This window comes from Cibotium barometz, chromosome 13 (assembly GCF_041138505.1).
Source record: "Cibotium barometz isolate CiBa-2024 chromosome 13, ASM4113850v1, whole genome shotgun sequence".
NCBI lineage: Eukaryota > Viridiplantae > Streptophyta > Polypodiopsida > Cyatheales > Cibotiaceae > Cibotium > Cibotium barometz.
Window position 1 is genome coordinate 55,111,754 of NC_141058.1, and position 72,089 is coordinate 55,183,842.

At 41.4% G+C, this 72,089-nt stretch overlaps 1 protein-coding gene across 1 annotated transcript; it reads left to right on the forward strand.

The window, feature by feature from the left end:
- Positions 1-32,262: 32,262 nt before the first annotated feature.
- Positions 32,263-52,466, forward strand: LOC147632865 (filament-like plant protein 4). Its single transcript, XM_086807747.1, has 6 exons — positions 32,263-33,124; positions 33,314-33,425; positions 34,008-34,155; positions 34,925-37,514; positions 37,653-37,740; positions 51,516-52,466. The coding sequence occupies exons 2-6, from the start codon at positions 33,336-33,338 to the stop codon at positions 52,152-52,154; spliced, it is 3,555 nt and encodes a 1,184-aa protein (XP_086663873.1). The 5' UTR covers positions 32,263-33,124; positions 33,314-33,335; the 3' UTR covers positions 52,155-52,466.
- Positions 52,467-72,089: the final 19,623 nt, after the last annotated feature.

The window sequence follows — 72,089 nt, forward strand, 5'->3', positions numbered from 1 at the left end:
AATTTTACTTTTTTACCCTCATGTCAAGAGATCACATTATTTTGGCAAACAAAATTCATTTAAATGATTTTCACATTCAAGAAGACAAAGACAAAGTGAGTGTCCAAGAGTGATCAATACCATCATTACAAAAACCACATGAATTGACAATAATACAAGAGAGACAAAGGGATAGTGTTCTATGATACCAGCCAAATTTCAATTAAGTAAAAACTATCTTACAAACTCAATTCATTTAGAGCAAATTTAACTGCTTCTTCATTTGGATTTACACAAACTACATGCAATTCTCTTAAACGAGCTCGCGCTTCTTGTGTGAAATCTCCACCACCAACATATAGGTCAAGCACTAAATCTTTGTCTCTTACGAAGGTATTTAGAATCAATGTCCATAGCTGTCTACCTCATTGGCAACCCTCCTATAATTATCACCATCATGTTAGTATGAATGTAGTACCATTAAATGATACACTCCTACAATGGGTACTTTTGAATTCCTTTAAGTCGTACCTCACAAAACGCTTCTATCTATTGATTTCTTCCAAAGGGTAGGATAGTTAGTATCATACATAAAATCTAGCTTGGGATGCTCAAATATATTCTTTCCTAGGAGGCTTGTAAAATGGGCGCACATGAGAATGTAGCTTGCTCAAGTGACAAGGTTATAGTGATTACAAATGCAATCAAGCATATATTATTAAATCATGTAAAGAACACGAAAATGTTATGGCTCACCATAGTTCCACGAATTCTCCCCACTTCAATATTATAGCATACACTAAGGAGGCACCCTACTTTGTATCCTTTTGCATCTGCCTTGGAGCACATCTTTGTGACTTGATACATTGACCCGATGATAATAAGTGTGCCATTGTCATCAAGTATAGGTAGATCTTCGGGGGCATGCACTTAGCCAACCGTATGAGGGCTAACTCCTTGATGTGAAGCCGCTAGGGGCTCACTCCACCACCACTTGTGTCACTCAAGTGGAGCTTCCATGTGCCCAGTAGAGAGCAAAGAGGGAAGGAGCTATAGAAAGCTCAACCTCTACCTCAATACCTTCGTGTGTGGAAGGAGGGTGAGAGACAGAGAGAGAGAGAGAGGAGAAGGGAATGGAGAGGAGATGGAGAGTATAACCTACAAGCACACACACAATCAAGAAAGCAAGCATAAGAAAACAAGCACACACACAATCAAGAAAGCAAGCATGCATAAGAAAACAAGCTCACAACCATCACCACACAAGAGAGGAGTAAACTCAAATGTGATAATGGGATTGTTCCTTTCATATTTCTCTAAGTCACTTATATACAAGAGCTCACTTTTTACAGTGGCCGGCCAAACTAATTATCTAGCTCTATGTACACTTAGGCTTTCTAGCTCATGGCCGGCATTACACATGTTGTAAGCTCGGTCATCCTATATCTTTTACATGAAGCGCTTAGCATGATTTTACATAAAAATGTGTTATATGAAGTGCAACCGCAGTTTGGATCAAAAAATAGTAGGAGTAATGTTAACCAAATTGTGGTTAACATACCCTCCTCCCTAATTTAGATTATGTCCTCAAAATCAGTGAATGAAGCTTAGTGGTGGTAATATAGGGAATAGATGTGGACAAAGTTGTACCATGATCTAGAGCAATGGAAGGCTTTCTAGCTGGCTAGAAGACTGTCTCCATATATCTTTGAATGTTTGGAGTCACTAGGCTAGAAGACTGTCTCCATATATCTTTGAATGTTTGGAGTCACTAGGCTAACATCCATTGGATTCTTTCATAGTACCCAAAGAGCTGCTTGAGGGTGGTTCCCTTGTTGATGTCAAAGGCAAGCCCTTGCTTGCCTTCATCATAGTTGTTGAGATGTCAAGCTCAACATGAGCTAACACTCACGAGGCACTTACATGACTGTTTTGTTGAGGCTAAACTCAGCCCCGAATAATTTTCACACACAAACATCTGACATTACAGGAAACAAGCTTCAAATACTTTCCACACATCACCATCATCATTTCAGGTCACCAAGACAAGCACAAATCAACTATCTTCATCATAGGATACATAATTCAACATTACATTATATTAGGAAAACAGACTCTTGAAAAATCAAGTAAACCTATAGAACAACAAGACAAGTGCAAAGACGCTCAGAATTCAATTTCTAACTGTGCATAATGCCTGATTCAAGACGGTTACATCTGTATATAAGTTCCAAATGCTGTCGCCTGAAATCTTAGGTAAAAGACTAAGGTTCAAAGTATTTTAAGGAAACTATGTAAAACTCCAGCTTTTACACCTTGCACATCCGGTGGATAAAATTTTCCTCAAAATTTTTTAGACCTGAACCCACTCCCAAAATGTTACTGTACTGAAAAGTATGTAGATTACTTTTTAGTTACAGGTGCATCTTTGTATTATTGTCTTCAGTTTCCTTCATGCCATCTTCCTTATCTGTTTGAAGTATCTGCTCCACAGGGTCAATTTGTTCCACTTGAACATTTGATAACTTCTCAGTAACAATCCTTGAACTTCTAATATTCTGTTCTGCAACATCAGGTACAAGTGTAATAAGTTTCACACTATCCACTTCCATATATTGCTTCTTCATTCCTTCAAAATTGCCTTTTGTAAAATCACATGCAAACTTAAAAGACCTCTGACTGTCATCAGAAAAACCTTCTTCTAAACCATGATAGCCCTTGAGGGAGTACAAAGGATCCTCCCACATTGACTTTTCAGGGGGTTTCACTTGAAGAGACTCTTGGGTGACTGCTAGTAGTTGTTTCATTTGCAACTTCAAGTTTTCCTCCAAAGCTGTAATTTGCTCCTTAAGCAAAGCTATCTCTGCTTTACGCTGCTCATTTGCAAATGCCTCCCAAGGTCTTGTAAGAACATTGTGAATTCTCTCTTTAATTCTAGCCCAAATAAAATTTCTTGTCTACATTAATTTCCTCTTCATTGTTGCCAAATCCGTGCTGCTCATGAAGACCCCATCTACATCAATCTCTTCTTCTTTTACAAAGTCCCTTAACTGCTCCTGTACTTTCTTTAACGCTATCAATTGCTGTAAACAGAATCTCATTGGTTGTTACCAACTCAGTATTCTTCTTTGTTAACTCCTCTAGTTCAGCAAAAAATGCAACCTTTATCTCTATAAGCCAATCTGTAATAACCATTTCTGACTAATTTTTTGCTTTAGCCTTCTTATTCTTCTTTTATCTTCAAACGCTCCTCTTGAGCTTTAACTTTTTCCTCCCGTTCCTTCACTTATTAAGTTTTGACATCCTGTTTGGTTAACTGTTGTTCCAAGCTTTGTACTTTATTTTCTAATTTCCTCTATCTCCTCTTATCAATCTGAGCATTGCTCTGCTGCTGCAACAAAAAATTATCCATTAACTTCCAAGCTTTCTTTGCCTCTGCATAGTAATTTCCTATGGTATATTTGAAGTTTGAAACCCCGAAACTTTAGGCCTCCCTGAAACTACAACATCTTCCTGCTTGGTTAACTTTGCCTTGTTTATTTTCAACTTCAATCCCTTCTTCTGAGCTGAACTGGGTGATGCACTCACTTCCTTTTCTAATGTGCCATGTGCAAAAGGTGATGGAAACAAAGGGTCTGCAAGCACCTTATGACTTTTTGCCACCTTGCTAGATTCTCATGCTGAATATCCAGCATCCATAAGATGTGTTTTATCACTATCCACCACTGTAAAGGGATCTATCTTCAAATTCTTGCTCTTGATGCTAGGCAGTTCATCTTCTAGCTGATCCATTGTCCTCTTTGCAGTTTTACTATATGGCTTTATCTTTACCAGAAACTTTTCCCCATGCATATACTCCAAGTTCTTCGCTCTCTGAAAAATCGTAGCCAAAATAGGCCCTAATCTTAAAGTTTTATCTACTTTTGTTTTGTCATTTTCCCTGATTTTTGACATAATTTTTTGATGCAGAATGTGCGCCCATGCTATAGTCTTACCCTTCTCTGCAGTATGCAGATATCCATGGTTCTTGTTCGACATGTATTCTGACTTGATCAACAACAAAACATTCTTTAGAAACCATTCTAGCTAAAGCCTTCTCTCTGGATCCTGGACCTTCTTGATAACATAATACTTCCTTGTTGTTTCAGGTGCCCCAAACTCCTTCTCTAACACCTTCAATGATGCTCTGTCAAAATGCATCTCACCTTCCATGGATAGATTAAAGACATAGGACACCAACTCCATATAGAGAAACACATTGGGAGAAATAAATCCATCACTCGCTTGCAAAAACTTAAACTGTTACTTTGCTTGGTCATTGCCTCTCCATGATTACCAAGGCAAAGAAGAAAAACCTAGCAATCCTACAATCTGCCACGCTCTATGTTTTGATATTGTAAGGTCCAGAGTTACCTTAGAATCTAGAAACACAGCAAATGTCTTCCCCTTGATGCTTAGCTCCTTAACATATACAACTTCATCCTCTGAAGGGGCATACAAACTATCATCTCTGAGTGGCGTGTCCATGCACGGGCTTCTCCTCACCATACTTTTTTGCTTGGAAAGATCCATGAAAGTTTCTGTGATTTCTTCATCTAGGCTTAGAAAGTGCTTTTACCTTTTTGCCCAAGTTATCTGTGCAGATGTCGTGTTGAGAATGCTCCACAATATAATTAACTGGAGTTGTGTACAATTTCACCTCATTTGAATCCTTAATGAAATCTACTCCCGCTTTATATAAGACATTCTTCATCATACTAGACCTATTAGGTGGACACCGATTTCCCTTTCAACTGGACTAGGCTTAAAAAATTTCTTAAGTCTAAAACCATTAACTAGTTTCTGAAACTGATTTCCTAACAAGTCAGATAGTAAGAAAGTGCCCTGACCCAACACCTAATTAATCAGTAATGAGCCCACATACCTCAATTTCAGCTTCCCTGGATGTGTACCTAACGTTGAGTCATATAGCATTACCAGATCTCCCTCCTTGAACAGCTTGCATGTCTTCTTTTCTGAATCACTTCTGAAATGTAGGATGACTGTATTCTGTTTTGCTCCAATTTCAAAAGCTTTTCCAATCTATAATCCAATGATTCTTTAGGTGAGAGCTGTATGTTATTTCTACTCTGAGACTAGGTACCAAAAACTCCATAGGCACCACAGCTTCCAAACCATACGCAAGCTTAAATGGAGTTAACCCTGTAGTCACTTTAAATGCTGTCCTAAATGCCCACAATGCAGAATCCAATTTTTGATCCCAATCTCTTCTGTTATCTAACACAATCTTCTTGAGAATATTCAAAAGAATTTTGTTTGAACTTTCAACTTGACCATTTGCAGAGCAGCTGGATAATACACTGTTGACTTCTTATGCACTATCAAACGTAATGTTGTGAGCTTTTTTATCACCTTGTTAAGAAAATGCCCTCACTAATCTGAAACAAGTTCAATAGGACATCCAAATCTGGTCTTAATGTTCTTGTACAAAAATTTTGCAACACTTGTTGCCTTGTTATCCTTCAATGCTACTGCTTCCACCCATTTTGTACAATAATCTATTGTTGCAACCAGAATGTATCTATTGTGTGTAAACCTTGCTGCTGGTTTTATTGGCCCCACAAAATCCATCCCCCATTTTTGAAATGGTTCTAACGATAAAACAGGTTGATGAGGCATTCTATCTACTTGGGTTGGCTTTCCCTCTCTCTGACACTGGATACATTGTTTAGCAAATTCATGAGCATCCTTCAGAATAGATGGCCACCACAATCCAGCTTGAAAAACTTTTCTTCTTGTTATCTCTCCAGAAAAATGACCTACAGCCAACCCTTCATGGGCTTCTTTCAATACAGCCTGATTGCTCAAAATTCGGCATACACCTTCTTATCACTTGATCTATTCCTCTCTTATAGAGAACTCATGCAATAACAAAAAATGGCCTGCTTCTAAGAGCCAATTTCTTTCTTTTATCTTTGCTCATTAATTCAAGAAACATTCCATCTGTCAGAAAAATCATCATCTGATCATACCAATTTTTCATTTCCAAAGTCTGAACCTGAAATATATCAGAATCAGGAAAGTCATCTGATATTCCATGTGATATTCCATCTGGTTTCTCTCCTATTTCCAATTTGCTAAGATAATCTGCAAACCATATGACCTCCTAGGAGTGTGAACCACACTGTAATCAAAGTCTTGCAAAAGAAGTACCCACCTTTCCATTCTTCCTGACAACTGTGGTTTGTTGACCATGTACAGAAGGGCTTGGTGATCCACATGAAAAACCACCTTATTTGCTAGAGATAATGTCTAAACTTCTTCAAAGCATAGATCATTCCCAATGCCTCCCTTTCTGCTACTAAATAATTTTGCTCTGCAGCAGTGGCCAACACTCTACTTGCATAGTATATTGGTCTAAACCAACCTTTGATTTTCTCCTGCATCAATACTGCTCCCACTACGATGTGAGATGCATCAACAAAAATATGAAATTCCAGATTCCAATCAGGAGGCTGCATCGTCTTAAATCAGGCATTATGCGTAGTTAGAAACTGAATTCTGAGTGTCTCTACACTTGTCTTGCTATTCTATAGGTTTACCTCATTTTTCAAGAGTCTGTTTTCCTAATATAATGTAATGCTGAATTATGTATCGTGTGATGAAGATAGTTGGTTTGTGCTTATCTTGGTGACTTGAAATGATGATGGTGATGTGTGGAAAGTATTTGAAGCTTGTTTCCTGTAATGTCAGATGTTCGTGTGTGATGATTATTCGGGGCTGAGTTTAGCCTCAACACTTTTGGCAATCCTGTTGTTTCGCATGCCTAGTAGCTTTCTCTATGGGAAGGAGACAAGGCTATAGCAATTCTGTGCAAGGCTGAAGAAATGGATGCATGGCTCCAGGAATTTAGCAATTGGGTTACCGAGGAAGATACAGCCTATGGAGGAGAGGTATTTCTAAGGGAGCAGTTTCCTCATTTGCCTATGGATGTGATTCAACGTATACGGGCAATCGTTTGGAAAATACGGAGGAAAAACTTTCTTCCCTTTGGAATAGTGAATGGTCCAATTGAGGCCCGAAGGTTTCTAGAGAATTGTTATTACCATCAGTTTTATCACAAGTGTCGATATTGCGGGCGCAAATGTAGATGAGTGAGGAGGAACAACATTTTAGAAAACCTATTCATGGGGTATAGCACGTGGTTCAGAATTAGGTTGGGTTAAAGATTATCATCTCTGGCAAATGATCCGAATGAAGAAATCAATCCACCTAATTCACCAGTAAAACGAAGGACTTGGATGAGGATGTCATTTCCCCTTAAGCTGCAGGAGATGAGAAAATAGCATCACCAAATGTTGAAATTACTAGGGGAGTGGCAAGGCTTCTTGGCACAAGAGCACTTAGTGCTCAATTTCTAAGGGCAAAGAGATCTTTGGATTTCAATCTATTACCCCACAGTTACCTCCCAAAAGAGGAAGACCACCACCAATGATGTAGGTAAATCCTCCACCGCTTGGCAAACCCCAAGGTTTGCCCAGCCAAATTCAGCGGCTCAAAGAAAGCTAATGCTGATAACCATGTTGGTCAGTTTGAAACCAGATGGCAGGCTAGTGGTTTTGGGATGTACCCAGATAAAGTGAAGAAGGAACACTTTGCTGCTATACTAGAAGGTCGTGCAGTGGGATGGTTTACTCAATATGGATTACATCATTTCCCAACCTATAATGCTCTCAAAGATGCCTTTCTTATGAGGTCCAAGAAGGAGAAAACCCCTGAAGATATTCTCAAGAAGCTAGATAAAACATAAACAAACCCTAAACATATGATAATTACTCACAAGAATTTGGTGCCACTTCACATCAAGATAGCTATCTGTGGTGCAGAGAAGAGAAAGTTTATGTGAGAAAACAGACACACATAACTCACGGATGTTTTGTCCAAATGAGATGAAATTTTAGGAGGAGAGAGCTATGGTGGAGAACAACATACCTGTAAATTTTCGTGTGAAGAAAGAACCAGAGTTACAGAAGATATGGCGAAATTGAATTTCGCCAAAAAAAGGGGAGAAAATGAAAAGGTAGTGAAATGCAAAAGGAGGGAAAGTAAAAAGTTAAACATAAAAAATGGAAAAATGAAATTTGATTTTCAAACTTCCATGTGCTGACCACAAGGTACATCTGACATGAAAGAATAGTTTATGACATGAAATCTGACATTTCTCTATTTTTTTAAAGATATGGGCTCTATTATTTTATTATCTTAAGAGATTTGGGCAAATATATGACAAAAAGATCCATGTTACATGGATCTAGAATGCTAGCTCTTTCATTGGTCAAGCCAATCTTTTTTTATTCACTCAAGGGGGAAAATGGAGAGTCCATATTTCTCCTAATGGTACCCTTGCCATCTCTGAGGATGGGTCTGAATTAGGGAGGGGGATATGTTAACCACATTGGTTAAACATCATTTTTCAAGCATGGTACGCTTCTTGTAATCCATTATTATGTAATCGCGCTAAGTGCTTATTTTATTATCTTAAGAGATTTAGGCAAAGATATGACAAAAATATCCATGTTACATGGATCTAGAATGCTAGCTCTTTCATTGGTCAGGCCAATCTTTTTTTATTCACTCCTTAAGGGGGAAAATGGAGAGTCCATATTTCTCCTAATGGTACCCTTGCCATCTCTGAGCATGGATCTGAATTAGGGAGGGGGTTATGTTAACCCCCTCCCTAATGGTACCCTTGCCATCTCTGAGCATGGATCTGAATTAGGGAGGGGGTTATGTTAACCACATTGGTTAAACATCATTTTTCAAGCATGGTACGCTTCTTGTAATCCATTATTATGTAATCGCGCTAAGTGCTTCTTGTTGAAAAATATATATGGGATGACTGAGCGTACGACTTGTGTAATGCCAGTCATCTCACAGGAATGAGCCTAGATATACATAGAGCTAGGAAGTCAGTTTTGGGCCCCCAATTGTAAATGGGTAGCCGGCCATTTATAAAAAGTGAGCTCATGTATATAAATGATTTATGAAATATGAAAAGGGGCAATCCCATTATCACAATTGAGTCTTGCCTTCTCTCCCTCCCTCCCTCTCTTGTGGCTATGGTGGTAGGCTTGTATTGGTTCATGCATGCTTGATTGTCGTGTGTGCATGTAGGTGATGATTCTTGTCTTGCCCTCTCTTCTTGTCTTGCCCCTCTTCTTGTCTTCTCTTTGAGATCACTCTTGCATACACATAGGCATTGAGTAGAGGTAGAGCTTTCCATAGCTCCCTTCCTCTTTGCTCTATACCTAGCTTGTGGAAGCTCCATTTGAGTGACACAAGTGGAGTGGAGTGAGCCCCTAGCAGCCTCACATTAGGGAGTTAACCCTCATTAGGGTTGGCTAAGTGCTAGTCTTTGAACCGACCCTTACACAGTCTTCTTCCTCTTCTTCCCTCACTCTCTTGTGCAAGGTAGCATGTTGATTTGATTAACAAAGTCATATGGCATGAGATTGGAGCACAAGATGTGGTCGTCCTTGCAGAAATATCATAAAAGTGCAAGATAATTTTCCTAGATACATTTCAAGAGGACCCCCAATCTTAAGAGACTGTATTTTGGGAAGCTATTCGAGGAAATGGTGGGATCTCTGAAGAAACAAGACATGGTAGCTTCAAACCCAATCTTAACAGACTGTATTTTGGGAAGTTGTTCGAGGAAATGGTGGGATCTTAAGAGATTTTATTTTGGGAAGTTGTTCAAGGAAATGGTGGGACCTCTGAAAAACAAGGCATGGTAGCTTCAAACCCTGTTGTCCGTCATCAAAGCTACCAAACGTGCTATGTTTAGATTCGTATCATTCTACAAAGCTTACTTACTATTTAATTGTGCTCTTTATTCATAAACTAAATGGAAATAATACTATGTATATGGAGTGTCATGCGGAGAGATATATTGTAGATGTGCCTGCAATCTTAAATGATTGGCGTAATACACAACAAAAGCATAAGAAAAGCAGGAGAGAGACAAAGACGGTATTTATATCAAAAAAATAAAGACTATTCAAATACCAATGATCACAGAAGAAGAACACAACCATATTTATTTTCGAATGAACTTATGCTTTGGGATACATTTGATAACTTCGTCAAATACTTGACGTACTTGATCTCTTGGGCTAGAGACATCATAGTCTATTCCATAACGATCAAGCAAGCCTAGCCTTTCATTAATATTCATTAGCGCAATACTTTTTTCTAAATCTAAATGAACAATAATTTTAAAAACATCGTTCCATCCAATAGCATGAACCACCCATGGCCCGAACCAGCTTGGACTATCAAAAAAGCGACGCTCAAATTATGTAGCCAAATTCACCCTTTCCTCGAAGGAAAGAGTACTCCTCATGTGCTCAAAAAAAATGTGTGTCACCTCTTCCATCTCTGTCAATTATACATACATACATATAGGTAAGTACATGCCATTTAGGACCTCATCCCAAATGGCATCTAAGAACTCCTTGCAAACAACCTGATTTTTCGTTGCGCCCGCATAAGTCCACAATAGTCTGTAGACGTTTAGCGCTTGGCTGTTCTAATGGAGACCTTGACCGAGCAAGGTTTTTTGCAGCATGAACGTTCATCAGCTCTCTTGCAGGGTAGACAAAACCACATTAGAATTGGAAGGTCCACATGCCTCCACTATGGCTTTTGATCAATTGTCACCATTAGACATCTCCATTTGTTGAAATCCAAATTAAAGATCTTTAAACTTTTGATGAATATTCTCTTGGTTCATATATTCTCTCTCTAGAGCTTACTCTACAATCAAACGCAATGTCCTATAATTGAAAAGTTTCTAGCGTAACCAGCCTTGCCACTAAGGTATTAAATACTATTTATGTGCACACACAAAAAAACTCACAACATTCACATTTGCCATTCCAATCATCAATTTTGAAGCATTCAATGAGACAGTAAGAGATATACAAAGTGTTTTAATGTGTGGTGTGTTCTTCTCTCTCTCTCTCTCTCTCTCTCTCTCTCTCTCTCTCTCTCTCTCTCTCTCTCTCTCTCTCTCTCTCTCTCTCAAACTGCAAATATACAAATAGATAGAGAACAAAGGGCAACAATAAGACCTACCTCAAGTTGAAGAGAGAATGATATTCAAACCACCAGCTTTGCTGGCTAGAAATCTTGTGCCTTACCTCTACGAAACAACAAAAAACTTATGATTTCTCTCTTTCTCTCCCTCTCTCTCGATTTCTCAAAGGGGCAAGGGTAACTATTTGTGTGTTACATGTGTCTAAGAGTGTGTGTGCGTGCGTGTGTGTTACATGTGTCTAAGAGTGTGTGTGTGTGTGTGTGTGTACACGTGCATGCATGTGCGTGCGTGCGTGTGTGTGTGTGTGTGTGTGTGTGTGTGTGAGAGAGAGAGAGAGAGAGAGAGAGAGAGAGAATGATCAATAACCTCAAAGATAATTACATCATTAACTTCATCAATTTCCTTCTTGGAATGCACTTCAATATTTCCTTAATAAATGAAGTGTGTTTCCTCAATGCTCTTATATCTGCTACCCACAATGTTAAAGCCATCTAGTAATCCCAATGCCTCTTTGATTAAGAGGATCTTCAGATTGTCATCTAGCCTGTAAGGGTCTAAGACTATATACATATACCGTGGGTCAACATCATCCCATCCATCAAACCCAAGAAGTTCCTATTTTGGGCTAGGCTGGCACCCAAAAAAACCCAACCGAGGCATCTCCTCAAAGAAGATCATATCTGACAATTTATTATTGTCATAGGTCAACTTCAAAATGTCTAATGCCATTTTTCTACGTAAAACAAAATCAAATTTCACATCAATAACAATCATCATCTTATAGTTAGCAACAGAGAGAGAGAGAGAGAGAGAGAGAGAGAGAGAGAGAGAGAGAGCATAAGAAAATTAGGAGAGAGACAAAGATGGTATTTATATAAAAAAATTAAAGGCTATTCAAATACCAATGGTCATAGAAGAAGAACACAACCATATTTATTTTTGAATGAACTTATGCTTTGGGATACATTTGATAACTTCGTCTAATACTTGACGTACTTGATCTCTTGGGCCAGAGACATTATAGTCTATTCCATAACGATCAAGCAAGCTTAGCCTTTCATTAATATTCATTAGCACAATACTTTCATCTAATTTTTTTAAACCTAAATGTACAATAATTTTAAAAACATCGTTCCATCCAATAGCATGAACCACCCATGGCCCGAGCTAGCTTGGACTATAAAAAAAGCAACGCTCAAATTATGTAGCCAAATTCACCCTTTCCTCAAAGGAAAGAGTACTCCTCATGTGCTCAAAAAAAATGTGTGTCACCTCTTCCATCTCTGTCAATTATACATACATACATATAGGTAAGTAGATGCATGATTATTGTGTGCATGTGTATATAAATAAAAATTGTAGCTACTATGTGCAAAGATATACAAAGATGTGTAACATATACAAAGATGTGATATATAAATAAACACATCTAATTATAAAGATCACCATGAAAATTAAAAAGCATATTGCACAAAAAACATGAAGAGTACTCCTACAGTGAAGAGTGTAGCAAAGAAAGGAATATTTTTAGATTTATCTATATATGTATGTATGTATGTACGTATGTATACACATATATACATACATACATTAATCTTATAGATACATGGAAATAAATACAACTTATTAACTTTTGTTGCACTAACACACTAACTCTCTCCCTCTCATGTTTGTACAAAATATGTGGCATTCTTTTTTATACTAAAACTGCATTTACAAAACTACCCACCCCTAAACACAAAAAACACATAATCTCTCTCTCTCTCTCTCTCTCTCTCTCTCTCTCTCTCTCTAATTATACATGCATCCATGTGTGCTCTACATGTGTGTGTGTGTGTGTGTGTGTGTGTGTGTGTGTGTGTGTGTGTTGCTCATCTTGAAAATAGTCTCATCTTGAACTTGCTCTCTACAAAAAATACATTATACTATACAACTTTTGTAATATGTACGTGCATTCGTGTGTGTTTGTGGGAGTGTTTGTGGGGTGGGTGTGTGTGTGTGGGTGGGTGTGTGTGTGTGTGTGTGAGTGTCACCATATGTGTATATGTATGTAGGCAAAAAACATAACATGGGCAACATACATCTTGAACTTGCTCTCTAATTTAAAATACATAACACTATACAAACTTTTGTAATATGTACATGCATCCATGTGTGCTCTACATGTGTGTGGGTGTGTGTGGGTGTGTGTGGGTGTGTGAATGTGTCACCCCATTTATAAAACATAACCTTTTATCACTTTACAACAAACTCAAATGTTCAAAGGCAACAAACATGCAAGGGCATCCATGTGTGTGTGTGTGGGAGTGTTTGTGCGGGCATTTACAAAACTGCCCACCCCCCAACACAAAAAGCACACCCCATTTACAAAACATGCCCACACCCCTTATACAACAAAATTCTTTTGTTCACTTAATGCATGCCATGTAATTCATGTTTGTGGGTGTGCATCCATGTGTGCTCTACATGTGTGTGGGTGTGCGCGCGCGCGCGTGTGTGTGTGTGTGTGAGTGTTACCCCATTTACAAAACATGCCCACACCCCTTATACAAACAAAATTCTTTTGTTCAATTAATGCATGCCATGTAAGTCATGTACAACCCGACTTGATAAACAAATGTATGCATACACACCCACACACATCTCTCTCTCTCTCTCTCTCTCTCTCTCTCTCTCACACACACACACACACACACACACACACACCCACTCATCCACATAACCTTTTATCACTTTACAACAAACTCATTCAAAGGCAACAAACATGCAAGGGCATCCATGTGTGAGTGTTTGTGGGTGTGTATGTGTGTGGGTGTGTGTGTATGCATACACACCCCTCTCTCTCTCTCTCTCACACACACACACACACACACACGTGCGTGCGTACTCATCCACATAACCTTTTATCACTTTACAATAAACTCATTCAAAGGTAACAAACATGCAAGGGCATCCATGTGTGTGTGTGTGTGTGTCACCATATGTGTATATGTATGTAGGCAAAAAAAACATAACATGTGGCATTCTTTTCATATTTCTATAATTTAAAACTACATTTACAAAAAATGCCCACCCCCAAACACAAAAAGCACACCCCATGTACAAAAACATGCCCACACCCCTTATATAAACAAAATTATTTTGTTCACTTAATGCATGCCATGTAAGTCATGTACAACCCGACTTGATGTACAACAAATTGATGTACAACCCGACTTGAAAAACAAATGTATGCATACGCACCCACTCTCTCTCTCTCTCTCTCTCTCTCTCTCTCACTCACACACACTCATCCACATAACCTTTTATCACTTTACAACAAACTCATTCAAAGGCAACAAACATGCAATGGCATCCATGTGTGTGTGTGTGTGTGGGTGTTTGTGGGTGCATTTTTACAAAACTGCCCACCCCCGAACACAAAAAGCACACCCCATTTACAAAACATGCCCACACCCCTTATACAAACAAAATTCTTTTGTTCACTTAATGCATGCCATGTAAGTCATGTTTGTGGGTGTGCATCCATGTGTGTGTGTGTGTGGGTGTGAGTGTGAGTATCACCCCATTTACAAAACCTGCCAACACCCCTTATACAAACAAAATTCTTTTGTTCAATTAATGCATGCCACGTAAGTCATGTACAACTCGACTTGATAAAAACAAATGTATGCATACACACCCACACACACTCGCTCTCTCTCTCTCTCTCTCTCTCTCTCTCTCTCACTCTCACTCTCACTCTCTCTCTCTCTCTCTCTCTCTCTCTCTCTCTCTCATCCACATAACCTTTTATCACTTTACAACAAACTCATTCAAAGGCAACAAACATGCAAGGGCATCCATGTGTGTGTGTGGGAGTGTTTGTGGGTGTGTGTGTGTAGGTGTGTGTGTATGCATACGCACCCACACTCTCTCTCTCGTACACACGCGCGCGCTCATCCACATAACCTTTTATCACTTTACAATAAACTCATTCAAAGGCAACAAACATGCAAGGGCATCCATGTGTGTGTGTGGAAGTGTTTTTTTCTTTGTGTGTGTGTGTGTATGTGACACCATATGTGTATATGTATGTAGGCAAAAAACATAACATGTGGCATTCTTTTTTATATTTCTATAATTTAAAACTGCATTTACAAAAACTGCCCACCCCCAAACATAAAAAGCACACCCCATTTACAAAAACATGCCCACACCCCTTATACAGACAAAATTATTTTGTTCACTTAATGCATGCCATGCTTAATGCATGCCATGTAAGTCATGTACAACCCGACTTGTTGTACAACCTAACTTGATGTACAACCCGACTTGATAAACAAATGTATGCATACACACCCACTCTCTCTCTCTCTCTCTCTCTCTCTCACACACACACACACACACACACACACACACACACATTCATCCACATAACCTTTTATCACACACACACGCACACACACACACACACGTTCATCCACATAACCTTTTATCACTTTACAATAAACTCATTCAAAGGCAACTAACATGCAAGGGCATCCATGTGTGTGTGTGGGAGTGTTTGTGTGTGTGTGTGTGTGTGTGTGTGTGTGTGTGTGACCATATGTGTATATGTATGAAGGCAAAAAACATAACATGTGGCATTCTTTTTTATATTTCTATAATTTAAAATTGCATTTACAAAAATGCCCACCCCCAAACACAAAAAGCACACCCCATTTACAAAAACAGGCCCACACCCCTTATACAAACAAAATTATTTTGTTCACTTAATGCATGCCATGTAAGTCATGTACAACCGGACTTGATGTACAACCTAACTAGATAAACAAGTGTATGCATACACACCCACTCTCTCTCTCTCTCTCTCTCTCTCACACACACACACACACACACTCTCATCCACGTAACCTTTTATCACTTTACAAAAAACTCATTCAAAGGCAACAAACATGCAAGGGCATCCATGTGTGTGTGTGTGGGAGTGTTTGTGGGTGTGCATCCATGTGTGCTCTACATGTGTGTGTGCTCTCTCTCTCTCTCTCTCTCACACACACACACTCATCCAAGAATTAGCCAAAACAGCCGTCCCCCCTCCTCCACAGGTTTCTCTCACGGGAAGCTTTACTTAAAGCTTATGTTAATAAGCCTTCTATATATTCTTTACAGGGCTTGGTGGGTTCTGCCACGTGGAGAGTTTTTTAAGCCTTGGGTGCTATTTTGTAGGCCTGCAATGCCTCTTCATTTTTTTCAAATTTTTGCAGAGACATTTGCAGAGTTGTTGCCCAAGTTTATTTAATGCAGAGATGTTGGGCCTCTGGCTCACTAGGGCGCCCCCATAGGTGGCTACCCCCCTCTCTATCAGCAGCGCCAAGCTTCAAATCATCACCATAGCCACAGGCCCACAAGTAGCTTCTATTTCACCATCACCAAAGCGGCCTTTGCCAAAGCGGCTACGTGCGGGAGCAAGACAGAGAAGAGCATTATAAGCAGGGTTCTCTGTAGCTGTGAATGAACGAGGAGGGATGGCCGTGTGGAATGTGGGACACTTGCATGATTGAGCGCACCTTGAAAGGGCAGTAAGCTTGCGGAGGGAACGATGGAGCTGAGGTAGATGGTAAGGTCAAAAAACTCGAAGGTGCTGTGTTGTCCAACGATGCAGGAGCTGGTGAAGAGACCGAAGACCCTGATGGCGAGGAAGACGGGGAGGAAGGGGTTGAGGATGAAGGACCTGGAGAGGGGCTAGATTTAGATGGGGGGTGGGCAAGGGAGGGTGGGCGCAGAAGACGATGTTGGGGAAGCATCATTCCTGTAGGCGACCTCATCACCAGCCCCTCCTGCCTCTTGCTCATTGCATTCAAGCTCTCAAGCTTTCTTTTTTTCTGGCTCTCGCAAGCAGCTTGGCGGTGGTAGGGCTACCCGGCAACAATACAATTGCGCGCCGTTTTGACACACCAAGATGCTCTAGCGAGGAGGAGAGTCACCCCTCTGCAGTGGACCGTCGGCAGCTGGCTGCTAGCGTCCACGCTCGGGGCGGCCGAGCTGCCATTTATTGGCCATAATGCAGCCTTCGGGGTGCCCGTGCAATCGCCGAATTTGAAGCAATGTAGCACCCCAATAGATCCAGGCAACGGGGCTCCGTCGGTGGACTGCTGCTTACCCGTCTCTCTACGACAATCAGTGACTACCAGGTCCCCAAGGGCCTGCCACTACGGGTGAGGGGCCCGGCTCAACAGGCGAGCAAAGAGTACATTGCAAAATACACCAATGCATACGAGCTGTTGCGCAACCTGCCGTCCACGGGCCATAGTGGGCATGGGTGTGGTGAAGGTCCGCTTCGTGTTCGTGGCCACATACGTACTAGACCGCGTGGGGAGGAAGAAGCTTCTTTGTGTGAGCGTCGGGGGATTCGTCACCCGCCTGCGCACTGTAGCCGTCAACTGGGCGACACAATGTTGTCCATGAGCTAACCATTAGTTGACGGAGGGCGACACCATGTTGTCCATGAGCTAACCATGTTGTCTTACAAGATGAAATTATCGTCAAGTGTAGGGCGTGCAGCTTCGTGAGACATCGGACATCCGTTGCTGTAATGGTCGCTCAGTTGTTGATGGATATTCATCACCTGCAGAGTGTGCGGCGCCGCTAATATCGTGCTCAAGTGCTGGCTGGACGGGCTGGTGGAGATAAGGGTTCTCGACATCAATAACTTCAATGTCGAGTCTACCACGCAGAATTAACCTGAATGTGCAAAGCTTGGTTTCGTAAATACCCAAAGGAGAGGATTGCATATGGAGTTAATAATCATGAAGATTAATGGATCGTTATTGAGGAGCTGGCGCCAACTTGCACATAGAGCCATGGACGAAACCTACACACAGGGCCACATGCTATTTGAGAGAGAGAGAGAGAGAGAGAGAGAAACCCATCAGCGAGCTGAAAAACGATTGAGGAGCAGGTTGGAGCACGACGACGATGATGAGGAGATGAAGAAGCAAACTTGCTCTGCGACTACATTCTTCTTCTTCTTTTTTTACCAACAAGCGCAAGAATTAATTAAGAGAGGCAAAAATTACAAAGTCTGGCTGGGAAACAGCACCACAAACATAATTACAAATATCTTATCGTATAGCTTCAATTCTGGAATGCAGAAGAGACACAAAACGGATGGCCTCCTCCGTCTTCATTTGGAGCGCAAGCTGCTGAACCTGGATCGGATTGCTTGGTTGAATTGAAGGTTCTCTAAGTACTGCATCTTGCGTGGTATACAGTCTCATCTGTACCAACTGAAAGTCGTAGATCTGCACATGAAAATCAGCAAACAAACTTCTCAGATTTGGAACCTGGTAAGCAGCCTCAAAAGCAGTCGCACATCTATCTTTCCAAATCAACCAGAGGAATTCAGCTCTGACTCTGGCCCAACACCGAGAGAGCACCCCAACCGTATCCCTAGAAGTAGTTGTTTAGCAGAGGACAGGCAGCCCAAAGCAAACCAAAATACGGCCACAGATCTCTGACAGTTTCTGAACAAATGCCCAATATCTTCAATGCTAAGTTTACATCTAGCACATACTCCATCTGAGAGCCCACATTTCCTACACTTGTCACCTGTCCAAATGGCTTTATGCATAATCAACCACAATAAAACAGATTTCTTAGGCTGAATCATTTTAGACCAAATTGAGCGAAATTTGAAGTTCCATTGGCGTCTGTCATAAAGGACTGACCATCTCTTGTTGAGAGCCACATGTACAGGGGTAGCCGGTACTGCTTGCACACGAGGGGGGTGACAGAAAGCTGTTCCTCCTCTCCAGCATAAGCCTTTGAGGGAAACGGGCTCGGAGACGGATATCTGCCATGCCTCATTTTCAGGAAAGATGCTGATACGATCCCGCACCAGCTTCACTTCCCAAGGAAGGAGCGAGAATTTTAACAGTAGTTCATCATTGGTCATCCACCTATGGGAGGGAAATTGCCACACATCTGCCCATACTCTGATGCCCTTCTTGTGAATACGTAGAGCAGTACGTATTGACATGCTGGGCACCGGAGGAACTGGTCTAAGAGGAAACCACAGAGAGTCCGAAGCTCTGATAGAGTAGCTGTGTCTGCTTTCCCACACACAACCCCTACCTTGTCACGGTATTTGTTCCAAGCTTTCCATAAAGAACGAAGAAGTTCAGACCCTTTAGGTTTGACAGTTTCATGTCCTAGCAAGATAGTAATCCAAGGCAGATCCTTCCAACTTGAGAAATTTTCTAAGGAGAATTGGTCAAAGTTTCTGAATAGCAGAAGGGAAGAGCATTCCTCAAGGTGAGAGACAGCTCTAATAATGGATTTAACAACAAGATGGTCAGCCCAAGCGAGAATATCTACTACCCCCAATCCCTCTTTGTCCCTGGGACGGTCGCTGCGTTGCATCCTTCATTGTTGATGGGGCCGGTGTGGCAGCCTGGCACGGGAGGACGACCTAGCAAATTCCTGCGCCTACTTAAAACAAAGGCTTTCATTTTTGGCAGTGATGACTGCATGCAACGGACACCGTGGAGGGCCACAAAAAAAACTTTTGTGACACGTGGCATAGAGGGATCCGGCCGTTATCTTATAAATAGATAGTACTCAGCCCACGCGTTGCTGCGGTATATAAAAGACATTAAGAAACGAAACGCAAGAATGGAATACAAAGGTTCAATAGAAGGGATTTTTTTCGCTTATTTTTTAGAAATCCAAGATTTCTTTTTTCTCTCCTCTCCTTGTGCCTTGGTTGTCCATGGTAAATAGACAGATAGAATACAAAAGGTCAATCGAATACACAGGGTCAATCTGAATACAAAGGGTCAATGGAAGGGATTTTTTCCTTTTATTTTCTAGAAATCCAAGATTTCTATTGTGCAAACTAGGTGCATCCATACTAATATAATTTGCACATTTTTGTGTAAACTAGGTGCATCCATACTAGTATAATTTGCTCTATTAAGTTAAAGCTAAGGAAGTTTAGTGTTTAAAAACGAAGCCTCTTCTATGGGAAACTGAACATATACTTTGTACATAACTAGGCGTAATAACCCTTAATTTGAGCATTAATCTAGACATAATGACTCTTTTAACTTAGCCTAAAGTTCTTCTAAAAATTTGATTTGGAGGAAGAATTATTAGGACAACAAGATAAAAATCTTACAATTATTGACGGTATAAGACCCCTAAAAATTTGCTACAAGCATGACTAAGGCTAATTTGCTAAGGTCTCTTGTATTTAATATTTACTAGTCACTTGAACTAAGGTAGACATTACTAAACTACTGAACTTTACAAAACATTTTTATCCTCAGAAACTCTCCTTTGCTTGTGCCTTGGTTGTCCATGGTAGATATAGATATATAGAAGGATAAAAATGTGTGAGAAAATCTTGCTCAAAATTTTACCAAATACTCGTGAGAAGGATACACGTAACGTTCACTCAAAGAAGAGTGGAGAGTACATGTATGAGGAGCACATGTGAAAGAAGGAAATTGGAGGTTTTTGTCTTGTGAATCGTGCATAAACAAACTAGTCTTTGACTACTCTAGGTAGTACCAGTGTTCGAAAAAAACCCGAGTATAGTGTAATTTGCACTTGCAGATTTTTAAAACTACCTTCAAATTTGAAACTTAAGGGTATAAAAACCTGCAGATTTTGAGGGGTTGTAGAACAAAAACCTTCAAATTTTGAAAATTTTCTTTATAAATATTTTCACAATTTTTAGATGAAGGTTTTTTACTTTTTGAGAAAATAGTTTTTTTCGAACACTGGGTAGTACTTACTAGGAGCAGCCAAGATCTTCTATTCTACGGCTGCGATAAGACGTACCCTAGAAAAGTTATAGGAAACGTCGTGTGTGACACGTGGACAGTTTGACCTGTGGTCGGCAGTTCACGGGACGGGATATAGCCGGTTCAGGACGGTGTCCATCAGTAAATTTAAACATTTGAGGGTGGTTAGAACTAAAACCCTTTAACATATAAGAATTTTAAAACCTTCAAATAAAGTTTTTGTAGGTGATTTTTTAAATTTTAGAGATTGAAAATACAGTAAGCCCTAGTAGCCCATGACTTTTTTTGCTTTACTTTTTGCGAACCACAATCAAGCTAGTCCTTGCATTGTGCTATTAAAAAAAACTAGAGGTTGAAAATACATTAAACCCTAGTTCTTTTTCCACACTAGCACTTTTGCTCTAGTTTTAGAAAACATGTGCAATGTGAATATTGTGCAATGTGTCTCCCTACCATTAGCAATCAAGCTAGTTCATGCATTGTACTAGTAGGAAAACTAGCCCCACAGAGAGCAAGAAAAACAAAATGTTTTTGGTGTGCCATCTAGGTGGCTATGTATTTGTCAAATTTACTCTTGAATTTTGGAATTGACACTTTGTATCGAAAAGATCTGTGTTATTTTGTAACACATACATGTACATGATTCTTAATCTTGTTGACAACTTGTAATGCATATATGTAATGGAATTGAAACTTTTTATGGGCAAGATCTGTGTCATTTTGTAATGCATATACGTAGATGATTCTTAATCTTGGTGACAACTTGTAATACATATATGTAGATGATTCTTACATAATCAAAAGTCTACTAAAATGGCCTCCTCTCAATATCCCTCCTACATACCTTCTCTTGTGCCTATGTTATGATTTTACCTCTCCCCTTTTACAATTTAACCTCTCTCTCTCTCTCTCTCTCTCTCTCTCTCTCACATGTGCGCGCACGCGCGCGCACACACACACACACACACATGCACACATGCACACACATGCACGTTATAAAGTGCTTTACTTGTTTTCTAAAAGTTTCTTTCAACCAAATAAAATAAAGACAAGACTTAAAAGTAATCGACCTTCTATAAAAATAACTAGAATGGTACTATTTCTTGGGATTCTAACTTTTTTATAAGAAAAATCAAATCCATTGAATAAATGCAAGTATTTTTATTGTTCCATTTATTCAATTCCATTAAATAAATTCAACCATTTTTATTGCTGCATTTATTCAATCTCATTGAATAAATACAATCATTTTTATTGCTGGGATGTCTCAAATTTAGTCGAGAAAATTTACACTAAATTCTAGCAATTCTAGTATTGATCATTGAAACCGTCTCTTAAAGGTCATATTAAAGCACTTCTAGTATTGATCATTGAAATTGTCTCTTAAAAGTCATATTTTGTGCTTCTTTTGTAAAAAAAACACAGTTAGAAAACATACACACGAGCTCGAAGGGTTCACTTAAAAATATGTAAGTATCACGTGAATTCATATAAGGAGTTTTTTAATTCATTTTTTGGGATAACTTTAAAGAAATGTACTTTCATAAGGGGTTTTTTTAATGGATTTTGAAAAAGGTTGTAAGTTTGTATAGGAAAAGAAGGGGTCATTTTAAATACTCCTATATAACAAATACCTCTTGAACACACGTAATATATGGGTTTTCTATAATTTGAACCCCTTGAGCACATGGGTGAGGAAGAGAAGAGATATGGGGAAAAGGTTGTAAGGTTGCCTTGCGCTAGAAAAACATAATCAAAACTAGGGAAAATTAGAAGAGCTTGTATGCTTACATAATGGTTTAAGTATCATAGTGGTGGGGTTAACTATGTAGAAACTAATATGGGGCTAGTGTAAGGAAGGCACATGGGTTAGATTGTAATTTTTTTCAAATTTGATGCTTCTTAGCTACCAATGGTAAAGGGTGGTTTCAATTGTGTGTAGTATCAAGCTTGCAGTAAGAACAACTAGATAATGTAAAGCAATGGCAAACTTGGTCCTTCACCTAGAAACAATGATGCCATGTACTTGTATGAGGTCATCAAGGTGCTACTTGGTGGGGTAAGGTAACTCTGCAAAATAACAAGAAGGCAAATGAAAGTAAAAATGGCTTCGAGTTGAGGACATAGATTTTCCTTTAGGCTCATGGCTTCCCTTAGAAACAAAAGAAGTAAACATGGCTTCTAGTTGGGGAACATATATTTTCCTTCAGGCTCATGGCTTGCCTTAGAAATAGAAGAAGCATTTTGGACCATCAAATACCATTTCCCAAATTTACACAAATTTGATGATAAGGGCTAATAAGATGCTACTTTGGTGGGTTGGGTAATCTAGCACAAGAGTAAATGTAGATGGATTCTTACTCCAAGTGATGGATGGTGTTAACACAGTAGAGATGTGTGTGCAATTACTTTGTTTAGAGAGCAAGTGGGATATTTGAATGTAGCAAAAATTTACACTTCTCAATGTGTTATTGGCAATAATTGTGTGAGTTAATAAGCATGAATGTTGTGATGAAAATTCATTGATAAACGAACTTCTTTCCTACATACATAAAGTATATTCATGGTAAATGTCGTTGTGTTTGTGCAAAATATTATCATGCTCTACAAAAATGATGATTCAAAGGAATAAACATGCTCTATTATGAGTGGAAAAAGTAGTAAGTTAAAGAAGAAGAAAAAAATTTCCATGGAAAAGCTTCACACATCTCTGAGGGTGTGCAAGAAAAGGCAAACTTTGACACATATTTTTCTTTGGTGATATTTGAGCAGTAGCAATAAGGGATGTCCATTCACAATACCACTAATCAGTCACACCAATGGTATTGCATGCTATATGAACAACCCCATAAAAGACATTTTCATGGAAGAGACTTTGTAAAAAATTTATTACAAGCTTACATGGCTATGCCATATTTGGGAGAGTTGAAATTCAATTGTATGGATGTCTGAACATTTTGCAAGTAGCGATAGCTTTAAAAGCATGTTCAAAAAGGTGATGCATACATTTGCTTCTACATAAAAGGATATGTATATGAATAAAAATTTGAGAACCAGTATATGTGAGGGATCACTAGCGTCCCATACCACCATGATACCACCCATACCACCATGATACCACCCATACATAATAACTTCTAGTGAATTTAGAAAATGAGATTATCTTTGAATGTTGAGGTCAACATGCTAAGTGATGTAAGCAAAGCAACAATCTTGAGCCCAAATTATCCCATAAGATAATATTTGTGAGGGATCACTAGCGTCCCATACCACCATGATACCACCCATACATACCTTAACAATTTGAAAACTCCCTACTACTAGTATGTTGTCTAGGAAATATGAATAAAATCCTGTATAAAAGGAATAAAATGGCATTATCCTAGACTTTCACATACTAAAATCTATCTCTATATACCCGAGACTACATCAAGGAATAACTCTTTCCGAGTACATCATTAAAAAAGAAATTGAATTATTGGCGCCTTTCTAATGATACTACCCCCAATAAACACAATAAAGCTAGGGTAGAAAAATAGCTCACCTAGATACATAAGCAACTAGGTAACCGAGTTGGAATATGTACAAGAGTACAAGGAACATAGTCCAAAATTACGTGCAAAAAAGTCCAAAATTACGTGCAAAAAAATGAAGGTAAATGCTACCTTCAAAGCACATGATATTATCCAAAAGATCAAAAGCTCCTTATTATAAACCATGGATAAAAGCATAAAAGCTCCTTGAATCCATGAAAACCATAGTTGATTATAAAAATCAATGCATGCCATCTAATGGACATTAATCATGCCAAAAGAAGCATTAAAATTGGTGGCCAACTCATCAATCTGGAGTATATGAACATGTTGTTGCTCAAGCAAAACTCTAAAGTAAGCAAGTGAAACACATGTGTGTAGCACTCAATAAAAAACCCCTAGACACAAGTGATCTAGGTAAAACCTGATGAGTCCATATAAAACTTGAAAAACATCCAATAAAATCCACCAAAACTAACCGATCAACTAACCCATGATAGAATTTGTCTTAGGCTTAGGAAATTAAGCATAAACCACACTTAAATAAATGCAAAATAAATTATCATGAAAAAGTGTCAAAGGTGAAACACACTTTGAACACAGATTATAGCCATCAAAAGTAATTAAAGAACATGTCCAAAAAGAATGGCTAAACAATGGTAAAAAAATCATGAAAACATCGTTTAGAATAGATCCAAATAGAAATAACTGCTAATACGAGGTACAATCGTATTAATAATATGCGAATAACTCGCATCTATCTAATGTCAGCACAAGAAAACGTACTTCAACATTAAATAACCCTAAAAAATATTAAATTCTCAAGAAAAAGAATTATCATAATTTTTTCTAAAAATTTCCTAATTTTATAGGGCCTCAAAATACGATAATTTTGAATTCCACCAAACCTTTCTTATGGACACAAATGATTTGAGTGTGGTGGGTTGCCAATGCAAGAAGGCATTGTAAGAATAACTTGGGACACAAATTGGTAGGGACCATTTAGGTGCATTATATGCATAAGTGTAAAAACAAGATGCCATATAGCTAGTGTGAAAGATGATGTGCTACAATTTCTTATTTATGGTAGCCCAAAAATATTGGCTATATGGAAACATGAATATTTTTCAAGATGTAGACATAATAGTATAAGAAGAATCAAACTAAAGTGAAATTTTCTTGGTACTTAGAATGGGATTTCTTAAACATCATGTGCAAACTAATCACACTTGTTTGCTTCTTTTGTAATTGCTTTTTTTAGATATTGTGGCTATTGCCTAACCTCTAATATGATGACTTAAGTAGAATGATACTTTACAAGTGTGTGAGAAAACTTATCTGGGATGTTAGTAAAATACAAGTAAAGGAAATGAAAGGACTAGCTAATCGGTATTAGCATGGGTACAATAAATTACTTTAAGTTGGGCTAGAGTGCACCAACTTAAGAAATTGGAGATTCAATTATGCATGGCAGTGTAGTGAATATGCATTGGTAGTATTGAGAATCTAAGCAAGCTGATCACACAACTCTTACCACCATCAGAGATGCATGGAATTATGGCTTCATGCATAATAATTACACAAAGAAGTACCTGGTAGAAGATCACTCAAGATTCTATTGCTACGCATAAAGAGACCCACACATAATTGGGTACTCACATAATTGTGGTGCTACATGGACTATGTTGGAAAGCATTGCTTGAGTTATGCAAACATAGGAGAGAGAACATTTTTACTTGATGGATGCATGTAATTGCTAAGCATGAAATTATGTAGCAAAGAAAGAGCTTGAGAAATGAGTGTTAACATGAAATTAAAATTAGTGAGCTTGATGCAATTAGACACTAATATGCATAGTTTTCTCAGAAATCTGTAGCACAAGAGAGAATACATGGATGGTCTCCACTAAGATCGCTAAGTGATATACAATGTTGGTGTTATGGACTCCTACTACGTAGCATCTTTTTTTCTCTAATGAAGGAATTGTTTGCATTCATTTAGGATACTAATTTATAAGCCTATTATTGAGGATACTAAGAAAACTCAGCTAGACAAGGATTCAACCTTTACTAATCACTAAGGCTGTTTTCACCAAGAGAGTTTACACCTACACTAAGGTTTCCCACAACATCTAGGGCTTGATTAGAAGGTTTCCAACACTCCCACTTGCACTGATGACATGAGTGGGGGTGTCATAGATGGTGCCATGTAGTCTGTGCTATACATGATGCAAGTGATGATTTGAAGCATTGTGAGTAGACTCTCATCGCACTTTGGTTTTGTTAAGTATGGACAACTTGAACTTTCCATTGTTATATATTTTTGCTATAATAGTGGGCATGCAAATTTCTTTCAAAGTCTCCGTCCAAAGTGGTACAATTGCCCAACCAAGTATTGTGTGTGTGTGTGTGTGTGTGTGTGTGTGTGTGTGTGTGTGTGTGTGTGTATGTTCTCTTGTCACATGCACACACATGGACGTGGCTAATCTCCTAGCTACAAGTTTATGTTAGGATTAGGGTAATGTATCTGAAAAGATTTTATAGGTAAAGAAGAAGCCCACCAAAGGGCCAGGTCATAAGCACCATACATATAAAGTCAACAGTCTTAAATGATATTTAATTGATATTTTTGCTTTTCCTTTGCTGGTCGACAGCAGTCGGATGGCTACAAGGATAATTCTAAGAGCCTATAAATAGCAAGTTTAGTTGAGTCATAAGGTATTTGATCCCTAGATTGGGGTAGGTCTAGAATTAGTCCATTTTGGAATACTTTGCAAAGGCCACAATAGTTGTACAATCATAGACATCTTTTAGTATCATATCAATATACTGAAAACATAGTTCATTTCTCTCTTCTCTTTATTGTCTAATCATTGCTATTGTATTAGTGTTCTTAATCAATAGACTTAGGGTTGGATCAAGTTAGTGAAGGCTTTTGCATGTCACATTGGTATCAGAGCTTCACTCTCAGCCAAGCTAAGCACTAGAAGTCCTAGGAAGGTGCACAAAATCCATTGCAAGTAGCAAAATCACAGAAAGGCGGCCCTGGGAGTTGTATGCTCAAAGGGGCATACTAGTGGCTCTTAGGAACAGTTTCAAGGGTGGAGAAAAGGCATGATCATCCTCAAAAAGATGACCATGGTTGTGTTAAGGGATAGGGATTGCAGGCAAGGGGAAAAATGCACAGTTCTGACCATTAGACTTGGAGTGGAACTTGAGGATGGTTAGGGTTTTAGTCAAAATTCAGGGTTTTCAGGTTGCTATGAAGGAAGGAAAAAAGGAAGGAAGGATGATAAATGCGTCCATGTGCCGATAAGGGATGATGGCAGTTATCCAAACAAAGGTCAAAAGTTAGAATCTAAGGAATGGCATGTGCACACACGTGGACATGGCTAATCCCTGTTTTGGCAGCAAGTTTAGGTTTAGGATTAGGGTATGTACCTAACAAGCTCTAATAGGCAAAGAAGAAGCTCACCAGTTGGCTAGGTCATAAGCACTATACAGAAAGTCGATATTCTTAAATGATATTTAATTAATATTTTACTTGTCCTTTATTACTGGCCAACAACAATCAGATGGTTGTAGGGATAATTCTAAGAGCCTATAAATAGCAAGTTTAGTTCAGTCATCATAAGGCATATGATCCACAAATGAGGGCAGGTCAGAAGTCAGTCCATTTTGGAAGGCCAAAGGCCACAATAATTATACAAACATAGACATATTTTTGTATTACATCAATATACTGAAAACATAATTCATCTCTTTATTCGCTTTGTTATCTAATCATTGCTTTATTGCGTTAGTGTTCCTAGTCAGTAGGCTAAGGGCTGGAGAGAGAGAGAGAGAGAGAGAGAGAGAGAGAGAGAGAGAGAGAGAGAGAGAGAGAGAGAGAGAGAGAGAGAGAGAGAGAGAGAGAGAGAGAGAGAGAGAGAGAGAGAGAGAGAGAGAGAGAGAGAGAGATGAGGGATGTCATTTGTGTGGTGCATGGCCTCTGTGACATCGCATGATAATGGCTTCTTTCATAAGCATGGGAATGGGGTCAAACCAAGTGGATGCCAATTGGATTGAGCCCATTCCATCAATGTTTGTAGAATAAATTTGTGTATGAGGTGTAACTTGGACACAAATGATTTCAGTGTGGTGGGTTGCCAATACAAGAAGGCATTGTAAGAATAACTTGGGACACAAATTGGTAGGGACCATTTAGGTGCATTATATGCACAAGTGTAAAAGCAAGATGCCATATAGCTAGTGTGAAAGATGATGTGCTACAATTTCTTATTTATGGTAGCCCAAAAATACCTGATTCTTTGCATTGGCTATATGGAAACATGAAATTTTTTCAAGATGTAGACATAATAGTATAACAAGACTCAAACTAAAGTGAATTTTTCTTGGTACTTAGAATGGGATTTCTTAAACATCATAAGCAAACTAATCACACTTGTTTTCTTCTTTTGTAATTGCTCTTTTTAGATATTGCCAACAGTGGTTATTGCCTAACCTCTAATATGATGACTTAAGTAGAATGATGCTTTACAAGTGTGTGAGAAAACTTATCTGGGATGTTAGTAAAATACAAGTAAAGGAAATGAAAGGAATAACTAATCAGTATTAGCATGGGTACAATAAATTACTTTAAGTTGGGCTAGAGTGAAATTGGAGATTCAATTATGAATGGTAGTGTAGTGAATATGCATTGGTAGTCTTGAGAATCTAAGCAAGCTGGTCACAACTCTTACCATTAGAGATGCATGGAGTTATGGCTTCATGCACAATAATTACACAAAGAAGAGCGTGGTGTAGAAGATCACTCAAGATTCTATTGCTTGAGCTATGCAAACATAGGAGACAACATTGTTACTAGTGATGGATGCAAGTAATTGCTAAGCATGAAATCATGTAGCAGAGCAAAAACTTAAGCAATGAGTGTTAACATAAAATTGGTTGACTTAGCTATTACTTTTCCATTTCAATCCCAATACATCATATATATCTCTCAAGAAGGCCCATTTGCATCTTGACCTTCCATGCATGGTACCTTGACCCATAAAATGAGTCATGCTTATTAAACAAAGGGATGGATAACATAATGTCTCACATTGAATACTCTTCACATAGTTGGTTGCTTTATAAACACACTCAAGTCAAGAGATATTGTAGCTATACTCCAACACACATCAACTTTTATCAGCTATATGGAAAGGAAATATCTTTAGAAATTGGAGATTTAACAACCATGCATGGGAATCTCTTAAGCATTAATATAAATTCGTCTATATGAGTTGGTATAAATGTTGATTTTATCTCCCACAAGGCATTCCAAAGGAAAGAAAATCTCCTAAGAATTTGGAGATTCAACTATGCATGGGAATCTAGTGATTAAGCACTGGTATAAATGTTACTATATATAGTACTTCCATTGGAGCTTGTATGCATGAGATTTTTTACATATAACGATCACCTTTAAATGCAATTGTTTCATGATGGAGTGCAACTTATTCTTTAAATCACCCAAGACTCTATTGTATGCACAAAGAGACCTGATTGGGGCTCACATAGAGTTGGTTACTCACGTAGTTGCTATGAGGACTACAATGCTTCAGTGTGCAAGAAAGCATGCTTGAGCTATGTAAACATAGGAGGCAACGTTCTTTCTATTAATAGATGGAAATCATTGCCAAGCATGGAAGTACATAGCATTTCAAAGCAAGAGCCTATGATCAATGTTAAACTACAAATAGTGAGCTTGATGCAATTAGACACACTGATAAGTGTAAACTACAAATAGTGAGCTTGATGCAATTAGACACACTGATAAGTGTAAAATATAAAAAATGTGTAACATGAGAGAGAATGCTTGACACATTAGCCTCCCATTTTTCATTCATAAAAACATTTTAGCTACTGTTGTTATTCACACAGAGCATCTTTTCCCCTCTAATTAAAACATTATTGCATTGATACTTATCTAGAACCCTTTAATTGAAACATTAAAACATTATTGCATTGATACTTATCTAGAACCCTTTAATTGAGGGACTAAGAGGACCATGTAGACAAGGTTTTAAACCTTTCCTAATCACTAACGTTGTTTGTACCAATATAGTTTACAAAGACATTAACATTTTTCCCACAACATCTATGGCTTGATCACATGGTGTGGTAGTTGGCTCCTTTGACAAGGAAATGATTAATAAATTACATTTGAAGATGTTCGCTAAAAAACTTCTTCTCATAAGTGGAGGTCCATGAGTCAACACATAATTAGTACTCCTTGCTAGCATGAGGCGTGTTAGCATTGTGTTGTGTGAGGTGTGATACACATGCATTCAAATCACTACCATGTTTTGTATTATAGCTATCTTTAGGTGTGTAGCTATCTTTAGGGAACTTTACACATCTATCCATAATTGAAGTTGAGGAGGATGACAAGCAAGAATGGGGAAGAAATGGACTAGCATTCTCCACTATCCTAATTACATGGTTGACCCAATTATGCCCCTCAGGATATGAGGGCATTTCTTCAATTAGTTAACCTTGGCCAAGGGATGAAGGCTCTTCATTGAATTTGAAACTATGCTCTACAAAAAATACGTTATGGAGCACATAATGCATGCTACAAATTCATAGCTCAAGAGAAACTGGGGAGCTTGAGGACCAAGTTCCTCAAGCTTGTGACACAAGCTAGAGTTGTGGGAGGATAAGGGAAAGGGGAGGAGCACTACAAAGAACATTATTGAGTAGGGATCACTGCAAGGAGAGGAAAAAGAAGTCTTAAGCACATAGGGTGTAGTGTAAGAAAATAGAGAGAGAGAGAGAGAGAGAGAGAGAGAGAGAGAGAGAGAGAGAGAGAGAGAGAGAGAGAGAGAGAGAGAGAGAGAGAGAGAGAGAGAGAGAGAGAGAGAGTTTTAATAACTCTTTGTTTATCTCCAAAGACCATCCTTAGAGTTAGTCATTCCCCTTGGTTTGGGCTTTGGCAGCAAGACCAACATTCTAGAAGGGGATGGGATGACCGCTTTGTAAGGGTTTTGTGTATAGAAGGGTGCATTTACAAATAGGGGGTACGTAGTATTTGACAATGCCATATTACTTGCTAGAGAGGGCACGTGGGGATGAAGGTCAGTGAGACCATTTTTAAGTACTTATTTAGGCCCCCCTTTTTTGGTTGTGCCTCAAGAAGTAAGACAATGCGAGTCATGACAAAGAGGTTAAGTCAAAGTTTGGGGTTAGGAATCAAGGAATCTCAAGGTGTTTTTTTTGTTGTTGCATTTTTGTCTTTGAAGTTTTCGGATTTGGTGTAGATGTGTCTTGATTAGCATTTATTGCATATTATTTGCCTTCTTTTGAAGTGATGAGCCATGGCTATTGATGTGATTAAATAGTCGAATGGGTTATTAATCCAGTATATTTATTGATGCGACTTACACAACAATTAAATGAGTTATTAATCTAGTCTTTGATTTTAAGTTAACACTAAAGCATTCTGCTTTAAAATCATTGGTTTTTTACTTTAAAGGATTTATAGATGAGGGATGGGAAAGCCATAAGCCAGGAGCACATGGGAAAGCCACAAGCAAGAATGAATTTTGATGGGTTGGGGGTCAACCTTCAAAATTAGGGGTTTAATAGACAAAAAAAAGGTGGTGGCTGTTTAGCCAAGATGCCCAAAAACTAGCATGATGGCCCCCCCCCCCCCCCCCCCCCCCCCCCGCGTCCGTCAAAAAGCAACGGCACATGTGTTGTTCAAACCTCTAGAGGTTAGAGCCGAGGTTAAATTCTAATTAATGAAAAGGTTATTGTTTACAATAAAAACACTAAAAAAAGTCAATTGGTCCGCCAAGACCTTTGGACCTTTTCTCACTAGTAGGGCATTATTGTTTTCGCACGCAAGACGTGCCGCGTAATCAACAGAAGGCAGCAGCAGCAACAAAATGGCTGCAGCGGCGGCAACTGGCAGTCCTTCCAAGTTCCAAGTTTTGATCGCGCCCCTTCTCTACCTAACCACCTGTCCCTCATTCCAGCACGGTGGCAGCACCAGTCCTTTGCTTTGCTTGCTTCTACTGCTTCCACCTCTTCCCATTGCTTTACGTATCAGCCTTCAGGCAGCTCAACTCTGACACCTTACGTTTCTCCATAATCATGTTCAGCATCAAGCTTAATTAATTTAAATGTGCTGAAATTTTTCACTTCCCATTAATTACTACATTATTACACTATTTCCCCCCTAAGGTTAACAACCTTCAATGCTTTCCTTCCACCTAGCTCTGCATCCATTCACGCCCTGTTCTTCCAGGCCGCAAGTGGGCTTTTTAGTGGGCAATGGGCATTGGGCATTATCCAAGCCAACCTCCCAGAAAAAGCCTGTCTTGTGCACTCAGTAAACGCTTCCAAGTTCCCTTTGCTGCAGCTCTGCTTTTCTGCTTTAGCTTGATTCCTGCTGTTCTTTTGTGCTGGAAAGCCCTAACTTGAGGCAGGCAAAATCATCATTGGGATCATAATTTTGGTGAAGAAAAAGCTAGTGGGGTGCCTCAGAGTCTTCTTTCCACAAATGGGTCTCTCATGACTCAGCCCTCCTCGCATCTCTCATCTTCGCACCCTGCCATAATGAATTGAGGCGCAATCATTCCTAGCGTAGCATTAATTCACATAGCTTAGCGAAAGGAGAGCACGATTAAGCAGCGCTGATCACAATACAGAAACGCTCTAAATCTCGAGGTAATCCTCGAGTTTCAGAAAGAAGTGCCCTTGGAATTTGACAAATAGGGTTTCCCGCTTTAATCAGCCCAGCTGAACTAACTTTCCAGCTATCACTCTCGCCTTTCTAAACAAAGCTTGCTTTCTTATTTTCTCGCTCACACAGAAGCTACTTCCATTTTTTTAAATAAATTGCTTGATTGCTTGCAGAGGAGCTCCATCCCTGCACACAATGGAGCGGAGAGGCTGGCCATGGAAGAAGAAGATCACTGAAAAGATTGCATCTGCTGCCCTGGAATTCAAGCAGAGCAACGAGCAGCTGGTAAAAGGCTTTGCTTATCCATATTTAGCTGCATTTAGGGCAGCCTTTTGAACAGTTAACCACCGCCCAAATTGAGATTAGGGCTCAGTTCGCTGTATTTTGAGCAGTTTACCATTGGGCATCTTACCTGCATTTTGGGCACCCCTAATCTCCCTGATCGAGATCAATGGGATGATTAACTGCGCTCTGCGCACTTCATAATCGCCAACATCGAGATTAGGGTAAATTTAACTGCATTCTGCTCAGTTCATAGTCGCCCACATCGAGATTAGGGTACAGGAATACTTCGCAGTCCACATCGAGATTACGGTATTACTCAACTGCTTTTTGCGCAATCCATAATTGCCCTTATCGAGATTAGGGTATACTTAACTGCATTCTGCTCTGTTCGTAATCGCCCACATTAAGATCGGGGTACACTTAACTTCCTTTAGGACAGTTTCTGGCTGCTCACTTGAAAAATTAAGTGCATTTTCATGAAAAATAGAGTGCATTTAGGCAGCTCATAAGTCACCCTCTTGAGATTAAGGTGAGTCTTGTGCTTCTTTTTCTTCTTCTTGATCTCTTTTTCAACCTCTGCAGGACTCACGCATGGATCTCAAAGACCAGCCCGATGGCATGACCCCTCTGCAACAAGCTGAGGCAAAGCTCAAGATTCTCACTGAACAGCTTGCTTCTAAAGACGAAATGGTTTTACAGCACGCCAAGGTCGCAGAAGAGGCTGTATCAGGTAATTAATTTTGATTGACAGGCATTATAGGGCTCGGCTGTGCCTGCAAGATGGGCTCGCTAGTAATTTTTAGCCTCTCAATCGTACAGCTGCCCCCTACCCCCTCTTAATTACACTCAATTTCTGCTTAATCACCCGAGCTCTAGCTTATCTAGTTGATTACGTCGAGGCTAACATGCAGGTTTCGGCTTTTAATAAGCTGTGAATTGCAACTCCCAAGGTTTTTATCACCCTGTGAAAATGAAAGGTTTGGGCCTGTATTTATGTTGTTTATATCACGAAGTCTAATCAAGAAGAAAATTGAGGTCGCATAATCTTGATTTATGATGAGATTGAATTGTGTTCCTTTCTGTACTGCTGATAATGTAGAACGTTTGGTGCTTTGCATCTGTTTTTTGACTCATGTGGATTAAGTTTCTAGTAGTAATGCAGTGTTGATTGAGCCCTGACTACATCTAGCTTTTGATCATGGAAAAAATCAGGGGCTATTTATAGCCCAATGGCTATTTTAAAGGGTTCCTTGCAAGTGCCGAACTATTTTATCAAAGATTTCATTTAGGAAACTAGCCAATTTTTTCTAATTTTGAGTGAGGTAGGGAGATAAATTCGCCAAAATTACACTATCACGTACCATAAAAGATGGAGAAATTGAAAGATTCGGTCAATTTTCTATAGTTCCAAGCTCACTAGTGGAATGCATTCGCCAAGTGATTGATACTTTAACCTTGGCAATGGTTCCTTATTTTTTACCCTGCTTTTGATCTGCCAGGCTGGGAGAAAGCAGAATCCGAGACTGCAAGCATGAAGCAACAGTTGGATGTAGAAACCCAGAAGAGGCTTGCGACAGAGGATCGGGTGTCTCACCTGGATGGTGCATTGAAGGAGTGCACGAGGCAGCTGAGGCATGTGCGGGAGCAGCAGGAGCAGAAGATCCATGAAATAATGGTAAAGAAGACGAAGGAATGGGAGGGAAAGCGCGAGGAAATGGAGGCAAGGATGACTAAGATGGCAAATGAACTGCTAGAGGCAGAGGCGGAGAAGGTTGCAATGGGAAAATCACTGCAAGAGAGGGCTAAAGCTATCAAGGAGGCTAAAGAGGGCAGAAGTAGAGCTGAAGAGGAGGTCAAACTACTGCAAGTGAGGTCAGAAATGACAGAAAAGGAGCAGACTAAGTGGAAGTATGAGTTGCATGTGCTGAGCAAAGAGCTGCAGATCAGGAATGAGGAGCTTGAATACAACAAGAAGGCATCAGAGGTTGCAAACAAGCAGCATCTCGAGAATGTGAAGAAGGTTGCTAAGCTAGAGACTGAATGCCAACGCTTGCGCCTGCTCGTGCGGAAGAAGTTGCCAGGGCCGGCTGCCGTAGCCCAGATGAGAATGGAGGTCGAGGCCCTTGGCATGGTGCCGAGCATGCCCATTGAGCACGGACGACGGATGTCACCTTCACGCAAACGTCAGACTAATGCTTGGAAGCCAGACAGGGGGGGAACTCCATGGATGATGGGTGGTGATGCAGATGGGCTGCAGCTCCTGGCTATGGCAGACGAAAACAAGGTGCTGAAAGAGGCCCTCAGCAAGAGTAACAGTGAGCTTCAAGCTGCCAGATTGCTTTGTGCCCGCACTGCCAGCAAGCTTTCATCAGTGGAAGAGCAATTGGAGAATGCATCATCCGTGTCAAGGTATCACGGGTTGCCCAGGTCTAAACGCTCTGCCATTGATGGGTTCATGGGCTCTGCCCATGTTGGATCAAGCCAAGAGCCTAGTGTTGCCTCTGTATCTGAGGATGGAGCTCCAGAGGATGAAAGCAATTGTGCAGAATCATGGGCTACTGCTCTGATCTCAGAGCTAGCTCAGTTCGGTAAGAAGGAGAAGGGAAGCTCAGTTTCGGACACAATGGTGGATTTGTCCAGCTGTGACTTGATGGATGATTTTGCTGAGATGGAGAAGCTAGCTTCAATGCCTCCTGATAGCCATGCCACTAATGGCTTAGCTCCAAGTGCTGGTCAGGAGCACCTGGGAGTAATCGAAGCTCAAATTGACTCGTATGCAGCTCTTCCAGCATTAAATGATAAAATGCAGTCAATGAGCAGGTTATGTGATGACCTCCAGAGAAAGCTTAGCAGAGCTGACGATGAGTTGAATACCATTAGACTTCAAAAATTGGCAGCAAAAGCTGCTCTGTTGAGCACAGAGAAGCATCTGGTAACGATATTGCAATCTGGAGATGCTACAAGTCTAAGTGACGTCCTAGATGAAGTCAGAGCTGCCTTGAATCAAGAAAGAGGTTCAGAAAATAGAAACACACTGGACCCCGCTGCATGCCTTGACAGATCATGTCTTGATATGGATTCCGCAGAAGTGAGGGACACAAGGGTCTGGTCACCTAGTGGTCTCTCTAGCTGTCAATCAGAAGAAAGTACCTCTAAACAGGATATTCCACTGGTTACAATAAACATTAACAGTGTAGGTTCTGAGCTAGCCACAGCAATGCACAAGGTGGTTTGCCTTGTTGAAGGGCTATCTCAAGTAGACTATGATGTGCGAAATGCAGATGCCGATACTGCTGGAGACAGCATTGATTCTTTGGGGCCTGCTGATGTTCTGAAGCAGCGGAGAAGCTCGGAGTTCGACTCTTGTGTCCAAAGCCTTGTCACACTATGTAATGGTCTTCTGCATGGCAAAGTGGACATAATCGATTTTCTTGCAGAAATGGCATCTGCCTTGGATTGGTTGGTGAGTCATATATTCTCATATAAGCTACTTGAAACTAATGTTATACGAAGGCGGCTTGACCGGGATAAAGGATCAGTCAATCCAAATGGCTCTCACACAGTAGATACTGTAACAGGGCTTTCTTCTTCGGTGTGCCAATGGGGTTGCTTTAACGGTATCACAACAGAAGCCCTTCCCATTGCTGCTGAAGAATCTACCAGAAACTCAGAGCCAGAGAGTCTCTCTAGAAGCTTGAATATGCATATGGAGAAGATTCAGAGCCTTGTAGAGCAGCTAAGCCAGCTGAAATCAGAGAAAGATGAAGCCAACGATAAGTTGAAACTACTAACAGAGGAGCTGGCAGCTTTGAAGTCTCAGTTGGAGGAGTCGACACTCAATGCATCTGAGCTACAATGCAGTCTTATATCAGCTCTGGAGAGCAAAGGGTCCCTTATGACTGATGTGGCAGACCTTGTTTCTTCGAAGAGCTTACTTGAGTCCCAGCTTTTGGATGCTAAAGACGATGTGAAGAAACTTGAAGAAAGGGCTCTCTCTTTGGAAGTGCAGCTCCAGGATGAGACACAGTGTCGCAAGGATATCGAAGCAATGTACCAAGATCTTCTGGAGAGACAATCTTGCTCCAAAAGGTAAGTAGAAGTGTTAAAATCGCTGTGTGTTAGCACATTGTGTGTTTAAACATCATGCTGTGCATGTGCTAGTCAACTGAGGCCTGAGTTCTGCTATGATGCCTTAACGGAGTGGTGTCCTTCCATCACTTTATATAGGGAAGGGAAACAGGCTGCGATGGCAGATGATGAACCAAACATACCTGAACTGTGTGAAAAAGATGAATTGGATGCAAAAATAAGAAAGGTACATTTCATGTGTCTACTCCATGTTGGTTTGTCAAAGGTCTTTATTTTCAATGAGGTTTGAGTGCAATAGAAAGAGAAAAGATTTGTGGTATTCTTGGCTAGTGCAAGCCCATGTTTGTTGGTTCTGTCCCAATATTTCCCTCCCTGCATTATGTGCTTTTCTACCGGCAAGGTGTCTCACTGGCTTCATATCATGATTCACAACTGTTCTTGCCTCTTTGGCTTCATCAGCAATGCAACTGCAGTAGATGACAGAAAAATGGTCTTATGACCGAGGTATTGGAAGATCAGAAGCCTGCAATGCTTGCTGATGCATAGGCCACCCTGTATTGGATGGCAGCCACGAAGATGGAGTAAGGCTTTACTATGAGGAACTTTTCTTATTGAACACCAAAAGCACCACAAAGGTCACTAGCACCAAGTGGATTCTCAAACTAAAGTTTAGGACTTGCATGTTGGTCACATACAGGGGCAGACTCGTTGCTAAGATTTTGCATATGGGTAGGGATGTAGCTTCCAACCCACCATTGCTCGGACAGCTAGATTGATGATGCCATTTGCACTATCCTAGCATTGGTAGTGAAGTTGAAGTGGTAAACACCAAAATCTGTCCTACTCTAAGGGCCCAACTCATATGGAGTTGAATGACTATAACAATGAGCTCATGTGCCTTTTATAGGCCCTTTGGACACAAGGAGAGCTGGCCGATTGCTGGTCGGCCAGCCGACCTTTCAATCTCTCCATAAAATGCAGCGCTTGCAGCCCGCCTCTGATCTGGTACAGCCGACTCTGTTATGTGCAGCCGACAGCCTTCCATGCCTTGCTCCAAGTCCACACTAGCCCCTTATGCACCTTATGCTCCATCTTCTGGTTCTACTGCTCTTTTTCTGGCTGCCCCTTCTGGACTAGCTCCAGAGAATGTCCATGGCATTTCATGCACATGACATCCCCCTCTGCTAAACTTGATGATGGGATTCCAACTTGTTCTTGGATGACTGTCATCATTCCATTCTGTTCCCTGAATCCCTCTGTCATCCATCCATCTCTGGCAACCCTTTTCTCTGAAAACCCGGCGTGGTCTCCAAAACCACTCTGACTCTGAATAAAATCTATGCATCTGTTCCCTCCAGTCCCCAATCCATTCCTGCCTTGACTCTGAACACTGTCTTGGTCTTCATTCTTGAGAAATGAGTCTAGCACTCTCACATCACCCCTTGGAGGATAATCCTCCCTTGGGACCGTTGCCCGAGAACCTATCTGGCTCACAGGACTGCCATCCCCTCTGGCTTTGTGGAACACCACCAACAAACCTCCCAGGAGCTCTTCCCGTTCCTGTGTTCCTTGTCTTGGGCTTCGTATCCGTATGCTTTCCTGTACCTTCGACCTGTACACCATCATATGGGACTGAATCAGTGTTTAGCTTTGCTGAGCTTGATGCTCTGATACCAACGTAACACGCAGAAGCTCTGGGGGTCTTCTTTCAGCCCTAAACACCACTGAGAACATGCTGATGCAAAAACGCAGACAGAAGGGAGAGTAGAGAGAGAGAGAGATATGCTGGAAATTGAGTATATTCATATGGTACAAAAAGATACCTAATCTACAGCCATAGGTTGCCTTGCATAAAAGGTGGTAAACTCCAAAATCTGTCCTACACTAAGGATCCAACTCATATGGAGTTGAATGACTATAACAATGAGCTGATGTGCCTTTTATAGGCCCTTTGGACACAAGGAGAGCTGGCCGATTGCTGGTCGGCCAGCCGACCAGGCAGTTTCTCCATAAAACGCAGCACTTGCAGCCCGCCTCTGATCTGGTACAGCCGACTCTGTTATGTGCAGCCGACAGCAACCTTGGTCCAGCCGACAGCCTTCCATGCCTTGCTCCAAGTCCACACTAGCCTCTTCTGCACCTTATGCTCCATCTTCTGGTTCTATTGCTCTTTTTCTGGCTGCCGCTTTTGGACTAGCTCTAGAAGCCCATGGCATTTCATGCACATGACACCCATCCTTTTTCTGCACAACTGGAGAACAATAAGGTGAAGAACTTGGCCTTATCAACCCTTTTTCAAGCAAATCATCCACTTGAGTCATAATTTCCTCCTGTTGGGCAGTACTCACATAGTTACCAATTTTTCACCGTCCGTAGGCCGCCCATAGGCGCTTATTTATCCACCCGTAGAGGCGATTGTCAGAATATGCAGCGGAAATGATAACCAAACTTGGGTAGACAAGAGCAAGTAGAATGCAGAAAATAGACAGCACAAGAAACACAGATAGGTGTGTAAACTCTTCTCTATACACAAGATCCCGCAAAAGACTGAATGAGGAAGTGGTGGGGGCATGGGCCTATTTATATGCCCCATGTGAGCAGTCGGCCAGCACTGGTGGCCATCCACGACTGCATGAGCAGTCGGCCAGCAAAAATGAGGCCCACGACTGCATACATCCAGTCGGCCAGCAGTACAGAGGTCCACGACTGCTGTTGGGTAGTCGGCTAGTTACATGTCTGCTGATGGGCCAGTCGGCCAGCCACTCAGTGCTCCTGCCAACCTCTGGCATCCCTCCACACCACTGGAAAATGGGAAAAAATAGGAAAAAAATACAGGGAGTGAAGAAAAATGATAAAACACCTCATAAGGGCGGGCACACCCACAACAAAGGCCCTGGTGTATAAATACGGGGAGTGAGGAAAAATGATAAAACACCTCATAAGGGCGGGCACACCCACAACAAAGGCCCTGGTGTATAAATATGGACATGACATGACTTCTAACACCCCCTCTCAGCTCCTGGCTGTGAAACCAACCCAAGGGAGCTGGAGTGCCGCCTGAGCGTAGCTTGAGGTAGAGACTTCGTGAAGAGGTCCGCCGCATTGTCCTCCGTCGAACAATAAAGTAGCAAGATATCACCAGCCAAGGTCTTCTCACGTGCAAAGTGATACTGTATCTCTATATGCTTGGTCCGGGCATGGAAGACCGGGTTCCGAGCAATAGCTATACAACTCTAGTTATCGCACTGGATGACTGTGGGCTCCTTCTATGGAAACCCAATCTCGCCTAGCAGCCTCCACAGCCATACAACCTCACAAGGCAGCACCACAAGTAGCCCGGTACTCTGCCTCTGTCGAAGAAAGGGCAATAGTTGGCTGCCTCTTGCTGCTCCAAGAAACTGCTCCTAAGCCGAGGGTAAAACTGTATCCTGAAGTGGATCTCCTCATGTCTAGATCTCCTCCCCAATCTGAGTCACTCCAACCTTGGAGCCCGACTCCATTCCCTCCTGTGTAAAAGAGTCCCAGATCCTTCGTACTATGCAGATACCGCTCGCAAGATCTGCAATCCTGCGTCCCAATGAGTCTTCAATGGCGTCTGCATAAAAGAGCTCAACAGCCCCACGGAGAAGCTCAAGTCCAATCTGGTGTTCAGCAACCAGATCAATGAACCAACCAACTTCTGGAACTGTGAGGCATCAACTGGCTCACAAGGATCAGTAACGGTTAACTTTGTGTTTGGGTCCATCGGCGAAGTAATAGGCTTGCAGTTCTCCATCCCAAAGGCCTCAAGCAACTCATGAACATACCCGCTGCTGAGAGACGAAAAACCCCCTCTGGGTCTGCCAGATCTCCAATCCCAAAAAGAAGTGGAGTAAGCCTAAGTCGGTCATCTCAAACTCCTTTGACAAGTCAGCCTTCGTCAATCTAATGTGCTCCACATGACCGCCGTAAGTGTGACCATGCCGCGTTCCGGAAAGAGATACAGGTTCGGATCTGCAACAACCGATCTCTGAAATCCAGTCCGAATAAAGAAGGAATCAATCTTCTGATTCCAAGCCCTGGGAGCCTGCTTAAGACCATACAAGGCCTTACGTAACCTGTAAACCATCCCTTCAGATCCTGGAACAATAAAGCCTGGAGGCTGCTCAACATACGCCTCCTCCTGCAGGTCACCATTAAGGAACGCAGATTTTACATCCATTTGATACACGGACACCTCTGAGAAGAAGCAAGAGCAAGAACGGTCCGAATCGTGGACATCCGTGCTGTTGGTGCAAAGGTATCCTCGTAGTCGATGCCTGGCCGCTGAGCATAACCTTTAGCCACAAGTCTGGCTTTGTGTTTGTCCACCGACCCATCAGACACATATTTGGTCTTAAAGACCCATTTGACACCAATGACTGACCGCTTCGACGGCCTCGGTACCAACTCCCAAGTGTTGTTCTTCTCGATGGCATCAAGTTCCACCTGCATGGCTTTCCTCCAAGTATCCTGTGAAAGGGCTTCCTTTACGGAAGTGGGCTCTTTGTCCCGCATGATACGAGACATCAAAGCATAGTTCACCTGAAGAAGCTCCGCTATGTTGCTTTTATCTCGGACTCTATGTGATCTTCGAGGACCGTCCTCTGTGGTCCACTCGGAGGATAGCTCCGTGACACCTGACTCCCGAAGGGTGTCTAACAACCACCTAGGTACTGCGGGCTCAACCTCCTGTACTGACTGAGGTTGATCAACTGGAATAATGGTCTGGGAATCATCATCAGGCTCCTCTGGATCTCCAAGAAGTGGCGGCTCCTACTGGAACATGCTCGTCAAAGACCACATCCCGGCTGACAACAATCTCGTTCCTGTCTGGATCATACAACCTGTATCCCTTGGAAAGAGAGTTATACCCCACAAATACAAGCTTGCGGGACTTGGAGTCAAGCTTCCCCCTCTGCTTCTTCGGAATATGTACATACGCGTCACTCCCAAAGACACGGAAGTGTGAGACATCAGGTTTCCTGCCAAAGTATGCCTCAAATGGAGTCATATGGGGTACTGAAGTCGTCGGAGATCGGTTGAGGGTATGGACAGCCGTTGCCACAGCCTCTCCCCAAAGTGGACGAGGAAGATCACGATGCTCCAGCATGGTCCTTGCCATCTCCACCACAGTCCTGTTCTTGCGTTCAACAACTCCATTCTCCGAAGGCGATCTAGTATTGGCCAGTTCCCTTTTGATGCCATGATCTGCACAAAATCTGAGAAATACAGTCGAGGAGAATTCACCTCCTTTATCAGCCCTGAGAGTCTTGACCTGAAATCCAGACTCTTTCTCCACCATCACGTGCCAATCCTTGAACCGTGCAAAAGCTTGGTCCTTTTGGGAAAGAAAGTAGACCCACGTGAATCTGGTACAATCATCAACAAGCAGCATAAAGTAGAGAGATCCTCCCAAAGATGGTGTCTGTGGAGGTCCACACAAGTCAGTGTGAATCAACTCCAATGGTTTCGAAGCCCGCCTGGAAGCCTGCTTCGGAAAGGATTCCCTATGCTGCTTACCACGTATGCAAGAACTGCAGCGCCCTTGCCTACTACCAACATCTGGCAAGCCAACCACCATCTGGTCTCGGAAAGCTCGCCTCAATGCATCCACATTTAAGTGGCCAAAACGAAAGTGCCACAAATCTCCGACCTGAGAACCTGTCAATGAGAGCTTGTAGATACCATTCTCCACACCGCCTTCCCAAACAACCTGGCTAGTCTCACGGTCCCTTAGAGCAACTGAATGTTCCTCAAATTCCACCCGAAAGCCAGTCTTGCATACTTCATGCACTGACAGAAGATGAAAACCCAGAGCAGGGACATAAAGAACACGGGAAGCATGCTTGCCCCCCTTGCCGTCGGTAATAATCTCCATCCGGCCCTCACTATGTATTGGAATAGTGGAGTTGTCGCCAATAAAGATGCGACCTGACTGCCGTTTCAGATGCAAAAAGAAGTCACAGGATGGAATCATGTGCCTGGAAGCACCACTGTCGAGAATCCTTTCCCGGGTATCCTTCGCGGCGGTGAAGCCAACTGCCTCCTCGCTTGAAGATGATGAATCGTCGGAGTCCACCATCTCTAAGTGCACAAATGCCGGAGTCTTTGCAGCTGAGGCTGAGGAATCAGCACTCTTCCCTGTCCGCTTAGGGCACTTCCTCCAATAGTGGCCTTTCTCGCCACAATCATTACAAGATCTTTCGGCCTTCAGCTTCTCTCATTCTGAATCAGGCTTCTTCTTAGAAGACTTCTCCGGTGAAGCCTTCCCCTTGCCCTTGTTGTTATTCCGGCCTTTCGACCGTTGGCCAGTTAAGGCCTCCGAACCTCCGCTGTGAGGAGGGTTCGTGAAACGTTCCTCCTGGTCCAAGACCATTGGCACAAGCTCCTCCCATGTAATGGTGCTGAGCCTGCCACTCGTAATCAATGAGGAATAGAAAGCAGAATACTGAGCAGGCAAGTGGGACAGCAAAGTGATGGCCATGTCTTCAGATGATATCTCTTTCCCAGCTTGTAGGACTTCCTGCTGAAGGGCCTGCAGCTTGTTAATGTGTTCCCGCATCGTCGAGGACTTTGCAGGGTTCATAACCCGCATCTGCACTTCCAAGGAGATCCGTTTCATGGGTGATATCGTGTTATACAAAGACGCCAAGTGCTCCCATATGCCTCTCGCCAGCGTCATGTGCTTTACATGATTGATCACTTGTGGTGTGCAGTTGAGGAAAATAAACGACCGGACCCTGGCGTTGACACGATCCCACATGTGTGCCTGTGCCTCTCGGTCCTTTCTCGTCGACAGTAACTCCCCTTCCTCTGCTTCCGGCCGTGGAACCCTGATGATGATAAAATCAGCAAGGTCATATGACTCCAGCACCGACTCCATCATGACCTTCCAGATGCCGTAATTGGACCCGTCCAATTGACGATCCACTGGGAACGTGGGGAGAGTCAGAATCTTCACGTGCTTCTTAGCCATCTCTAGTAAATCTGCCATCTCGCAGGGAGAAAAGTGAAAGGGTGGGTGGGTGGGTGGGAAAAAAATGTGTAAAACCTGCAAGTGGCTGTCCAGCACCTTTGGCCTGCCTTTCTCTTGCACCTTCTCTTCCCGTACAGTCCAAAACAGTCCACCAATCAGCAACCTAACGCTCCCTCTCTTGCTCAGAAAAACTCCCAAGATCTATCTCGAGCCTAGGGCTCTGATACCATGTCAGAATATGCAGCGGAAATGATAACCAAACTTGGGTAGACAAGAGCAAGTAGAATGCTGAAAATAGACAGCACAAGAAACACAGAGAGATAGGTGTGTAAACTCTTCTCTATACACAAGATCCCGCAAAAGACTGAATGAGGAAGTGGTGGGGGCATGGGGCCTATTTATATGCTCCATGTGAGCAGTCAGCCAGCACTGGTGGCCATCCACGACTGCATGAGCAGTCGGCCAGCAATAAATGAGGCCCACGACTGCATACATCCAGTCGGCCAGTAGTATAGAGGTCCACGACTGCTGTTGGGCAGTTGGCCAGTCACATGTCTGCTGATGGGCCAGTCGGCCAGCCACTCAGTGCTCCTGCCAACCTCTGGCCACACCACTGGAAAATGGGAAAAAATAGGGAAAAAATACAGGGAGTGAGGAAAAATGATAAAACACCTCATTAGGGCGGGCACACCCACAACACAGGCCCTGGTGTATAAATATGGACAAGAGATGACTTCTAACAGCGATGCCACCGAGGAAGCACCAAGGGGAGTTTTGAACGTGGACCTCTTGGTCCTAGGCAAACACCTTATGCGAAGCTTCCCGATGATGGGAGTAACCTTGACTTCCTTGCCCTTAAAGGCAGCATCTGCATGAAAGTCTATGCCCAATTCCTCGAGCTTTAGCCCAAGAGTAGTGGCCATCTGAATGGATATAAAGTTATCTGTGGAGGCATTATCAAAAAAGGAATAAAGCTGTTTGATCCTTTAACTTGTCTCAAGCTTTACATAAAATTATGCTCTTTGGTTCATGTGCAGTTTTACCCTGAACATCGGGTATAACATTCACACTAGATTTTGCATCCTGCACATTATTCCTTTTGGGATTCTGGGGGCATTGGGATTTCATGTGATCCTTGCTCCCACATAAGAAACACTTCCCCTCTCCCATGCAATAAAAAATGTACTATGTGGACAACTTTGGATCATCCTTTTTACCCCCTGGGCTTCTTTTCCGCCAAGGCCCCTTTTGCATCTTTGGACTCATTGGGCATAAATTTGGGTGGCTGTCCACCCTTTTTTCTGCTCATTTCCAGCTCTAAATTTTCCCTTGTATGAGCTGAATTCGTGTCTTTTTGATGCTCCCTTGCCATGTAGCTTCTCAAAAATAGTAGCTGAATATATGAGCTCTTGTAGAGTGTTGCGGGGATACAGTGCAAGGCTCTTCTGAATGATTCTTTGCAGCCGTGACTCGAACTTTCTTTTCTTCTCGTCCTCACTAATCGTCATGAAAGGTGTGACCTTGAGAAGAACCGCCAAAACTTCGAGACATAAGAGGGAACAGACTCACCTTCATACTGAGTTAGCCAATCCCATTCCTTTCATACATCCTTTTCGAAGTGAGGAGGAAGGAACTGATCATAGAATTGCTCTTTGAAGCACTCAATGTACGAGCAGCTATCCTATCCAAAAGCTTTGCCATCCACCAATCACTTGCAATCTCTATAAGATGCATACCCACATGCCTGAGCATAGATTTCTTGGTGAAGTCCTTAGTGCAAAAGGCTATTTCAAATTGCCTTGTGAAAGCAAGTGCCTTGGTGGTATCCAGCTTTCCATTATAGCTCTCGAATTTGATGTCCTTGTCCCCTGATTTGAACTCTTTGGCCTTCTTGCTGTGACGAGCATCCTGACGCTCTAAAACATCATCCTCTTCGTCATGTCTACGATGGTGACGGTGGCCAGGTCTAGGGTTGATTTCCCATGCAACACCCTCCACTCTGGATGGAACTCTAGGAGCAGGAACATACCTAGAAGGTGGAGATATCAGCAATCGACCAGCTCTCAGTAGCCACAGGGGAAGTCGACCAGTAGCAGAACACAAGCCAGGTCTATGAATAGTAGAGAATTTATCCCAGATGAATCGACCAGATCTTCTCCCTTGTTTAATGACCAGCCGCTTTTTAGGGCTGTAAAACAGTCGGCCAATAGTAGGGAAGCATCCAGAAGGAGTTGGCCAGCCTCCCCCATACACTGGTGGGTTTCTGTCATGGTAGATGGCTGTATAGCAGCCTGTAAAGCTGGTCGACCAGCTCCCATGCACACCGAAAAGCATGCGCATCCTCCGAATCTGAGTTTTTCTCCAATAATAGAGCCTCTCCGCGCTGAAAATAGCTTAATCGTGTGCTTTTTTGGTCCAGAAGGGGGCGCCTACAAGTAGTTGGTACAAAACAAGTCCAGTGCCTGCCTTATGGCTGCCACATGTATTAAATAAGTCATGTCTAGTGTGTACAACTTATAAGTTGCCCGGTCACTTATAAGTGTGTGTGAACTTGCACCCATAATTATTAGTATGTGAAATCATAAAGCTGTAAATTGGGTTTTTAGGGGACACTTACCACTTGCAAAACACATGTAGACCACCTGTCAGTCCCAAACAGGTGTGCACATACATGTCCACAAGGTGCCGAGGTGTCCTCAGCCCATGGACAATGGAGGCCAAACAAAGACAAGTCATCCAAATATAAAATTAAAGGCATGCACACACATGAGTGTAGCTAGACTGGAAGAAACACCCATCTACTCAATTGTATCAGCTAAAATGTCCAGGGCTCATGATCCTTCCGGAACCTTCCCAGAACATAAATACAGAAGATCTCGAGGATAGCTAATCCGAGGGAATCACATCATGTAAGGCTCCATGAGCCATACATGTACTATCATGTTAAGCTCCATGAGCCAGACATGTACTGTCATGTGCGGCTCCATATGCCATACATACACACCATGTCAAGCTCCACCAGCCATACATGTATGTCATGTTAGGCTCCATATGCCACACATGAACAATAGAAAACAGAAGCTGTGAGGAATTTTGTGACAACATACAACTCATTGCTTTCCAGTAATTTCATCACTTTTTCTACGTCAATGTCATGCTGTCCTTCCGTAGCTGAAAAAATCAGTATGTCATCCAAGAAGATGAAGACACACTTCAAGTCCCGAAACACACGCATCATGATACGGTTAAATGTGTAAGAAAGAGCATCACAAGTTGTAGGCCCAAAGCACAAACTGTAGAAGGCTGGAAATAGCTGATTATTGCTGAAAATGAGCATGAGGGAAGCCCGTAGGTGCTTACAAGCATAAGAGACTTGCTACAGCCAATGACCTCCCCTAAAAAATGGTAGAAAAAACCCAAATAATATTTGCTAAAATATATTCACATGCAGGGTCTCATAAAATGACCAGTACAAGCATGAAAAGGTGTATGTAGACCTTGTGGAGATGACATATTCCAACACCTCCTCTTCAGCGCCAGAGGGGCGGTCCAATACCAGCATGTTGAAGAAACACCTACAAAGTAGCTCTGAGAAGTGGTTTGGTGAAGAGATCAACCACATTGTCCTTGGTAGAACAGAAGGCCAGCCGAAGAAGTCCTAACTCGATCCAATCACGTACAAAATGATAATGCACTTCAATATGCTTGGATCGTCCCCGCATCACGGGATTCTGAGCTAGAGCAATAGCACTCTGAGAATCCGAGAAGATTGTAACTGGGGAAGTATCGGCACATCACAAACACTTCATGATATGATGAATCCAGAGTGCCTCGATAGAGAAGAGAAGGTAGGATTCAGGCCTAGAAGGCCCTGGGGTAGAATTTGGAGAAGAAACAACTGTAGATAAATCTCTGTAAGTCATGTCTACTGACAGATAATCCTCCTTTGACTCGGGTAGTCCGTTGACAACTTGCTAAGCACCACCGCTGCAATGCGTAAGAGTGTGGAGAAGAAACGGTAGCAAAGAAATCTCTGAGAGCCCTGTCCTCTGACAATAAACCTCATCTGAAGCAAGAGGGCTGCAAAAAAGAATAGCCTCCTCTCAAGCTGGGCACAGCAAGAGAAGAGAAAGAAGAAAGGGAGGGAGGGCGGGAAAAGAGAAATAGAGAAAGCAAATCTCTCGAGAACCCTATCCTCACAGCACCTAGAAGAGAGCTTCACTCTCCAACAGCAAAAACGCAACAGTCCCAAGCTATAGATGCAGAAGATGCAGCCAAAATGCAGAAACCGCAGCAACTCCTAGAAACCTTTGCTCCTAGAGAGAAAATGCAACACTATCCTGCCTGTAGATCATCGTTTGGCTTTGATACCATGAAAGAAAGAGCATCACAGGTTGTAGGCCCAAAGCACAAACTGTAGAAGCCTGGAAACAGTTGATTATTGCTGAAAATGAGCATGAGGGAAGCCTGTAGGTGCTTACAAGCATAAGAGACTATTGCTACAGCCAATGACCTCTAGTAGATATGCAAGAATGAGATGAAAAGTGAGGGAAAGGGTGAGAACCCTTAAAAAATCCCTCATGAGAACTGGTCGGCCAGCTGTAGTAGGCCGATAGCTAATATGTAGCATAAAAATGCTATAAAATGCCTAAAAAATGGTAGAAAAAACCCAAATAATATCTACTAAAATATGCACATGCAGGGTCTCATAAAATTTCCAGTACAAGCATGAAAAGGTGTACGTAGACCCTCTGGAGATGATATATTCCAACAAAATATAGCGGGGACCTTTATCAGGACCTGTTCAATTCGGAATGCAGTTGGGGATGTCCCCATCCACAATTCGTACTAGATGGTACCCACTTTTTAGGTCAATCTTAGAAAACACCCTAGCTCCATTCAGCCTCTCTAATATGTAGTCAACCCAAGGCTTGGGAACTTAATTTTGATTGTCAGCTCGTTTAGAGCACGATAGTCCACGCAAAGTCAAGACAATCCATCCTTCTTTTTAACAGAGTATCGGGCCTGCGAATGGACACACACTAGATTGTATGAACATATTGTAGCAGCTCGTGGAGTTGACGGTCCAACACCGTCCACGGCCTTGCTAAGGCGATGTGGAAACTTGCTCGGGCGTTCCGAACCTGGGAGTTCAATTTTGTGGTCCTCTAGTCTAGATGTGGAGAACATAGGAGGAAGGACTCATTCATGGCCTTGTACTTCTCAGAAGAACTAGTAACCATTTGGGTGGTTTGGACATAGATCACTGCACACTGTGCACCTTTCTAAATCTCTCGTTTAGCCTAGATATTGCTAAGGACCAAAAAGCTAGGTATCCCTGGCTCACATTTAATAATCCTAGGAGCCTTGGACAAATTCCGGGTAATCCAAAGCGTGTGCTCTCCCAGTCAACATATGGGGTAAACTTGTGAACCACTGGACCCCTAAGATAATGTCTGCACCTACAAGAGGGGAAACCATGAAATCTCACACAAATTCTCTGTCTTGGATGACTAATTTAGCATGACGAGCTTCAAACTTGATGCTCATTGTCATGCCTGTGCTAGATCTCTCCACTTGCTTATCTACCAAGGTCAACAGGAAACGAGCTCACCGAGTGGCCTATTCCATAACCACGTCCTCTTTGTTGCCATTGTCAAATAGAACAACTTCTTTTTGGCCACCTTTGTAGTCAAATGTCTTGAGCAACTCATTTTGCCCATACTCATAGCCATAGTTGCCCTTTTGCTTATCTTCGAGCTCCAGGCTGACAATGGCACCAATCATAGGAGTAGGAGCTGGAGGACTAGCGACAACCTAGGGGGTCGGTGTGGAAGATTGGCTCACCACAGAAGCTGTCGAGGCCGGGGTGGTGGTCTATGTAGGGGTCTTCTTAGGGTATGCCTTAAAAATATTGTCCTTTTGTATGACAAAAGAAACATCGCCCCTCCTTTTTACATTGTTCGTGCCCCTCGGGATTGAGCTTACCACCTGTCTTGCTGGCCTGAGCCTTTGTTTTGGAGTAAGACGAGGTCCATTGTTCAAGTCCTTAGAGCCAGAGGCTCCCGGGGTAGATCTTGATTGGGTTTGGTTCTAGCCCTTGCCATTCAATGGTTGCCTTGGCTACTTCGGGCTGAGAGGTCTATGGCTCTTTGTATTTCATCTCGGCACTTTGTGCAAGCCAAAGTGCCCGATCAAAAGTCTATGGCTCAAACATACGCACATCCCATTGGATTGCGTGTATAAACCTTACATGAATTGACCTCTCTTGTCCTCGTTTGATTTTTGCAACTATATAGCCAGGTGAGTGACTTTATTGGCAAACTGGAGGATTGGCTACGTGTTCTGGTGTCATCCTCGTTACTCATCCTCGGACCTCAAGCCACTCGAGATGGTGAGGCAGTAGGAATCGTTTCTTGAGGTCCGTGACAAATTGGTCCCATTCGTAGGTAGCAAACCCATAATTGGAATTTTCCTAGTCCCAATGTGTCCACAAAGAGATGGCTTCCCCTTTTATGTAGCAACTAGCTAACACGACATAACTGACTTTCTACAAGCAGCAAAATAGGCTTCAAACTGATGAATCCAGAAGTACAAACCTTCTGACAGCAAAGACCCAACAGACGCTATCACAAGAGTAAAGAAAGCCTTTTGTTACAAGGCTCTCTTCTGAGGATTCTCAAGTCTCTAGCATTATAGTACTTCAAAGAGACGGACGGGGATCACTTGAGCACTGTTATTAAGTCGATTAAGATTGGTGTATTTGGGTCAGCCAAGAGTTTCTTTTTGCTATAATTTATCCTGTTCTGCTTGCTGCTTCAATATTCTTAGACTGCCACCAAGCAAACATATGCTGACAAAAATCATTTGTTAGTGTAATTTTAATGTGCATGATATTTTTCATTATTATTATTTTTTCATAGGCTTATTACTGGTCCTGAAGCACGATTCTTTGTCTGCAAATAAAAATTTCAATACCCTTACTTCTCGTGCTTTTGTGACAGGAACAAGAGATCACTGCTGCGGCGGAAAAGCTTGCAGAATGCCAGCAGACCATTCTTGCATTAGGAAAGCAGCTACATGATCTAGGAGCGTCAAAAGAAGGTGCTGGGACTCCGGCTTTTAGACTCTCTTCATACAGATCCCCAGTGAACGAGCATAGATCCCACAGTTCGAGTGATCAGCTGCCAAGTGAGAGGGGAACCAATGGTTCATTGTATGCAAGGGGCATGCAGAGTCCAAGCACGAGCCCCGTTGGGTTTCGCCAGCCGATAGGGGAGGAAGATAGCAGTGTTGATCATGGAAGACTGCATACGAACACTGTACATGGATCACAGAGTGGGCACACTGATGGCAGACATGGGTCATATGGGGGGCTTGCTGATGGTAGACATGTGGGGGCTTCATATGGTCCCCTTTTATCGCCGCCCGACACATCCCGAGGCAGTAGCATTGTATCTCCTGTCTACCACGAGGCATCGTCGACCCCAAAGGATCTAGCCTTAACATCTCCAGCCCGCCAGTCTCCCGCCAGATTTTTAAAAGGGAAAACATGGGACTCCAAGCCTGATCGATCATCATCGGAAAAGCAGCAGACAACGGGGTTCAGTAGATTCTTTTCAAGAACCAAAGCATCTCGGTGATATAAAACAACATCGTATGTCTAGCTATCAAGGGTGATTTGGGAATTTTTTCCACAGTTGTATAGACTGTCCTAAGCTGTTTCTCTTTATGTGGGTTCTTTTATTCATAATTGCAACCGGAAAGCGTTGTGAGAGCACATGGTATGATGTATGTGCAAACTTTGCTCACAGCTCAGCTCTTGTATAGGATGATGATCCTAAAGAAGGTGAATTTGTGGAGTGAAGGATTTGCACACATCATTAAGACCCTTTCCTTGTAATGTGACTGAGATGCCTCCTTCATATGTGAATAATTTTGTATTTCCTCTTAAACAAGGTTTTCATGGTAGATCATGGGCGCACACTCTCCTCCTCTCTCTCTCTCAATCACGCACGCACAAAATAAGAGACTGGGTCTTGAGGAGCTAATATACGACAGAGACCGAAAGAAGAGGAAATGGTGGTATTGCATATGCATATCCAACTAACTCTCAAGGGTTTCAATGAGGATTTGCGGACATGCGAAATTCGGGATTGATTTTTGGCCCGCCTTTGTATAAGGAAGGCCTTAGTGGGTTTCATGCACAAAATAAGGTTACCTATCTTGGATTAATTTGAGGCTGCTATGGATGATAGCATGTTAGCCTTAAGGGGTTCTACGTTCATGATGGTTTATTGCTTTTTTTAGGTGATTATTAAAAACCTACTTGTTTCTTCGCCTACCCAACTACTTTTTCGTAAACCATAATGTCATCTAACAAAATCCTTTTGGGACCCTTTTGAGTGATACCTCTTTGTTGTATGAGGTGATAATTGTCATTGTGCCTAGTTGTTTTTTGGTTTTGAAATCCTCTCGAGATCTTTCTCAACTAAGCCTCTATTTATGAGTACTTTTATATTGACTATATCTATATTTGAACAATCAACTTTGTCTCCCTTAAAATGCTATTAAGGCATGCATTTCTCTTGGGAAAGCTGTAAATACAATTGCATTGAGTTACCAAAACTCTTTCCCCCCTTCAAACGACTAGGGTATAGCTTGATTAGTTGTACAATGTTGGGAAAAAGTAAAGCGAAAGTCAAGGGACACTTAGGTCCTTTACAAACAAGCTACTCGTCCATCCATCACTTTTTGGACACCCAACTCTTTACACACAACGTAAGGTTGTTTAAAAAGTATGGGCAACCATTTTCCCCTAGATATGGATGGGTAAGGAGCCCTCCAACCAATGAGAGTGCTCGTATAGCTTGATCAATTGTACAATGTTGGGTAAAAGTAAAGAAAAAGTCGAGGGACACTTAGGTCCATTATAGACAAGCTACTCATCCATCCATCACTTTTTGGACGCCCAACTCTTTTTACACACAACGTAAGGTTGTTTAAAAAGTATGGGCAACCATTTTCCCCTGGATATGGATGGGTAAGGAGCCCTCCAACCAATGGGAGTGCTCACTTTAGCATGGTTGGTGCTATGAGAGCGCGCGATCAAGGAGCTCATTCGTCACGAGAGCTCGCTCGTGCGATAGCAAGCAATCGTTTGACAAAGCTAGACGAAGCATAGTTCAGGACAACGTCTCCCGTCTCCGAGCATGCTATAGTGCTTAAAGCAGCTTGGTCTGCCCTACACGACCAACACAGGCTTGGCCTACACATGACTGCGAGAGAGAGAGAGAGAGAGAGAGAGAGAGAGAGAGAGAGAACCCACCCTTGTGCTAGCAACATGCGAGCACGAGGATTCCCTTGAAGACGGTGGAAATTTTGATTTTTTTCAAAAGCCTCCCCTAAGGTTTTCAAATGACTTGTTTCCTAAGGCTCACACAATTTCAAACCTTCCCCTCACTAATTAATACAGAAATGAAATTGGGCACCCAATAATATTCAACTAAACGTTTTGTATGCACAGTTATTAATGCCACTCACATGGCATTAATAAATATGCGTTGCATACCTTCAATGAGGTATACGTCCTACTCGTCGCTCGTCGGCTTCCTCTAGCCTACTCGCTTGCGCCGCCGCCTCCTCACATCTACTCGCCTATGCCTCCTCCTCCAGCCTACTCGCCTGCGCCTCCTCCTCACATGTCTACCCTCTCTCCTCCCCTTCTTGCCGATGTGTCCTCCTCTAGCCTACTCCTTGCGCCTCCTCGTCACATGTCTGCCCCCTCACCTCCTCTTCTTGTGTGGACGCTTGCATACTCAACAAAGAGAGTGGGGCATGGGAAAGAGAGAGAGAGAGAGAGAGAGAGAGAGAGAGAGAGAGAAGCAAGTTCTAAGTTGAGAAATTGGGCTCCTGCGAAGCACAAACATAGCAAAACAGACGTCGATCTCAGAGAGAGACAAAGAGACAACACTGTGAACGTTTGAGATGGAGGTGCATGCAAGACAGGTCAGACCACACAAATAAAGAAGCTTACTAATACGGGACAATTTGAAAGGTTTTGAAACTCTTACAAAAATTTAAAATATATCACTTGGAAGCGCACATTGATGTGCCCAAGAAAACATTTTGGGGCCATATTTAGATCTCTAGAAGTGAAGGTGCAATTTGCAAAGGCCTGTGTGAAAGCGACTGGTTACATCCTTATCGGGCAACGTTTGAGAACCGGTAAACCGGTACAGGTGGTACGGCAAATTCTTACTTTTCTACGTCTTGTCGCAGCCGTAGGATGAGATAGAAGATTCGAGGGTTTCATAACTCCTTTACAGCTTAGCTGTATCTTACTGTAAGTCGCCTGACTGCATGTTTTACAGTGCTGAATCTGCTGCACTGTTGTCGCTGTCAGTGCATTTACAGCTGAACTACAAGTTACTAGGAAGGTAGTAACTTAAAGTGAGAGTTATAACTAGTCAAGCGCTCATTAACTAACTTGTTTGCCAACTTAAAATATTTAAAGGCCAGTAAAATCTCGCAGTCAAAAGTTTGATAATTTGTTGGCTCCGCCGCCCCTATAGGTCCTACGTGGAAGTTCGAGCCACCACTCAACTTAATATGTATTTTTACCGGCTAGGATTATGAAGAAAAACGCCTACGATTTTTCATTGCCCTTAAAAGGATATACATTTTGGGAATTAAAATCGGGTAGGTTGTCTTTATTTTCATTGCTTAAAAATTTTGTTTTTATCCAGCATTGGTTCCTTCTTCAAGGCTCTGGTGGGAAGGCGTGATAGATATGGTATAGAGGGAATATTAAAATTGTAGTAAACCGAGTGCCCTACCTATTGACAAGGTCTCTCACCTTTAGATTGTATAATTTGCATCTGGATTGACCTCTTTTTTTTTCTTTTACTCACGATGCCCACACAATAATTCAGCTTTTTCTTGCCCTCCTACATTCGCATGTTCCACCCACCAAAGCTATATTCTATGCACGTGCGCGCGTGTGTGTGTGTGTGTGTGTGTGTGAGAGAGAGAGAGAGAGAGAGAGAGAGGAAGAGGTCACCTATCCATTACACAAGGCTTTCCGAGTGGGCAACCAGTGCTTCGCACGTCTTTTGAGACTCCAAATTCAAATTCTACCCATACCTCCTCATACCTCTTCCTCCCTTTCTCGAACCTCCAAATTCTTGCCACGTGGCAACTTTGTGAAACTCTTCGTTAAGAAAATATATAGAGAAGCATACTCTCCAACTAGCAAGACTACACTTTAGTTAAACAAGGTACAACAAATGACGAGCAGGCTGGGGTGCCCTACTCAGCTATAACTACACTACTTCTTATAAACATGCTTACAAACTAACTAACTACTTGAGTCTCGACCTTCAATTCTATGAAGAGAAATGAAATCATGGTGAGTTTCTTCATCACCTTGCCTTTAATAGATAGCTTTTGTGGCCTCTTGGATTGATGTGAGAAGCATTGGGAAGAGGGACTTCACAAACTTAGATTAGTAGTCTTGTCGAGAGAAACCTTTCGTACTTGGTTTTTATAAGAGATAATACCCATTTACAAAAGAATGTCATGCAAAAGTGTATATATTGTAAAAAATAGCTATACTCACACAAAACAATAATGAAAACACACCTACACAATACTAAAATATTAAAAAACAAAAGATACAAAATAAAGCTCCACCCTTGCTTTGCTTGATGATTGATTGTGAACAATAATTATATTTACACAAACAATAAATGCTAATTAAAACATATCATACCAAATAACTAAATTTACACAGACAATAAATGCTAATTAAAAAGTATCATAGCAAATCTAAAAATGTTACTTGAATATTGAAGTTTCTATAGATGATAATAGTTGATAAATGCTAAGCAAAACATATCATACCAAATCTAAACATTTTACTTGAATATTGAAGTCTTCATAGATGATAATAAAACTCCCTTAGTCAACTCTCATACACTTTCATGTTTTTTATTTAAAACCCACATTGGTTGGTACTAAGACTCCCTTAGTCTCATATTCTTTCATGTTTTAATTTTGGCTTATTTTAATCATTTCTTAGGTGCATTTATCCATATATTATTTATCTATCTAGGAAATCCAATTATTCCTTGTGGACCTTAGGAGAATCCCTAATCCAACCTAATTTAATTTTGGCTGAGCATATGAGTTCTCAAAATCAAAAGAGAGAATCCCATTCAACATACTTTTAAAACTCATCATTCTCTCTCTAGAATAATTTTCATTCTCTAGCTTTTCAATGGACAAAATGTAAGAATTTTTACATTTAGGCTTGGGGAGGAATCTTACACCACAGACTGTCCCCACCATGCATAAACCTCATATACATGTGACCTAATTCTAATAAAGTGCTCAACCAATCACATCCCAATATCAAATCAATAAGCCACAATTCCAACATGATAAAATTGTCTTGCATAGAGCATTCAGGTGTAAGGACTATGGTAGTAGAAGGATAATACATAGAAGTAACTTCATTCTCCCCATTTGTCACTTAAACTCTCAATGCATGTGAAAGCTATATGGGCTCTACTCTCACATTTTGGATAGATTTAGAGTTGATAAAGCTATATGTGCTCCCCAATTCCACCAGAATATGGGTCACCCTTCCATTGATAGTGCCTTGAAGCCTCAAGGTAGTGGCTCCCTTACATCCTGCAAGCAAATCATGTGATATAACACATACATGGGAGGTTGATTTGCCACACACGGATCAAATGGAAACTCATGGTTATCCATAGAAGGAGACTCTTGTACCACCTCCTCATGGAAATCCACATAAACATCCTCCACCACATCATCATTTTTAGCTATGTCATCCTCATCCATAACAATCATGTTCACATTTGCCTTCTTACCCAAATCAAATGGAAACTCATGGTGGTTATCCATAGAAGGAGACTCTTCCACAACCTGCATCCTCTACCACATCATTATTTTTAGCTATGTCATCCTCATCCTCATCCATAACAATGATGCTCACATTTTCCTTCTTGCCCTTACATACATTCTCCTTACTCCACATTTCCACACATGTGAAGCAAAACCCCTTGCTCCTGAATTCTTGAATATTTGAAGAATCTGATTATTTTTGCCATCAATTTGAGCATGAGAGTTACCAAACCTTGGCTATCCAATCCCATATACAGTTGGAAATTTGGGTATGGAAGAGGATGGTGTGGGAAGATAATTCTTCCCATTGTTCCATGTGGTAGTGGGATGACTTTTGGAAGCTCTTGTTAGCTGAAATTTGTTGAAGCCTCTTGTACTTGGGCTTATATAACTCCACAAGTCTCATTGCTTCCTTCAGAGACGGTGGTGTTTGAGCTAACACATCTGCTTTGATAAGAGGATCCAACTCATGAATGAATTTCCTCAATCTAAATGCCTTCATTAAGCCCTTCCACGTACATGGAAAGCTTCATAAATCTCATGAGTAAGATTATACCATTGTTTCATAAACCTATCAAAAACCAATTGTGCAAGCCAAGAGCTTACCTTAGCCTTGTTGAAGCATGTGCCATTAGGTCTTGCCTTCGAGCTATAAATGTAACTTCCCATGTGGGTGTCCTAGTTCATGGGTTGTGTCCTCACTCCATTATCACATCAAAATGCTCCTTTTCCAAAGGGGTGAAGGGAGAGCTCTCAATGCCTAGATAGAGGCAAGAAGAGATGGTCCTTTGTGACGGCTTTCTCTCACAAAAGGCGAGAAAATAAGAAGCTAATGCAAGAGGGAGACCTACAATCACGCCTATCAAAACAAGCATCCATCAAGCAAGTAAGAACATTATAGCATGCAAGCAAGAAAAAAGAGGGAGAGCTCATAAGAAAACTATTACAAGGTAATGATTGTGTACTACTTGGTGTTAAAAATAACTAGTTTTCACACTAGGCCAACCAAACTTAAAAATGGTTTGGCCTCTATTACTAGTCTTAAAAGCAACTATGTATACTAAGTCCATAGACTTTCCTAATCTGACATTAAGTGTATATTAAGGTTGGTTTATATATTCTAGCACCACCTTACAATAGTTAAAAGTGTTTGTTCTCGTGCAAGTAAGATGGCAAAGCACCTTACAGTCGGTCGTGGGCACGTGAAACCATGTTAATCAACGGAGTGGTTAACATAAACCCTCCCTAATTAGTGATTGTGTCCTTGTGTCACCCAAGTTAGTGGTGGTGAAGCTGCTACTATAGAGAATTGGATGGTCGAGGATACGCTATGGAGTTAGCGGGGCTTAGGTTAAGTCGTTAGTTTAGGACCGATGTGTAGCTTTGGGTAGCCCTGATGGGGCAGGTAGCTTGTCAAGGCGACATGAAAAGTGATAGGTGATGTAGAGGTCATTCATGCTGGGCCTTCGTTAGTTTTAGAAGTGGTGTGAACCCTTCACCCCATGAGGTAGTGGGTAGAAGTGGTATGCACCCTGTGTTTGGCAAAATGAGTGCCAGGATCCCATGGAATGATGAGCATGGGTAGATGGTGTGCGACAAGGTATTATGCCCAGATCTCATAGCGTGATGCCTAGAGATGGGGCATTTTCTTGATGAATACGTTGGCCAAGGTGTGGCTTTATGAATTGGAGTCAAAGTAGAGGACATAGGCATGGAAGCTTGAGGGAGGTACCTATAAGGTTGAGGATTCTCCCTTCAGCAATGGGTCATACCACATGGGCCGCCATGCTTACACACCTACCAAGTCCCACCATCCAGAGATGTTAGTGTTGATGAGGTTCATTGTAGGTGCATGTGTTTGAGAGTGCCATGAGATGTGAGAAGTGAAAAATTATGACGCGCCCGCCGTGAAATTATGACGCGCTCGCCGTGAAATATATAGGTGACATGCATGGGCAATGGGTAGATGTGGGTGCACTTCTTCAAAACCTTCTCCAACACAAATGCTTTCTTCAACTCTCTTTTTGTTGCTTTCTTTAACATTTACTTAACATCCCTTTCTTGGAGAGTCAAGATTAAAATAGAGTGTTAAAGGCATAACAGTGGTCTTTATGCAAGGTTGTGTCCATAACTGTAATGAAGCTAGGTGACATTTGTGACTCGGACGGACTTTGCGTTATTGAGCATGTCGGCTAGAGGCAGGGTGGTGTAGTCAAATACGAGGCCATGGAAGGTTCATGCTGATTTGGGGAAGGTCCAGGTGATGGGTCATACCATTGGCCAGGCTTGCACTTGCCATGGTCCCTCCATCCAAAAATGTATGTAGACCGTTGTCTCAATGATGAGGCTCAATGCAGATTCATGAACAATGCCTATGTGTCTATTACATACAAAGCCTACGGATATTACAGGTGGTGTGAATGGGCATTGGGAAAAAGGTGGGCCCATATGTATAATCTTCTCTGATGAAAACTCCAACACTCTACTTCCTTCAACAGTTTTCATTCTACTTTCTTTGACTTGGTTTGAGATAGGGAATTGATGGGCTGATGTGTGACGAATCTGTGTTAAGGTGGCTGTGAGTGACTGAGGTTGGGTTGCCCATGAGAACAGAAGAATCAAGGACACCCTGTCTAGTATGGACATTGGTAAGCCACGAACGATGGGTGGCTCTTCGGGCAGACATGGCTGAATAAATCTAGGTGCAAGGCTATACATATGACTTGCACCTAGCACCACGTAACATGGTCATCTCAACTCTGTGCCATTATGATAATTTTTTGTGGCACTAGAAATGGAAATGTGGAAAGTTCATAGAGCTTATTGCTTTTTGAGAAATTCTCTTAAGGAAGAATAAGAGAATAGGAAAGCATGCCTATACTGGTAGGATGATAACCGTAATGTTATTGTCCTGAAGCAATTGACCTACATTAGTGTTGGTAGGATGACAATTATAATGTTATTATCCTCAAGTAAACTGCATTAGTGCATACACATGAATTTTATTACAACAATAGATAAGCATGATTTCCACCTAGATCTTAAAAATGTGGGATGGGGTTTAGTAAGCAAAGTGCTATAAATAAATTAGTTAACCATATATACAGAAAGATGTCAGCAGTAGAATTTGTTAAAAACCAATGATTTTTTAAATCAAGATGTCATGATTTGTCAAGGTAAACAAGCTACACTACCTTTATAGAAAGAACTTGATAAGGATATCAGGGATGCATTTCATAGGTCCCAACTCGGTCCTTTCATCAAAGGTGAAGAATAAAACTTAGGAGAAATTATATAGGCTAGATTAATTCTATGGACAAATACTTTCAAGTAGCCGGGTACATGAAAGGAGTAAGATGGCACGTGGTAGACTTAAGGTCCTCTCGGTAGCTCTTGGGATAAAAGAATTACTGTGTCTAATCAACTAGAGTAGGGAAAGTTAAGATGGGGTGACATGAAAACATACCTCCACCAAAGATTTTATCCCCCAGGGTTCCAAGAAGATAAGATGAATGAATTCTTAGAGCTATCCCAAGAAGGACCAACCATAGAGGAGTATCACCAACCCTTCAAGCCTTCATCAATCTCCTCAAGTTTTCCCCTACTGCGTAGATGATGTAATCTTACTATATAGGTTTATTTGGAAGCTCAATCAACCTCTTAACAACCTAGTAAAAAATATAAAGACCTCTTCCATTTTAGAAGGAATATCAATGGTTGAATATTTTGACTGAAGATTTTGCCAAGACATTTTCAGTCAAAACTCATAGATTGTGTCGTCATTTCCTAAGAGATCCTTAGTTTTGGGAAATGTCTCCGACCCTTCTCCGAAGCGTAATTGTGGGTCAAACTTTAGTCAAGACCAAGAGACATGATGGTTTAGAGCTGAGAAGAAACCTCATCCCCAAAGTTCAGCTTCAGAAGTGCCTTTCTTAACAAATAGACAATGTGACCAATTTTGCCAAGAGAATAGATGTTTCAAATGTCAAGAGAAACAAGGTCAAAATCGATAAATTTATGTACTCCAAGGACATGATGAATATCACGGTAAAAATTTAAGCTTTTAATAGATTCAAGTAGTGCTCATTCATTTATTTCCCCATGATGTGTGTGTAACATCCTAGAATAAAAATTTAAAAAAAGTTAGACAAGTAGAATTGGCCGATGGGGAGCTTCTTTTCACTCACCATAAGATAAATCTTATTCAGTTTCTTTTAAATGGGATTTTAACCGAGTGTATATTCAAAGTCTTACCTTTTTAAGAACCTATGATAAAATGGTAGGAATGGATTAGCTCAAATAAAATCAGGTTGATATTTATTGTTATAAAGGAACCATCTCTTTTTTAGATCTTCAAGGAAATAAGGTTAAAGAGAGTGGAACCTTTGGATCTCCATCCTTAGAGTCAGTAAATGCCTCCAAACTACCAAAAGGGCTTAGAAAGAGACAAACCATTTATGTCGTCAAAATGAACCCATAGAAGAAGAGTCAAGCTCTAAGGAATCGAAGTGGTTAAGTGAATATGCTGATGTGTTCCCAGAAGAGTTGACTAAGATGCCTCTATCGAGAATTAGACCATGAGATAGAATTAATTCCTAGAGCCTAGCCCCATGTATACAAAATAGCAATTCTAGACGTAATAGAACTAAAGAACAGTTGAGGTAACTGTTGAACAAGGGTTTGTATGACTAGTGTGCATCTATTAGAAGAAAGATGGGACACTTAGGCTATGTAATAAAGGTCTGAATCAATTGACCATCAAGAATAAGTATCATATCCCCAAAATTGATGAATCCTTAGATAGACTAAATGGGTCTTGGGTCTTTCCAAAAATAGATTTAAAGACTCAGAATAATTAAGGAGAAGGATGTTGCAAAGGTAGCATTCAATACTCCACACTATGGATTCACAATTATGCCTTTTGGGTTAACTAATGCCCCTACCACATTCAACCGTTTGGTGCAAGAGATACTCAGGGATCACTTACATGATTGTCCTTGTTTTCTTTTTTATGATACTATGGTATATTTCAAGAATGTTTCTAGTCATGAAATGCATATACAAAAAGTCCTAGAGATTCTAAGAAAACATAAGCTTTTTTCTAAAAAGAGTAAGTTCACCTTCTCTCTATAGATTGTGTTTACTTGGGTTTCATGGTGTCCAAGGATGGAATTTTTACAAACCTTGTCAAGGTTCAAGCAGTCATAGATTGGCCAAAACCAAAAACATTAAAAGAAGTTATCAATAGACCCCTATGTGTCAAAGTGCTTTGACAAATTGAAAGTTGCTATGGTAACTAGTCTTATTACGTCTCCAAATTTTAGCAAACCTTTTTGTTACACCTAGCAACTCAATGGGTGGCAGAAGGCGCCGACAACCCACTCCCCACACGTCATGAGCACCACCTCGGTATCACATGTGTGGAGGTGGCAAGCTGTAACCACCGGAGAGGCGTTGTCAAGAACAAGAAGACTCAGCATAAAAGGGCAACTGGTCTGTGCAAATGGTGATGGGGGTTAACACTGTGTTAGGCAAGAGTAGAGATGAATGCTCAGATAGAAGGAATGTATGAAGGGTGCAATAGTTGTATGCTCTCCATAAGCTCTCCATAAATAGTTGACAGTTGTGTCTTGAAGCTTGTTACAATGGGAATGTTAGACTGTAATGGGCAATTGCTCTATAGTATTAGTCTGAAATGCTTCCGAAATATAATTAAGAGCAACCTTGTTATCTCATTGTTGTTCTAAATTGTTCTCTACATTGTGTGGATTGAGTCTGCAATATCTCTATTCTACTGAACATGTTGTCTATGTATGAGAGAGTGAGTGAATCGATGCAGAGTGAGAACTAAGAGAGTGAAAGTGAAGGTTTACTCAGTAGTTTGGTGTTCTATGTGTCCCCATGACCATATGAGAGTTGGTGTTTGTACCCGAAAACTCTGGTGGGTGACTGTACGTCTCCCACGGCATTTCCTGATTGGTCTGTCACCATAGACTGCTATCTTGCCATTCTGCTGAGAGGGAAATCAATGAGAAACACTTGGCAATCATGCTGGGGAAACAACAAACATACTGCCAGGGAAAACATCCATGGAGTGGCATTTTGCACCATCATTAGTGTAGGACCGCTTAGAACAAGTTTGAGGAGAAACCATAGCATTGAAGGAACTTTCGGAAGAAGACAGTGCGGAGAGCTTCACACCACACAACTCAGCCAGCTTCATGCATGTTGTTGGATCTAAGGATGGTGGAAAGTAATGCCTTCCAAGAGACCCTCTAGGAAGCTCACGGTTGGGAGTGCCTCGCACCGTTACAATCAAGAGGAGAGTGCTGGAACTTATGTAACCCTACACAAGCAAGAAGAAGTGTCAGAATTCAGGCACAACTTGGACCATCATGCAAAGGAGTGCCAAGAGCGAGAATCCGGGCACAGTCCAAGTCCGGAAAGCCCAAGAAGGGTGGAGCATCAAAACTAGGAAGAACAACCACAACAAAACCCTTGGAAAAGGTTCAAGGCAGCCATGGAGTCATTAGCCAAAAATTTCCCGATGTTTGCACGAGAAAAAGGGGAAGATGTAGACCTGCATGTGAGGAGGTTTGAGCAATACTGGAAAGTGACGAGACCTCAGGATGTGGAAGAGCCAGAGCTGAGTGAAATTTGCAAAGATGCTTTCATGATGAATACCTTGACAGGCAGAGCCGTGGAGTGGGTGTTAAGATATTAGGACAACCATTTCCACACCTATGAGGAGTTCAAACTACTTTTCTGGGAAGATTCCGTAGAATAAAGTCAGCAATTCAACTCTGTGATCAAATGAGAGAGTTCCGACAACTAGATATGGATGTGGAAGTTTATGCAACAAAGTTGCTAAGCTTGAGGCAGAGAGTGGCGAAACAAACCCGACTCTCCATGAAAACTATTGCTCTGCTGATTCGTTTGTCAAAGGGCTTAAGACGGATATCCACGCAATAGTCAGCACAAAACAAGAAGAAACTGAAGAGGAGTTCGAGGAATTGGTGGAGCTGGCCAAAATGGTTGAAAAAAGAAGTCGAGAAAGGAGACAAAAGAAGAAGTCCAGGAAGAGTGTCACTAGTGAAGAGGACGATTCAAGCGACTCCTCGTAGGACTCTCTAGTGGCAATGAAAAAGAAGAAAGACAAAAAGAAGAAAATCGAAAGGAACAAACAAGCTCCAGAGAATTGATGCTGCAGGTTAAGCAGCTGATGCAAGAAATGAAAAAGAGCACGGGCACAGATTTCCGCAAGAATGTGTTACTTTCCAAATGCAAGAGCAGGAAGGGCACCTCAAGGAGGAATGCAATGTGCCACCAACTTGCACCATTTGTAATATGTACAATCATAGCACATAGAACTACAGGTACAACATGAAAAATAGAGCTCCCACGGTGAACAACATGGAAGGAGCAGAAAGAAGACCCCCAAGAATGGGAAGCTATGGAAACAGAGGCCGCATGAATTATTCAGGAAGGAGAAACCAAGGATGAGCCGATGGTTCTACAACCTTCACGTGCTATTATTGTCAACAGCCTGGACACACTAAAGTAGAATGTGCCATGAAGAAAAAGCATGATGAAGAAAGACAAGCAGAATTGATGCAGCTCAAAGAAAATCTACCACGCACCAACATGATGCAAGAAATCACAAGGGCTAAAGCTAATGAATCTGGTGTAGTAATAAGCTTCATAACCAAAACTCACCCCAAGCCCCCAAAGAAGGCAGCTATGGACTAGGATTAGCAAGAAAAGGTGAGAATTCAAACTACTAAGGAAATCGAGAAAAGGCAAGGAAAGCAAAAAGAGGATGGCTCACTCGAAATCATTATGAATTTCTTGAAAACAAAAGTGGAAGCAAGCATGTAGAGCGCTTCAGTAAGGAATGCCTGGAAGAAAGCCAGAAAAATAAATGATGCTGGATAGACAGGTTTAGCTGAGAGTGTCGGACTTATGTCCAAGATTCAAGGCCAAAATCTTGATGGAAGACATTGAAGGATTGAGTAAGGAACTAAAGAACTCAATAGAAGAAGAAACCTCAGAATGCACCAAGCTGAAGAACCGCCAATATCCAGAGATGATAAAGTGGCCAAAGTCACAATTCAACTGAACAATGTACTCATTAATGATGCAATGCTGGATGGAGGATCCGAAGTGAATGTCATCACCACCCGAGGAAAGTGCATTGGGTTTGGGTCTCAAGTGGGAACCCATTCCATCATAAGAATGGCAAATAACAGGGTAGTAGTACACCTAAAGGAATCATCAAGAATGTCCCAATGAAAATCAAACAAGTTGACTTCAAAGTCAACGTGGTGGTTATTACCACAAAAACCACACCAGGTCTTACCAGGTATTATTGGGAAGGCCCTGGTTCAGACATGGCAAGGTGAAGCAGGATTGGGGCAAGAAAAGAATCACCATTAGAAAAGGAAAGCGGAAAGTGGAGGTTGATCTCTCTGATGATGCAAGGGGATCAGTGAAGCCTGCCTAGAGACCAGTTCATATGTAGAAACATTCAACATGTCAGAAGGCTTTGATGACGACGACGACGAAGAGAACATAATACTCCATGAACACCCGGACCTTGTGCCCTTGTACATGTTGAATGTGGATGAAGTAATAAGGCATTATGGAGAAGAAAAGAGTGAAAATAAGGAGGCACTAGACAATCAAATGAATAAAAAAACAAATTCTAAAAAGATAGAGGGCTCAAAATTGAGCAAAACCTTACAGGGAAAAGCCTCGAAAGAAATCAAATGGGCATGGAATCTGGAACAAGAAGAACAGATCCAAGAGATGCGGGACTGGGTGCAAAAGAAAAAGGATAACTAGGAAAACAATGCCAGAAAAGTAAGCCTGGACAAACTACATGAGGTAAATCTAGGGGATGGAAAAGAAGAAACACTTGTAAAGATTAGCCTCGAAACTAGAAGATGAATTCAAACATGAGTTGGTATCCTTGTTAAAGGAATACCAAGATGTCTTTGCTTGGTCATACGAAGACATGGAGGGCATTGACCTTTAATTCTTCCAGCACAACATCAACTTGAAAGAGGGAGCTATTCTTGTTAGACAATAGAGGTACAGAACCCAAACTATGCAAAACAAGTCAAAGAAGAAATTGATAGATTACTGAGAGTGGGTTTCATAGTGCCAGTGTGGAAACAGCTGCCTGGATATCCCCGATCGTGGTAGTCCCCAAAAACAATATGAAAATCAAAATCTGTGCAGACTAGCGCAAGAAGCTGAATGCCACAACTAAGTTAGATCCATTCCACTTCCATTCACAGACTCCTTGTTGGATGAGGTAGCCTCGGAAAGGAGATGTACTCCTTTTTAGATGGCTTCAGTAGATACAACCAGGTCAAGATGGCTCTTAAAGATAGAGAGAAGACCACATTCATCACCAAATGGGGTGTCTGTGGCAATTGCTATGATGTTTGGCTTAAAAAATGCACGTGCCACCCTCTAGAGAATGGTGTAGGAGATTTTCTATGACTATCTGACAGACTTCATGAAAGCTTTTGTGGATTATTTCAGCGTGACCGGAGATAACGCAAAGCACATCTATCATTTAAGGCTATGTTTGCAGAGGTGCCGAGATACAAGGCTGAAGTTGAATCCGACCAAGTGTGCTTTATAGTAAAATCTGGAACATTGGTAGGACACATTGTGTCAGCCCAGGGATTGGCTATAATTCCGTCTAAGGCAGAGGCCATATCCAAGATGTGTGCTCCCCATAACATTAAGCAACTTGAAAGATTCCTTGGCAAGGTGAAGTGGCATGTGAGATTTTTGAAGTATCTAGCACATGTAGTGTATGCACATGTGAGATTTTTGAAGTATCTAGCACATGTAGTGTACCCATTATATGCACTTACCAAGAAGGATGCAAAGTATGAATGGAGTCCAAAATGTCAGAAGGTATTCCATTGGCTGAAAAGCATGGTGTCATGTATACCGGTGATGATCAACCCGGAATGGAATTTAATGTTCCATGTTTATGTAGATGCTTCATACAAAGCACTAGGCAGTGCACTGATGCAGGAAAAACAAAAAGGTTATATGCAACCCATCCATTATGCCAGCAAAGCCCTCACAAGGGCGGAAAGGAACTACAACACAACAGAACAAGAAGCCCTTTCAATGATTTATGCTATGAACAAGTTCCGGCACTCTCTTGGGAAACAAATTTGTTTTCCATGTGGACCATCAAGAACTCATTTATCTGGTGAACAAAGCTTTTCTGGTGGGAAAAATGGCAAGATGGATGCTCCTACTTCAAGAATTTGAGTTCACCATTGAGCACACAACTGGAAAAGAAATGCAGTGGGCAGATTTTTTGTCCAAACTAGATTCCGGAGAACCTGCCTTGGGGGGTGTAGAAGATTAACTCCCAGACACCAACTTATTCACAGTAGCAAAAGCAGCTGAAGTGGAAGAAAACTAGTATTATGACATGTGCAGTTTCTGGAAGATGGGACTTTTTCGGAAGGATACACCGCTGATGATAAGAAAAAAAGAATTGCCTTAAGAAGCAAAAATTTCACCATGATTATTGGGCAGTTGTTGTATAAAAGAGGCATAGTACGTAGATGTGTCCCAGATCATAAGCAGTAAGCTGTGTTAAGAGAAGCACACTGTGGGATCACCAGAGGACACATGGGTGGAGAGATAACAGCCCAAAATTTTTTGGAAGCAGGCCTTAGTGGCCAACTGTCATAAGGGATGCCAACAGTGAAGTAAAGAACTGTGATGTCTATCAGCAAATGGGTCTACCCGAAGATTCCGATAGATTGCCCATCTCACCTATACTGCCACTATCCATTCATGAAGTGGGGATTGGATTTTGTTGGACCAATTAACAACTGACTATTTCACCAAGTGGCCAAAAGCTAGAGCTGTAAAGAGAAACTCCATAGAAGAGGTGGTGAAGTTCCTCTTCAAGGATATCATTGCTAGGCATGGATTGCCGTTGGAAATAGTCAGTGACCAGGGCACGCATTTCATGAACAAATTAATGAAAGGGCTGATGGAGAGATACCTAATCAATCACAAGAAGTCCTCACCCTACTACCCAAAGTGCAACGGCCAGGCGGAATCAACCAATAAGGTACTGACCAAGATTCTAAAGTAATTGTAAATGCTAACAAAAATGTTAGGACCAGAAGCTGGATATGGGCATTCCACACATCCTACAAAGTCTCAACTGGGAAAACACCATTTAAGCTGGCCTATGGGTTGGAAGCAGTTATGCCCATGGAATTCGTGGTACCCAGTCTAAGAGTGGCCATTCAAGAGAAGCTGCCTTTGGTCATTTAACACTGAGCTAGATGCCAAGCTGTATAGCCTATTCTATGTCAAACAATCCAATCAACTTACACTAGTCGTCTGTAAGACAACACCAAAATTAAATCGTAACGTTAAAACCATAAAATGTCATTGCCTACTAAATACACAAAGAGGGAAGATTGTAGGCTTTGTTACTCAAAGAGACCATCTTCTTGTGTAGGGTTTGCAATCACCACCTAGCTGCTTTGTAGCATGCCTCCACTTTTTTTCATCGTTATAAAATGAAGTTCTCCATTTCTCTTCAAACTCAGTTGTAGGCAAGCTATCTACTAGGGGGTCAATATCTCGGGTGGCTGTGCAAGGTACTCATCCTATTATTCACATGTTACAACATTAGTTTGACAATATATAAATGTTAATCATATATTGCATGTGTTAGAAAATTGAAGGTTTACCTAGAATACTATTTGGTAAAGTTTTGAAAGCTCGCAGTTGTACTAGGATGGGCGATCCTTTTTTTCTCTACGTCGACGAGGCATGCCATCCATTCCTTATTCATCGCTCTAGTGTGCATCATAATTATTTCTTTATTTGCTAATCCAAGTGCCCTAATGAGACACACTTTGTCCACAAGAGATGAAGAAATATATCCCACTTCATTCATCCTATAGCAAAAAAATTATGAGTTATGAGTTATGAGTTATGATGAAAGATAAAACGTGCTGCACTTGGACCATCCCATGTCAAAGAGACTTAAGACATATATTCTCATAATGTTTACGTTGCGTTACCTCTTTAAGAAAGCTACGACTATGAGGACCTCCCCCTCACTATCCTCATTGAATTTAATAAGGATAGCATCAATATATGGTTGTCTTGATATAACATTCTTGAATGCTACAGTCAGTGTGAATCTAATTAGTTCCAAATTTTTTTAAAAAACTTAACACTACATAGAAAAAGTAAACAATTTAAGATGATTCACATTTACTAATCTCCTCCATCCATGCCACAACATGATGATTGTCGTCCCGTGACACTCCTACTTGATATTACAAATTTGAATGTACTCTTTTAACATAATTAATCAAGAGCTTTTTGTTCGATGCAGTACTTTCAAAAAACAATATAATGTATACTATTTTCCAAGACACATTACTTGAGTGAGAATAGAACAGTTGAAAACATTACATCACAAAAAAGGATTTCTCATTACATAATCTTGTACAAAGTCTTTTGATTCGTACAATCCATCTAAATATGGAATCAATTGTTCTTCCAAATAAACTCATTTGCATTACCTTCAAAAGGAAAGGGTGATATCCATGCTCCCATGGGATTGTACATAGCCTTCTTAGGGGTATCATCAATTAATAATGTATTTGTGGGATAATATGGGTGTTGGATATCCACATAGCACTTCATAAGTAAGGGCACCCCAGGTTTGTTGGGATGAAAAACACATGGGTCAATGTAACAGTGCCTTTGCTCTAGCATTACTGGATGTGTATGTCTGTGTTGTATGTGTTTCTCCTTGTGTGTGTGTGTGTCCCATTGTGTGGATACATGAGTGTGTGTGTGTCTTTGTGTGTTCTTGCATGAGTGTGTGTGTGTGCATGCAGGAGTGTGTGTGTGTGTGTGTGTGTGTGTGTGTGTGTGTGCGTGCAGGAGTGTGTGCAAGAGAAACACATACCAAAGCTATCGGTGGCTTGATGGATCGTTGTCGTGCTCGATGGATCTATTTCTGTCTCTGTCTCTCTCTCTCTCTCTCTCTCAGGTGCACCGTTTACAAATAGAATAAAAAGAGAGTCATTTTTAATATTCACAAACCCCACATGTCAATTGTCAACATCACACATGTCTGTTATTACTACACATGTGGGCTCGTTTAAAGTTATTTAATCCTCACGCCACTATTAACGGTCCTCGTATTTGAGAGAGAGAGAGAGAGAGAGAGAGAGAGAGAGAGAGAGAGAGAGAGAGAGAGAGAGAGAGAGAGCATCCCAATTCTCGTATTTGAGAGAGAGAGAGAGAGAGAGAGAGAGAGAGAGAGAGAGAGAGAGAGAGAGAGAGAGCATCCCAATTTTTCAGGAACCCACAGACAGAGAGAGATTCCAGTGAGACAGACAAAAAGAGAGTCCAACATCCATGCCCACATAACCAGAAAGCAAATGGCAACAGGTAAGTTTGCTTGCTCCTCTCTCTCTCTCTCTCTCTCTCTCTCTCTCACACACACACACACACACACACACACACACACACACACACTCAGATATGTAGACACATAGACATGCATGCATAGATAGACACAATCTTTCACACACACACACACACACACACACACACACACACACTCAGATACACAGACACACAAACATGCATGCACAGACAGACACAATCTTTCACACACACACACACACACACACATGTTAAATTTGCAGCAATGTGATGAGCTATGGTGGATCAAATGCAAGAATCAACATCATTAAAAAAGAGATTAGATGATGATTAAGAGGAGATTAGTAAGCAATTAACTGATAGCTTAATGTAGGCATGGATAATCAAAAACTAACAAATTCTCATTAGGCCAATGCCTCAATTTATAGAGTTTACATTATCTAAGCATCTACCCAGCTTGGAATTGTAGACCAATACAAGATCTCCTTTCTCAAAAATCATGTGCTTGGATGCCTATCAATCCAAGTCTTTCTTCTTCACTGCACTATCTCCACCTTTAGAGAGGTGATTTGCCTTTCTTCCTCTAAGGCTAAGAGTTCATGTATTCTGATCTCCCGTGATAAAAGTACGTAATAATTACTTCCCTTTTCTTCCTGATATATACAAAGCACTGTATTTTATTTGAATAACAAAACAAAGCATTGTAAATTATTTTTGAATAACAATTTCAATGGCAACGCAGCAAATGCAAGTTTATTCAGGGGTTGGCTTTGAAGAGAAGTCTGTTTACCACACTCGTTAACATAATTTTTCAAGTGTGGTTACACTTAGAACTTGTAATCCATTATTATGTAACCATGCTAAGTGCTCCTTAAAAAGATATATAGGATGACCGAGCTTACAACTTGTGTAATGCCAGTCATCTCACAGGAATGACCCTAGATGTACATAGAGCTAGGAAGTCAAATTTGGGCCCCCAATTGTAAATGGGTGGTCGACCAGTGTAAAAAGTGAGCTCATGTATATAAGTGATTTATAAAATATGAAAAGGAACAATCCCATTATCACAATTGAGTCTTGTCTTATCTCCCTCTCTCACTCTTTTGTAGTTATGGTGGTAGGTGTGTATTGGTTTATGCATGCTTGCTTGATTATGGTGTGTG

What these genes read in the sequence shown, in the direction of transcription:
- LOC147632865 (XM_086807747.1), top strand. Translation starts at nt 33,336, where the DNA reads ATGGAGCGGAGAGGCTGGCCATGGAAGAAGAAGATCACTGAAAAGATT. An exon ending in AGACAATCTTGCTCCAAAAG is followed by an intron (nt 37,515 to 37,652) that starts GTAAGTAGAAGT and finishes CACTTTATATAG; the next exon opens with GGAAGGGAAACAGGCTGCGA. An exon ending in TGGATGCAAAAATAAGAAAG is followed by an intron (nt 37,741 to 51,515) that starts GTACATTTCATG and finishes CTTTTGTGACAG; the next exon opens with GAACAAGAGATCACTGCTGC.